This window comes from Vulpes vulpes, chromosome 13, assembly GCF_048418805.1.
Source record: "Vulpes vulpes isolate BD-2025 chromosome 13, VulVul3, whole genome shotgun sequence".
In the NCBI taxonomy this organism is placed as follows: Eukaryota; Metazoa; Chordata; class Mammalia; order Carnivora; family Canidae; genus Vulpes; species Vulpes vulpes.
The window spans coordinates 140,302,952-140,363,932 of record NC_132792.1 but is presented as its reverse complement, the minus strand read 5'-3'; the positions used below and the strand labels follow the sequence as shown (position 1 = coordinate 140,363,932).

Sequence of the window (60,981 nt, the reverse complement as noted above, 5' to 3'; positions counted from 1 at the left end):
ATTTGGTATTAAAAGTAATTTAGGGTTTTTGAGTTAATTAAAATAGATCTTATAGTTATCAGATTTAAAAAGAAAACTTTTAGTAATAGAGCAGACTATAAGTTCATATTATAAAAATTTTTCAACAACAAAATAACTTGCAAGAATGATTTATTTTATCTGATATGTCATGAAGTTTTTCTGGATGATCTGAATGTATAATTGTTAAGAACAAGTAAATCGATTTAAGTGTAAATAAGTTAAGAAGCTTTTATGTAAACTTTTTCAATAGTTTCCCAATGTTTTTTATAACCTGAAACTTTGTTTTATTAAGTGATGAGTTAAATTCATTGAATATCTAGATCATTTCCAAATGAGATAAAATGAAATTTTAACTACTAAATACGGGTTTACCTGTTTTAGCTTCCTTATTACAGAGAAATTAAAGGTGAATTTGGATCTGTCACTATTTTTTATAATTTATTGAAAGATTGTATTATAAAGAAGCACATGTTTCTAGAAATATATTCATGGTATAACAGATTTATAATTCTTACTACCTGGATTTCACCAGAAGTTAAATTTCTAAGGGTTAAAAATTCTAATTAATATATGTTGTTAAACCTGAAAAATAATAAAGGAAACCTCTCCATATGTAAGAAAAGTAAAATGTGTGCTTTTGATAGAAGACAGTATGAGGAATGGGAATGTATTTTTGGTTGGAGGGAAAAAAAGCTAATCCTATCCTAACATGCAGCTGGTTATGTAAAAAAGAAAAAACCTAGGACAAAATCTGAATATAGGAAAGTTATAAAAGATTTGTGAGAAGGGAATCTAAAGGAATTTTAATGTGTGGTCATGCTGATTAAGATTAAAATGAATTTATTTAAAAATGAGTCTTAATATCAAAAGTAAGCTGGTACAGGCTCTGGTTTAAGAACGGTGAGGTAAGAAGACCCTGAACTCCCCTCCTCCACAGACACATCAAATATGCACCTATTCATAGAGCAATTCCTCCTAAAGAAAAACTGAAGGCAGACTGAACAACAGTCCAATAAAAAGATGAAAGAAAGGCAGGAGAGATGGAGACACCAGGTGAAAGGGACTCCCACCTTGATACTACCAATTGCAGCAGGGAGGAATAGTACCAGGGGACTTGAGCTGATCTGTTTGCCCTGGGGCACAGAAAAAAAAAAAAAGCTGCAGTTTAAAAGATCAACTACAAAATAAAGGAACTAGCCCTGGAACCCTGCCAAATGGTGAGATATCTGCTGGAACTCCCTGGGTCTGTCAAGCTGTAGAGCGCCAGGGTTTACATTCGCCATCCACTTTGATAATGAAGATATGCAGGGTCCAGGGCCATAGCTGGCCTGCTACCTCAGTGAGCCCTGGGCCCCTACCACATATGAGCCCTAGATGCCCTGGAGTACTGATAAAAAGCTGTGATGTAGAAGAGCAAATAAAATATAACAGATCTAGTGCTAGAATTCTGCTAAATGAAAAGAGAGTTGCTGGTACTGCAGGTCAGAGCTGCTAATAAGTACCACATTTTATGTTCCTCCTCCACCTTGATAGCACAGGTGTGAGCAGCGTTCTGGGAGCCATACCTTGCCTGCCACTTCAGCCTAAAGTACCCTGGGACACAGGAAAAAAAAGAAGTGCTTTAAAAGAGCAACTAGAATATGAAGGAACTGTCCTAAGACCCCACCAAATGGTGGAGGAGATGCTGGATCTCTCACTGGGTCAGAGGGGCTGCCAAGCACCAGTTTATGTTCCCCTTCTGCCTTGACAGCAAGGATGCGAGCAGGGTCCAGATGCCCTGGGTGGCCTACTACCTCCTTGAGCCTGGAGCCCCTAGCCCATGCCAGTCCCAATTATCTCAGTAAAGTGTCCCCACCATAGTACACACCAACAGATCCCTGGTCAGCGTTTACTACAGCTCCAGCCACTGCACCAAGGTGACATAGATGCAAAGCATGCCAGGACACTCCAGGACCACATACCACTTTGGCTCCAGATGGCTTGTAAGGGACCCATGGTGCACAGCACTCTGAGACTTCCCACCTTATGCCTGCCTCTGTTCTAGCTGCCCCATTAGGGCACCCTCTTCAAAGAGAACCTCAAGACTACCAAGCCCATGCCCACTTCAGCTCTAGCCATCCCCCAGGGCAGCCCCAGAATGGCCCTCCCCAGGACCCACACACCGGCTGTAGTTCCAGTCAACAAGCCAAAGTCACTGGGCACACACAGTCTACATAGAGGTTGATCTTACACAAGACCATTTTCTCAAGTTTAAGAGAAGTAACTAATTCTATCTAATTCATAAAAGCAAAGAAAGTCAAGCAAAATGAAGAGATAGAGGAATGTGCTCCAAATGAAAGAACAAGACAAAATCTCAGAAATGAAACTAAATTAAACAGAGATAAGCAACAAGCTGATAAGGCATTTAAAGTAATGATCATAAAGATGTTCACTGGAGAAAAGAATGGAAGAACTGAGTAAGAGCTTCAACAAAAAGATGGAAAATATAAAAGGAACCAATCAGAGTTGAATACAGTAACTGAAATAAAAATATTCTAGAGGGAATCAAAAATCAACATCAACTTAGTCAACATCAAGTGAACAAACATTTGCATTATAAAGGTTCGAGAAGGATAAGAGAGAAAAAAAGCAGAAAATGTATTTGAAGAAATAATAGCTAAAAACTTCCCCAATTTGAGGAAGGAAACACATCCAGGTTCAGGAAGAATAGAGAGTTCCAAACAAGATGAACTCAAGTGAGGGCCACACCAAGACACATAATAATTAAAATGTCAAAGGTTAGGCCATCTTGTGTCCCCATGTGTGCACCTAATCCCAGCTAGTCTACCCAAGACACCCTGAGCACCAATCCTAGTCCCCCGTGGGGCCCCATTTCCACTCCAACAAGATGGAAGAAACTATCATGAACCAGGAAAAACTTGCCACACACACACGTTGGTGGGAAAGGAACTGCTCACTGAAAGAAGGTAGTTCATAGAATGGCTACAGCAGATGATAGAGAACTTCAGTTCTTGAAGAAGTTGGGGACAAACTATCTCTGGTATTGAAAAAGTGAATGTGTTCACAAACCAGGGAACAGTGATCCACTTTAACAACCCTAAAGGTCAGGCATCCCTGGCAGCAAACACTTTCACCATTATAGGCTGTGCTGAGACAAAGAAGCTGACAGCTACCCAGTATCTTAAACCAACTTGGTAGAGACAGTCTGACTCCTTTAACAGTCTGGCTGAAGCTCTGTCCAAACAATCTGTGAATGGAAAAGCATCACTTGCTACCAGAGAGGATGAAGATGATAAAGCTCCAGATATTGTGGAGAATTTTGATGAAGCTTCCATGAATGAAGCAAACCAAATTGAGTCAACTTCTGAAGAAGATAAAACCTGAAGATGTTACTGGGAGCTGCTGTTTTACATTATGACCACTTTTTAAATTTTGTTCATGTATCTGTTGCAATCTAGATCTCTAATATTTTTAAGTCCAAGCCCTTTGGGCACTGCAACTCTGCAGTTTTTACTTATGCATAATTCATTCTTTGCAGCTAATAAACTAAAGGAGCCTGGGAATAAAGTTTGAAACAAAGTTAAAGTTCTTTGCCTAGTTAAAAAAGTCAAAGGTTAAAGATAGAGAATTTTGAAAACAGTGAGAAGCAAGAAGTTATGTACAATGGAAACCTCATAAGACTATCAGCTGATTGTTTTTAGGAGAGACGTTGTAGGTGAGAATGGAGTGGCATGGTATATTCAAAGAGCTGAAAGAAAAAATCTGCAACCAAAAATACTTAGCAGTATTACCATTTAGAATTGGATAAATAGTTTCCCAGGCAAGTAAAAATTGAAGGAGTTCTTGAGGTAAGAAAGGAAAGGCCATCATTAGAAGAAAATTATGAGTAAAAAGAGTAAAACATGACAACATATACATAAAACATGGAAGTGGAGTAAAAAATGTTCTTTTTAGAACATGTTCAAACTGAAGTGGCCATCAATTTAATAGAGACTACTATGAACTTAAGATGTTATATATAAACCTCACAGTAACCACAAACCCCAAATCTATAATAGATACATTAAAAAAATGAGAAATCCAAATGTAATACTACAGAAACTAATCAATCACAAGAGCAATAAAGAAAGGAATAAAGATCTACAAAACAGAAAACAACACAATAGCAATAAGTACGTACTATCAATAATGACTTTACATGTAAATGGTCTAAATTCTCAAATCAAAAGACATAGGGTGGTGGAAGGGGGAAAAACAAGAGTCACCTATCTGATGCCTACAAGAGACTCACCTCAGACCTAAGACATACATACCAAAAGTAAAATTATGGAAAAAGATATTTCTTGCAAATGAAAGCAAGGGGAGAAAAAGCCAGGTAGCAACTATACCAGACAAGATAGACTATAAAACAAAGACTTTAACAAGGGACAAAGAAGGACATTACATAATGATAAGGGATCAATACAATAAGAAAGTATAATAATTATAAATATGCACCCAACATTGGAATACCTAAATACTTTAATACTTACATAAAGTAAGTATTATAAGACCTAAAGGGAGAAATTGGTAGTAATACAATAACACTAGGGGCTTTAACATACCACTTATATCAATGGACAGACTGTTTAGGCAAAAATCAGTAAGGAAACAGTGTCTTTGACACATTAGACCAGATTGATTTAAGAGATATATAGAATATCTCATCCAAATACAACAGAATGCATATTCTTTTCAAGTGCATATGGAATATCCTTGAGGATAGATCACATATTAGGCAGCAAAACAATTCTTAATAAATTTAAGAAGATTGAAATCCTATCATACATCTTTGCTGACCACCATAATATGAAACTAGAGATCAATCACAAAAATAAAAAAAACACGGCACGTGAAGGCTAACCAATATGCTACTAAACAATCAATGGCTCAATGAAAAAAATCAGAGGAAATTAAAATAATACTTGGAGATAAATGAAAATGAAAACACAACAGTCCAAAATCTTGGGACATAGCAAAAGCAATTTTAAGAGCAGTTTATAACTGTACAGTCCTACCTCAAGAAACAAGAAAAATCCCAAATAAACAATGTAACTTTATACCCAAACGTGCTAGAAAAATAACAAACGAATCCCAAGATTAATAGGAGGAAGGAAATATAAAGATCTCAGCAAAAATAAATGAAATAGACACTAGAAAAACAATTTTATAAAGATGAATGATAACAATAGCTGATTCTTTGAAAATATAAATCAATTTTATATTTATCTGGTTTATCAATTAAACCAGACTCTTCAAGAAAAGGAAAAAAATTAAATTGGAAATGAAAGAGTAGTAATAACCAAAATCACAGAAATACAAAGGATTATAAAAGACTACTACAAAAAAATTACATGTCAACAAGTTGGACAACCTAGAACTGGATATATGTCAACATATTGGACAACCTAGAAGAACGGGATAAATTCCTGGAAACATACAGTCTTCCAAAACTAAATCAGGAAGAAAGAGAAAATTTGAACAGACAATTAGTAGTAACAAAATTGAATCAGTAATCAAAAAACTATCACCATCAAAGTCCAGGATCCAATGGCTTCACAGAGAATTCTACCGAACATTTAAAGAAAAGTTAATACCTATTCTTCTCAGAGTATTCAAAACCATAGAAAAGGAAAGAAAAGTTTCCAAATTCATTCTACAAGGCCAGCATTAGTCTGGTAACAAAACCAGATGAAGAGACTATAAAAAAAAAGAAAACTACTGATCAATATCCCTGATGAGCATAGACACAAAAATCCTCAACAAAATATTAGCAAACCACGTTCAATAATGCATTAGAAGAATCATTCACTGTGACTAAGTGGGGTTTACTTGGGGATGCAAGGATGATTCAATATTTGCAAATCATTCAAGAATAAAAATCATATGATCATCTCAACAGATGCAGGAAAAAGCATCTGACAAAATTCAACATCCATTCATGATAAAAACTCTCAAAATGGACCTAAAAGAAACACACCTCAATGTAATAAAAGCCATTTTTTAAAAACCCACAGCTAACATCATACTCAATGACAAAAGACCAAGAGCTTTTCCTCTAAAAAGCAGGAGCAACACAAGGATATCTACTCTCACCATTATTATTCAACATAGTATTAGATGTCCTAGCCCCAACAAAAGAATTAAAAGGCATTGAAATTTGTAAGAAGTAAAACTGTCACTATTTGCAGATGACATGAAAGAAACCCTGAAGATTCCACCAAAAAACTATTAGAATAAATGAATTCTATAAAATTGAAGGATACAAATACACAGAAATTGCTTGCACATTAGCCTTGGCAACATTTTTGTAGATATGTCTTCTTAGGTAAGGGAAATGAAAGCAAAAATAAACTATTGGGACTACACAAAAGTTAAAAGCTTTTTTGCAGTGAAAGAAACTAACAAAATGAAACGGCAACCTACTGGATAGGAGAAGATATTTGCACGTTATATATCCAATAAAGGATTAATATAAAAAATATATAAAGAACTCATGCAACTCAACACAAAAAAAATGTGATTGAAAAATAGGCAGAGGGGGCAACTGGGTGGCGAAGTTTATTAAGTGTCCAACTCTTGATTTCAGCTTAGGTCACCATCTCAGAGTCATGAGATTGAACCCCGAGTCTTTGATCCTGACATCTGGAAATCTTCTCAACTGGCTACCCTGGTTTATAATATGCTCCAATCATTAACCACTGCTTTGTTTCCAATGAAATGTCTCTTATTTAATAAGATTACTTACTACTGATTATTTGAACTATAGGCCTAACTTGGGGAAAACACCTGTATACTGCCTCCTGAAATGAGTTTAATTGAACTGACCTAGTTCAACAAGAACCAATTTTAGTATGCAAAACTTCCAGGGAAGTTTCAGAGGAGGGAACCATAGGGGATAAAAGCAGGCTGCCCCAACAAATGTGCTCCTTTTGCATATTGGTTATTTTTAATTAAAGTTACTGAGAACTGGTTACTATATGAAGAAGACTCTGACACTCCTTTATCTACAGACAGTAAGAAATAAATCTTCCATGTGAGAAGTGCCCTCCCTGTATCAGGTAGAGACACCCTAATCATCAGAGCCAAGGAATTCAGAGTCAAAAAGGTTATATAATCAAATCTTTTTACTTTAACATTTGGGCTAAAGTAGTAAATTAGTAATTTAGAATTATTTACTAATTAAGCTCCAGAACATAAATTTTATTTGTCCTGTCAATTACTCACAGATTTTATATTTCTTTGTATAAAACATTTAAAAAGTTGCATGACTTGGTCATTTATTGAGGCTTAATTTCATTATTGGGCCTCTGTATACACATAATAAAGCTTCAAGGTTTCTCCTGTTAATCTATCTCATGTCAGTTACTCTTAGATCAAGAACATTGAAGGGTAGAGAAAAAAATTTCCTCCCCAAAACCAGTAATCAGTGCTCTCAGGTATCTCTTAATGAAAGATATCCTGACCAGCCTGCTCAGCAGTGCCCTAGCAAGGCAGTTCAGATTCCTCCAGATTTGCCTGTAGGGAGAATATACATATATGTGTAGGTTAGGGCATAGATTTAAACAGATGTCAATGGATCCCCAAGAACCTGCTCTTGACACCTGTACCCTTCTGACATTTGCCTTCTTTCAGGTCCCTAGCTACCATGACCTACCATGACATACCAGGGTAGGCACCTGTCAGCCAGCCTTGGGAAGTCAGAGCCCAAGGCCTGTGGAGCATCAGCTGGTCCCCAACCACCTGTATCACCTCCTTGGGCAGTGGAAGTCAACCTCTAACAATATTTCAGAGGCATCAGAATGTCAACAAGTGACATTCAGTCTACATTTGGCTGGCTTTCTGTTGAATTCTGGAATTCAGCAATGAAAGCTCCCAGATGTCTCTTATTAGAGGCTACATTAGCCATTCTGCCTGCCATGACCCTCGAAGGGCAGTCCAGTTTTCTCCAGCTCTTCCTCAGTGTGAATATGCACATTTGTGTAGATTAGGGCTTAGAATTGGACATATGATTTGTACTGCTACCAGCCAGATTTCTACTGAACTGTTCCCTGTAATAAGTGCCTGGCTACCCTGACCTTCATTGCCCACACCATTTGTACCCCAACATCAAGCTTCTTCAACAAAATATATTTAAAACACCTGAGTGTCTCAATCAGTTAAGTGTCTGCAATTAGCTCAGGTTATGATCCCAGGGTCCTAAGATCAAGTCCTACATTGGGTTCCTTACTCAGCAGGGAATCTGTTTCTCCCTCTACCACTCCCCACTGCTCATGTTCTCTCTCTCAAATAAATAAAATCCTTTAAAAAAAATTTTTTTTTAAATTAAACACAGGTGTGAAAAACAGGACAGTAATTAATGTGACTCACTAACCTTACCAAAATTACCTAAGATGTGGTTTAGGGGTAGAATTGATTATATATTCATTTCTGAGGATTCCTGAGAAAACTACTGAAGGCTTAGGCCAGAAAAAAACTTAAAATTAAGTAAACTCCAGATGTTGGCCTGATCACCCAACCCAGTGAGCTATATTCTGTATTAAAAAGAACAACTAAGAAAGACATCCCAGGCTTGGCTGGGATATAGCCCAGAGGGCATGACCTGCTCCTTGAGAGAAGATAGGCAAACAATCTGGGGGACAGACAGTATGGAAATAGCAATCTGAGGACCACCTGGGGTACTCAGTGGGGAGATAATTGCTCACCTCAGGCAGCATCCTTATTAGGCAATATTCACTGAGGCATCTCTCCAGGAACAGGGGAGCTGGCAGATGACATTTCCCTTCCCCAACCCTTAGCATAAACACAGAACCACTAGCAGGAGGCAGCACAGAGCTGACACTGGCTGCTTAACTTACTAAGCACCTCCACCCCCCACCCCTGTACACTGGCATGATTGCCCTTGCCTTCCAAGTCAAGTTTGCCTCAGTCCCAGTGTGGTGGGCCCCACCCCCAGAAGACCAGCATAACCCCTGCACATACCACATCTCCTGATCAGAGAGTTCTTCAGGGCCTCAGTTCTGGTGGAGTTGGTGTCAGGTCTCATTTCACAGGCAGACCAGAGCACACCTATTTAAAACTTGCCACATTCAAGCAGGGACCAAACACTTCCCACACAGTCAAGGAGAGCCTCTACAGATGACTGGCTTGAAGGACAGAGCAGCTAAAACACAGCAGCACAGTGAATGCAGCACACCCCAGAGATATTCTCTGAAGTGCCAGGCCCTGGACACTACATGACCTCTTCTTCATAAAGCCATTACTTTTAGAAGAAGGAGACATAACTAGCCTAACATAGAGAAGCAGGCAGAGACTTAGACAAAATGTGAAGCCAGAGGAATTTATCCCAAATAAAAGAACCAGATAAGGCCACAGCCAGTGATCTAAGCAAAACATGCCTCATGGAGAATTTAAAGCCATGATCATAAGAATAGTCACTGGACTTGAGAAAAGAATAGAAGATATCAATAAGACTTTTACAAAAGAAATGAAAGAGTTAAAAAAAGAATCAGAGATGAAGATTACAATAAATGAAATTGGAAACAGGCTTGATGCAATGAATAGCAGGCTAGCAAAAGTAGAGGAATGAATTAGTGACCTAGAAGATGAAATAATGGACAATAATGAAGCTGAACAAAAGAGAGGATAGACTTAGAGAACTCAGTGATTCCACAAACACAATAACATTTGTATTATAGCAGTCCTAGAAGAAGAGAGAGAAAAGGGGTCAAGATATTATTTCAAGAAATTATAGCAGAAAACTTCCCTGATCTGGGGAAGGAAACAGACATCCAGATCCTGGAGGCACAGAGAACTCTCATCAAAAATCAACAAAAGCTGGCCAACATCAAGACATATTATGATTAAATTCACAAAATATACTGATAAAGAAAAAAAATTTTTTTTTTTTTTTTTTGGATAAAGAAACAATCTTAAAAAGCAGCAAGATAAAAGAAATCCTTAATTTCACCTTAACCAATAAAGGTAGCTGAAAATTTCTCAACAGAAACTGGGCAACCCAGAATGGAGTAGCATGATATATTCAAAGTGCTGAATGGGGAAAATCTGCTGCCAAGAATACTCTATCCAGCAAGGCTATCATTCTGAATAGGAGAGATAAAGAGTTTCCCAGACAAATAAAAACTAAAAAAGTTTGTTACCACTAAATCAGCCCTGCAAGAAATATTAAGGAGAGACCAAAAGTAACAAAGACAAGAAAGGAAGAAAGGATCAGAGGAAAATCTCCAGAAACAATAACAAAACAAGTAATAAAATACCAATGAGTACATGTCTATCAGTATTACTTTGAATGTAAATGGACTAAATGTTCTAATCAAAAGACATGGGGTGTCAGAATGGGTAAAAAGAAAATGAGAACCACCTATATGCTGCCTACAAGAAGCTCATTTTAGATCTAAAGATACCTGCAGATTGAAAGTGAGGAAGTGAAGAAGTATTTATCATGCAAATGGATGTCAAAAGAAAGTTCAAGTAGCAATACTTATTTATATTGGTCATATTGGCTTTTGTACTCTTGTATTGTCTTTATCCTGCTTTGGTTGTGGGGGTATTACTGGCCTCAAGGAATGATTCTGAATGTGTTTCATCTATTTCATTATTTGTAAGATCTTTTTTTTTTTTTTTTTTAAAGATTCATTTATTTATTCATTCAGAGAGAGTGAGAGAGAGGCAGAGACACAGGCAGAGGGAGAAACAGGCTCCACGCAGGGAGCCGGACGTGGGACTCGATCCTGGGTCTCCAGGATCACACCCCGGGCTGCAGGCGGCGCCAAACCGCTGAGCCACCGGGGCTGCCCTATTTGTAAGATCTTTATAAAGATTATCATTAAATTTTTTTTTAATGTTTGGTAGAACTCATCAGTGAAACCACGTGGTCTTAGGCTTTCCTATACTAGGAGATTTTTTATTCCTAATTCAACTTTCATTCTTGTTATTGATCTAAGATTATCTACTTAGATTTAAGATCTATTACTATCTACTAGATTTAAGATTCATGATTCAATATTAGTTACTTGTGTACTTTTATGAATTACCTAGAAGTTTTTTCCTGTTATCTGACTTGTTAGTACATTATTGTTTACGGTAATCTGTTATCACATCAATGTATTTCTGTGGTTATCTGTTGCATTGTTTTTATTTTTCATTTTGGTTTTTGAGTCTTCTTTTTTCTTAGTTAATCTGTAGTTTAAGCATTGCCAATTTTGTTTTATTTTTTATTTTTTTATTTTTTAAAATTTTTTAAAAGATTTTATCTGTTCATGAGAGACACAAAGAGAGAGAGATGCAGGCTCCATGCAGGGAGCCGGACGTGGGACCTGATCCCGGGACTCCAGGATCACGCTCTGAGCCGAAAGCAAGCGCTAAACCGCTGAGCCACCCAGGGATCCCTGATTTTTTTTTTTTAACTGTTCTTTACTTTCAATGTTATGCTATTGTTTATTCTGGTTTTTATTTGTTTTTCTTTGTTATTTCCTTTCTCTACTAAGTTTCATCTAAGTTCATCTTTTTCTAGTTCTTTGTGCTGTAATGTTAAATTGTTTATTTGAACTTTTTTTCTCTTTTTTTCTAAATAAAAGTCTTTATAGCATAAGTTTCACTCTAACATCTGCTTTTGCTGCATCTTATAGGCTTTAGAATATTGCGTTTTCTTTCTCTTTTGTTTTGAGACATATTTTGATTTGCTGTTTGAGTTCTTTTTTTTTAATGATAAATTTAGTTTTTATTGGTGTTCAATTTGCCAACATATAGAACAACACCCAGTGCTCATCCCGTCAAGTGCCCCACTCAGTGCTCATCACCCATTCACCCCCACCCCCCGCCCTCCTCCCCTTCCACCACCCCTAGTTGGTTTCCCAGAGTTAGGAGTCTTCATGTTCCGTCTCCCTTTCTGACACTTCCTACACATTTCTTCTCCCTTCCCTTCTATTCCCTTTCACTATTATTTATATTCCCCAAATGAATGAGACCATATAATGTTTGTCTTATTTGACCCATTGCTTGTGAACTAGTATGTTAATATTTACATATTAAATAATATTTACATTGTAGATTTTCCAGCTTTGTTTTCCAGCTTTGTTGATCTTTAATTTTGAATCGTGTTTAGAAAATATACTTGGTATAATTTCAGTCTTTTTAAACTTGTAATATTTGATGTCTCTTTTTATGTGATTTAGCCAGGGGATTCTTCTGTGTATATCTGAAGAAAATGTGCATTCTATTTTTCTTGGATGGAATGTTTTATATATATATATATATATATATATATATATATATATATATATCTTTTAGAATCATGTGTATTCTGAAGTATGCATCAATTTAAAAATGTTCTTGTAAAAAAACTTCAACTAAGGGTACTCATTTAAAATAAAGTATATCAGAGGGGAGGTGGGTGGGGGGCATGGGTGAAATAGGTAGAGGGGATTAAGGGTACACTTAACATGATGAGCACTGAGTAATGTATAGATGTGTTGAATCATTATATTGTACACCTGAAACTAACATAATATAATATGTTAACTTTACTGTTATTAATATTAAAAACTTAATTAAAGAAGTCTTCATGGAAAACAGCAGGGGAATTTAGTAATATAATAATGACATTAGGACTATTAAATGTGATTTATGATAGAGGACAGACACCCTCACTAATATATGTGGAAGCAACAGAAAAATTTTAAAGGTCTAAACCGCATACCCCCACACTACAGTACAGCATTATTTACAGTATTTCCAGGTGCCAGAAACACAAGAAAACTGATTGACTTGATAAGAACAGCTGAGAAATTAAATCAAGATAAAGGTTATGGCTTGAACGCTCATGTATATAGACAAAAGGCTTCCACCTAATGTAAATAAACCAAATCAAAATAGAACACATAAATCTACAAGGTCCTTTTGGCAACCTAAACCATTTAGACCATCAGCCTTTAAAACAACTATCAAAAAAGAAACCCAGCAGAAACTTCAAAAACTATATACGGTGGCAAAAAGATGGAAACAACAAACCCTTTAGAGGAAACAGAACTACAGAAAATAAACCCACCTAGAGACTCACTAACCCATTTACTATAAATACTATACTAACCATTTTATAAAACCTAATCCCATTAATAAGCCACTAGAAGCCAAAGAAGAACCAACCCTGCGAGCGCCCCCTCTCCCCGCCCCCCAAGGGACTCAGCAGTCTCTGTGTCTTGGCCCAAGCTGGAGACAATCACCTGTATGTTACACTGGCCATAACAATAAAAAACCCTTTTTTTTTTTTTTTTTTAAAAACCCTTTTCTAAGCAAAAGTACTATATATGCCAGCATGTTGTTAGGTGCTGGAGCTCAAGTAACCATGATACAAAGATATCCTACAAACTTAGAAAACCCTTTAACAATAAAAAGGGACTAATTGAAGGATTGGGAAGAAAACCCCTATGAGTACATAGATTCCTAAGAATTGATAATAGACCAACCATTAAGGCTAAATACCTTATAGATCCCAGTCAAGAAAATATTCTTGGAATGTATGTAATAAGACATATAAAAAAATCAAGGGAAGCATTCAGTAAGTCCTAAACTATTGCATCTACTATTTCACCATATGCTAACTCAATCTGACCTGTTAAAAAGCCAGATGGGTCATAGAGATTTATAGTACTTTATAAGAGTCTAAGCATTCTCCTCAAATTGAGGGAGCACTCCTGAATACAGGTGCTAACATAAACAATATCATCATTGGATCTGGAACTGATTACCTGGTGATAGATTTATCTGACATATTCTTTGCTATTCCAACAGATGAAGAGAGCCAATTCATGACTACATTCACATAGGAAGGCAGAAAATATTGATTTACTGGGTTATCACAAGGATACCTTAACAGCTCAGTAATAGCTCACAACCATCTAAAACAAGACATCCAGGACTTACATGAAAAATGCCACATATACACAAATTAGTATTTCCTATATTGATTACATATTTATGGTCATAACTTGGAAGAATAGACTAAGGTCACAATAGAGTTAAGTAAGTTCCTTACACTCAATTGACCCAAATAAGGACCATCTTAGAATCCCAGACTACAGTAAATTTTCTAGGCTAAAGTTGGTCTTCTGAGGGGGAAAAATACCAGATCCAATTATAAACAGACTGCAAACCAACTCCTACCACAAAAGCAGCAGCTCAGAAACTGATAGGACTGTTTGGATCTTGAAAATAGCACAAACCACATACAGGGATCATATTAAGACACAATTATGGAATAACTAGGAAGAGTAGGGAACTTAGATGGAGAGACTCAAGAGTCAGCCTTTACTTATTTGAAAAAAATGCTGTCAGGACTTCTTAATATACCAGTTAATGAGGACTGTAAATAAGGAATGCCTATATTCAAAAGAGTTTACAACATAGTCAATGTGGACTGAACACTGCAGGACCCAAAATTTTACCCAACTGTATTTTGGACTGAGAAGTTCCCATGGTCTGAGAACATACACCAATCCATTGAAATGTTCACTTAGGCACTCTATGAGGCCCTACAAAATACAGAGCCACTAACAAAAAATACACCAGTTAACTTCAATTTCAACAACCTATCCTGGGATGAGTAAAGCAGACCCCTGACAAACAGGGTACCTACTCCTAACCATAAACTTTAAATGTAGAAATGGTATATTTATGAGCAGGATGTATGGTTGGAAGGTCAACCCTCAGCATGAACTAAGGAAATTTCAGTAAAGTCAATGATGGTGCCAGAATTTTCAAGGGGTGAGCCCATCCAAACTCAAGCTGTTGGGCAATCAGGAGCATCCTGGCCCATGGAACTCAACAAAACATGGTTTATAAATAGATCACCTCCATGACACTATCTGAATTATGATGGTAGTCCATGGCCTTGAGGACTAATGATGGTCTAACCCTGACAGAATCGGGCTCAGGAAAGTCAACACAATATGCTCAGCAAATAGTCAAAATACATGATTGAATAATCTGTTAATGAAACTCAGAATGAGGTATATCTTTTCTCAGATTGATGGGCAGTAGCTAATGGAACAGTTCTTTGTCAAGAACATGTTGGGGAAATGACTAGAAAATGGGAAATAAGAACATAGGGTAAGGACATATGGCAGTATAGCACTGGCTGACATCTCCCTATTCATCACACATGTCTCTGCACATCAAAAGCTCAATGCTGAAGTAACCGAATTTAGTAACCAGATACACAAATTCACCAGGAAAATTCAAAAGAAATTTTGAATCACTAAACTGTACACCTGAAACTAATATAACACTGTATACTAACTATATTGGAATTAAAATAAGAAAATAAATTAATACATACATAGATTGGTTGATATGTGGAATACACTTAAAGCAGCTATAATCTTATAGAATACTAGTTGGAGATAACAGATAACCCAACCAGAAATAAATAGATGCCACATCCTAATGCCTCTAATTCCTGGGCAACTGTGAAATTAGACCACTGGCACTTAAAAAAGGGAAGGTGACATCGAGTTACCACACTTTTATGATTCCCCAGTATCAACAGGGAGAGTGGAGCCTATGAAACATGGAAAGCGCCCTGATGATAGAAGGAAAATAGGTTCTATGGATATTTGTTGGAATGAAACCAAAATACCTTTATTACTACTAGACTTTGACTATACCGATGGTATATGGCTATGTCTATGGCTTTGATACTTTCTCAACCAGTTGTATGTAACATAGGAAATTGGACCAGGATAGTATGCTCTAAGCCAAACCTCATCCTAACTTCCTGGAGTCAAGTGGAAATTAAGGAACATAAAATATGACAAGATGTGTAAAACAAGAACAGGTCATAAATATAAAAATAGGAAAAAAGGGCAGCCCGGGTGGCTCAGGGGTTTAAGCACCTGCCTTTGGCCCAGGTCGTGATCCTGGAGACCCAGGATCGAGTCCCACATTGGGCTCCCTGCATGGAGCCTGCTTCTTCCTCTGCCTGTGTCCCTGCCTTTCTCTCTCTGTGTGTGTATTCTCATGAATAAATAAATAAAATCTTTTAAATATCAGAAAGGGAGACAGAACATAAAGACTCCTAACTCTGGGAAATGAACTAGGGGTGGTGGAAGGGGAGGAGGGCGGGGGGTGGGGGTGAATGGGTGACGGGCACTGAGGGGGACACTTGACGGGATGAGCACTGGGTGTCATTCTGTATGTTGGTAAATTGAACACCAATAAAAAATTAATTTATTAAAAAAATAATAATAAAAATAAAATCTTTTTAAAAAATAGGAAAAAGATGTTATCACGGTCAATAGAAGATAAAGGAACTATTAAAATAACCAGGGAAATATTCCACACTGAACCTCCTAAAAGTAATATAGTAAATGCAAATCATACATTAGAAAAGACAAGTAATGGCACATTTGGAAGATGAGACTGTAAGTGTCAAAATAACTTTGCAGGAATTGAAAAGAATAAAAACGTGCAACCCTAAAACAATGACAGGCTTGAACTCTGATGTTATGGCAATTGATAGTGCTATGCAAGCTTGTGCCTCCTGGAGCTTTATAAAAATGATCTCTAGTTGGAAATATATTTGTCAAGGAAGTTAGGCTGAGTGGTTTAAGAAAGTTTTTTTTTAGTCATTTGGCAATTGGATATGGTACTGTGGCAGAAAGTTATGTTTATATTGATAATATTAGGAATATGGTTACTGAAACTGGTCATTAACCTAGAATGTATGTCAAACAAAAATACTTCAAAAGATGAATGAGTGTGATTAAGATATAAGTGATGTAGAATCACAAGGTAGAATGGTAGCTTTGTGCACTTAGATTTGTACTGGGCATTAAGCCCTTAGTTTTAATTAATGTGGGAAAGTTCTGAAATCACTGAGTGGATATCATGTATTGGCTTAATATGAGTTAAAGTTGTCTTAATATAAGAATGGTTATAGTTAAAGTTGTTTTGTTACAAGAACGAAGGAAGTTGTCTCAGAAATGTCATTTCTCTGTTCTCACCATAAGAACTCAGCTCATGAGGGGTCCTGCTGGGGGTCTGTTAATAAAAACCTGTGAAAGGACTCCTGGGTGGCTCAGTCAGTTAAGTATCTGCCTTTGGCTCAGGTCATGGTCCAGGGATCCTGGGGTCGAGTCCAGCATTGGGCTTCCTGTTCAGCCGGGAGCCTGCTTCTCCCTCTCCCTCCCACTTTGCCTGCAGGTAAGAGTTTCTGGGGATGAGGAGAGAGTGCTGGGTCTGCACAAGGCCACACTTCTCTGATCTAAAATAGCTCTCTGAAGGCCATGGGCCAATTAGCTCCCGCCTGGTAAAGGCAACTCCCTGGATTGCAGTGGCAAGAGCTGTGCAGTCACCTGGTGAAGAGGATCATCCTGTCTGTCAACACCAGCACTGTCACACCTTAGCAACGTGCTCTAGCAGGAGACTGGCGCTCTTGCACTGACAGCAGGACATCAGCTCTGGGCTTAGCCCCGATCACAGGGCCAACTTATATAAACCTACATACAAGCCAAACTTAGACTCATTCCTTTCATCTCCCCTTGCCTGGAACAATAGTGTGATTAATCGAACATTGTTTTGGAGTATGTCATTCTTTAATGACTAATTGGAAGAAACTGTTCTGTATGCTGTCGGCTTACAAAATTCACACGGTGAACCAACACAAGGACATTGTTGGCAAAGACAAGTCACGGGGTGCCTGGCTGGCTCAGTCAGTGGAGCATGCAAGTCTTGACCTTGGGGCTATAGGTTTGAGCCCCATGTTAGGTGTAGAGATTACTTAAGAATTAAAAAATCTTAAATATTTAAAAAGACAAATTCAGTCCCTGAAAATGATATGTCTCCCTAAACAAAACAAAGCTCCTGGAAGCCTGTGGAGCTAAGGCCCATCTCCAACCAAATGTATTGCCTCAAAGGTGGAGGAAGCCACTCTCCCCTCAAAGTCGCTCTGAGGGAACCACTGAAATGGGTGATAATCAGTCCCCATATTTACTTACTATTTGCTGGGATCCCGGGCTGTTGGCAGCCATCAAGTTACCCACGTGTTCCTTATTGGAGTATACCTCAGCCAGCCTGCAGGACCCAGCTACAGAAGGCAATCCGGAGTCTTCCAGGTCTGCCTTCAGGGGGAATATGGGCATTTGCATAGGTTGGGGTTTGGAAATAGGCAGAGGCTTGGTACCCGCAGTGGGCCCCCTGCCACCTGGCCTCAGTTGATATTAACCTGTTCTAAGCCATTGATAACCTGACCTGGGCCTCCCATGAATGCACCGCCCACAACTTGTTGGCCAGTCTTTGGCTGAGGGGGTCCTTCGGGTCTGTGGAACTTAGGTTCTTTCCAACCACCTGCTTACCCACTAGGGTAGAGAGAGTCAACCCCTGAAAATCTCTCTGAGGCTAAAGTTTTAAACTGGTGACTGTCAGGACCCATTTGGACTTGCTGCCTGATTGGGTCCAGACTTCTCCAGAAATGGAGGCACCCAGGTGTCGATTATTGGAGGATACCTTGGCCAGTCCTCCTGGTCCTGCACTGAAAGGCAGCCCAGACTCCTCCAGCTTTACCCTCAGGTGAATATGTGCCTTAGTGCAGTTAGGATTTGGAATGAGTCTCATGCCACGGATTCCAACAATCTGCTCTTAAAACCTGACACCCAGCCCCCATGTTGACTTGCTGCTTGATTGGGTCCCAGGCTGCTGTTGGAACCAGAGCCTCCAGGTTTCTACTAAGGGAGGATATCCTGTCCTGCCAGGGCAGCCTCTATCTGGCAAAGCAATTGAAACACTCCAGCTCTGCCTTCAGGCAAATTAAAACTAAATTATTACTGAAATATAATTTGAAATCTGTTAAGTAAATAACAGCCTAAAAATAGATGAAATGAATCTGACCGAACTAAAAACAGACAAATCTACAATCAGAAGTAGAAACATCAATTTCCTCCTTAATAACTAGATAAAAATCTAGAAGAATATGGGGGTTCTAAAAATAATTATTGAGGGACGCTTGGGTGGTTCAGTGGTTGAACATCTGCCTTTGGCTCAGGTTGTGATCCCAGGGTCCTGGGATGGAGTCTGGCATCAGGCTCCCCACAGGGACCCTGCTTCTCCCTCTGCCTAATACTAATGCAAATAAATGTGAAACTCTTAATTTGATAAGAGAGCCAGTCAGAGATAAGAATCCTTTCAAGTTACTTTTTTTTAAGGTTTTATTTATTCATTCATGAGAGACACAGATAGAGAGAGAGAGAGAGGCAGAGACACAGACAGAGGAGAAGCAGGCTCCATGCATGAAGCCTGATGTGGGACTCGAACCCCCATCCCCAGGATCATGCCCTGAGCTGAAGGCAGGCTCCAAACCGCTGAGCCACCAAGGGATCCCTTCAAGTTACTTTTAAGAAAGTACTTACACTTGAGTCAAGTATCCTGGGACAAAATAAACAGAAGACATTTTAACCTTCATCTGATAGCTTAACTGGTGATAGTAATGTTTGCATGACACTTGCAATATTGTTTTCATGGATATTGAAATATGAGAATATATAAGTAAAAAAGGGGAAAATGTGTTAAAACTTTTTTTCATCCTATACTATTAAACTTGAATTGGAAAATCCAATAGGTACTAATTAAATTTAAATTTTATTTCTTTTTCAAATTTCTGACAACCAAAAGACTCTGGAAATAAAGACGCTTCAACAGTATTGAACACTTCCATCCATCATGAATAGTACAACTTGGATTCTAAGCACTGTTGTCCAATAAAAAGAATCAGAACTTCTTGGGAAGATGTATGATTATGGGTGTTGGGCAAGGGAAGTATACAGTGAGCCTAGACTGTCATGCTGTGCTAAAAGGAGGAGAAATACCCAAAGACTGATGGGGATATAACAAAGCAATCAGGTGCCAGTAACAAGACACTCACTAGCCAAATTTTGGATAATTGGAACTTCAAAGAATAATGACTATAATTGATTGTGACAAGTTGAGTAAATAAAAATTCACAAATCCAGATTGATACCATGTTTAAAAGATCTTTAAAGCAATCACAGAGGGTCACTGTTAACATCAGGTCCTTACTCCAAAAATTGGAAATAAAGGGAAAAAAAAAACTAAAGATTTACCAAATCTTTTCAGGTGAAATTTTAATTTATTTATTTTTTTTTTATTTTTTTATTTTTTTAATTAATTTTTATTGGTATTATGCTGAAATTTTAATTTAAACAGAGTTGATAAATTCTCTTTTTTACACAAGAATGACAATAAGTGCAAATAAAAGATATGATTGGTCTTAAAAATCACTATTTTGCAGCCAACGATGAATTAATTGATTATATACAAGTATCATAAATAGATTCCACAAACATTAGGTGAAAGGCTTTGGGGAATAGTATGTACAGATGTGTTAACATTAACAGCAAAGACAACTTGCCAATTTAATAGGGTTCCTTTATATGTGAGACTCCTGGATTTCACCAGTGATTCACACTTAGATAAATCGACTCCATTGGTGATAGCCACGTTTCTCATTCTAAGAATGCCACTTGATTTGATACAATGCAAACTTACAAGATATCACCTTAAAATATTTTTATCTTAATTATGTATACCTTTATTTTCATCTTAAAGTTGTTGTGTTCTTCTAGAAATTTAAAGGGTTTATAGCCGGGATGCCTAGGTGGCTCAGTAGTTGAACATCTGCCTTCAGCTCAGGGCATGATCCTGGGGTCCCCGGATCAAGTTCCGCATCGGGCTCCTCGCATGGAGCCTGCTTCTCCCTCTGCCTGTCTCTACCTCTCTCTGTGTCTCATGAATAAATAAATAAAATCTTGAAAAAATAAAGTGTTTATAGCCAACTGATTCTAATTATGTTGTTTGAAATGTATGAACATAAAAATCATATTTCAGACTCTTGTGGTTGAATGTTTCCAAAGCCCTCTATACCAGCAAAATCATGAAACTGTTTTTAGATCTGAATATAAGCACCAAAGAAGTCTTCATAGTTCTCAATATCTTAATTTTTAAATGACATATCTGATGGTTCAAAGGTAATATATACTAAATATAGAAAAATTAGAGGACACAGGTAAGAATAAAGGAATTAAACAGCCACTCTCCTCTCTATTATCTCTGAATTCAGTTATAGTCACTATAAAATTATTGTACTTTTACAATACAATAAGCCTTTTTACTATAAGCATTCAGTGTTCAAAGCATAATGTGTGTGTGTATCTATACTTGATATTGGACTTCTGAAATAATTTTTAATGTCATAATGGCTATACACCTAATTGCATTTGAATTCCTCTTTATGATTTGTTTGAATTATTAAGTTTGCTAGAGAGACATAGGAGATCATGCACGTTATCATTTTTTTATAGATAGATGATAGATAGATGATAGATAGATAGATAGATAGATAGATAGATAGATAGATAAGCAAAAGTAAATGATAACTTCTTACATCTTATAACCAACATAGGTATGACACAGGTCTCTATGAGTTTGTGAAGTGATATGATTTTGAAGATGGAGGCAAGCATTTTTTCCCCATCTCCTCTGAAATGAAGAGCCTCAGGAAGCCTCAGGTGTTATGGAGAAACCTTTGAGAAAGTTAGGAGAAGGATAAATAGAAGCAGGGACTGAAGTGATCACAACTAATTTCCTGCCACAGATATTTTATAAATAGTACACATAGCATTTTGGTTCACCAAGTTTTAATGTGGTGCTTTTCCGGAGTGATTCATTTGTCTCTCAGATTATATCATCCAAATAATATTTAACATAAATTCTGACTTATGAATAAAATGAATTAAAAAGTTGAAAAAATAACTGAGAAGAATTGGATTCATAATGAAAACTTTGGAATGAATGTACATATTTTAATTTTAGGACTGCATTTTAACCATTGCATCATATACTAATGGGATACGTCAGTTTCCCTTCCTGAGAAGTTACTCGAAATGTATGCAATGGTGTCTTTCTACAATATCCATGTTTACATATAAATTCAATAGTATCCCCGATTTTAGAATAAAATTTTTTCTCATGGATCCATCGTAAATGTATGTTATGTTTTTCCATGATTTCTTCTGATATCACACATCCCTCTGAAAGTACAAAAATGAACATAAAACATTAAATAGCATACAAATATTTTCCACAGAATTTCAGACTTTAAAGTAGAATATTCTATACTGGGCTAGCACCTCATTCTCAAAACCTTTCCCAAACCAACTCACTGAAAATCCATCATGTAGATTTAAATCATTTTAAACAATTAAGGATGTAAAAATAAGGTACTGTGTTTAATGTGTAATTGTTAAATATTATAATCAGCTATCATATGAAGAGCTTCTATTAAAGGATCTTTTGTTGCTGTTATAGCTTAAACAAGGATTTTTCCAACTTTATTTCCTCATATATTAATATTTGGAAGTCAAGCATTCAACAGAACAGTTGTTTGTTAATCCATGAAAATTCTATAAATAGCAAAACATCATATTAATTATACTGATCTTCCCAAGATCTATGAGAATATTAAAATATTTACCTAAGCATTTCAGTGGTTCTGACCACTGTCCATTACTGCATATTATATTTCTGTTTCCCCAAAGTACATACAAGGCCTGGCATTGGCACTCGACTGATGATCCTGGAGCATATACTGATAATGGGAATGAGGTAATGTCTCCATTGGCAATCAGCAGAGGGGGCCCACATTTTCTGTTAGGGTCTAAAAAAACATTATTTGATTCATGAAAAGATCAAAGAAAAACACAGTTTAAAATAAAGCAATAAAAATATAGCAGAGTATTTAGTATCAAGACTTGTGATTTCTGCTGACATAAAGGATTCTCTGAAGAAACTTTAATCACTAAAATGAGAGTTACATTTTTAAGCCCTTCCTTTCACCCCACGTGAAAGCATACATAAGGCATTAACAAATACATCTGCTTTACATTATTTTGATATTAAAAAGTGCTTTTCTTAGAGAATAAATGCTGAACAGATTGAAAGCTTAGCACCAAAAAGAATTATAGACCAATATCCCTGATGAATTCGGATGCAAAAATTCTCAACAAGATACTAGCCAATAGGATCTAACAGTACATTAAGAAGATTATTCCCCATGACCAAGTGGGATTTATCCCCAGGATGCCAGAGTGGTTCAACACATGTAAAACAATCAATGTGATAGATCACATCAACAAGACAAAAAACAAGAACCATATGATCCTCTCAACAGATGGAGAGAAAGCATTGGACAAAATACAGCATCCACTCCTGATCAAAACTCTTCAAATTGTAGGGATAGAGGGAACATTCCTCAGTATCTTAAAAGATATATATGAAAAGCCCACAGTGAATATCATTCTCAACGGGGAAAAACTGAGAGACTTTCCCCAAAGATCAGGAACATGACAAGGATGTCCATTCTTACCACTGTTATTCAACATACTACTAGAAGTTCTAGCCTTAGCAATCAGACAACAAAAAGAAATAAAAGGCATTCAAATTGGCAAAGAAGAAGCCAAACTCTCCCTCTTTGCAGATGACATGATACTGTACATAGAAAACCCAAAAGACTCCACTCCAAGACTGCTAGAGCTCATACAGCATTCAACAATGTGGCAGGATATAAAATCAATGCCCAGAAATCAGTGACATTTCTATACACTAACAATGAGACTGAAGAAAGAGAAATTAAGGAGTCAATCCCATTCACAATTGTACCCAACAGCATAAGATACCTAGGAATAAACCTAACCAAAGAGGTAAAGGATCTATACCTTAAAAACTACAGAACACTTCTGTAAGAAATTGAGGAAGACAGAAAGATACAGAAAAACATTCCATGTTCATGGGTTGGAAGAATTAATATTGTGACAATGTGTATGCTACCCAGGGCAATTTACATGTTCAGTGTAATCACTATCAAAATACCATGCACTTTCTTCACAGAGTTTGAACAAATAATCTTAAAATTTGTATGGAATCATAAAAGACCCCAAATAGCCAGGGGAGTTTTGAAAAAGAAAACCGATGCCGGGGGCATCACAGTGCTGTATTACAGCTGTGATTTCAAGCTGTATTACAAAGCTGTGATCATCAAGACAATATGGTACTGGCACAAAAACAGGCACATAGACCAATGGAACAGAATAGAGAACCCAGAAATGGGCCCTCAACTCTATGGCCGACTAATATTTGACAAAGCAGGAAAGACTATCCACTGGGAAAAGGACAGTCTCTTCAATAAATGGTGCTGGGAAAATTGGACAGCCACGTGCAGAAGAATGAAACTAGACCACTCTCTTACACCATACACAATGATAAACTCAAAATGGATGAAAGATCTAAATGTGAGACAAGATTCCATCAAAATCCTAGAGGAGAACACAGGCAGCACCCATTTTGAACTTGGCCACAGGAAATTCTTGCAAGATGCATCTATGAAGGCAAGGAAAACAAAAGCAAAAATGAACTACTGGGGCTTAATCAGGATAAAAGGCTCTGCACAGCAAAAGAAACAGTCAACAAAACTAAAGGACAACCTACAGAATGGGAGAAGGTATTTGCAAATGACATATCAGATAAAGGGCTAGTTTCCAAGATCTATAAAGAACTTATTAAACCCAACAGCAAAGAAACAAACAATCCAATCATGAAATGGGCAAAAGACATGAACAGAAATTTCAACAAAGAAGACATAGACATGGCCAACAAGCACATGAGAAAATGCTCCGCATCACTTGCCATCAGGGAAATACAAATCAAAACCACAATTGAGATAGACCTCACACAAGTGAGAATGGGGAAAATTAACAAGACAGAAAACAACAAATGTTGGAGAGGATATGGAGGGAACCCTCTTGCACTGTTGGTGGGAATGTGAACTTGTACAGCCACTCTGAAAACCTCCAGAGTGTGGAGGTTCCTTAAAGAGTTAAAAATAGAGCTACCCTACAACCCAGCACAATTGCACTGCCGGGTATTTACCCAAACGATACAGATCCAGTGAAATGCCGGGACACCTGCACCCCAATGTTTATAGCAGCAATGTCCACGATAGCCAAACTGTGATAGGAGCCATGATGTCCTTCAACAGATGAAGAGATAAAGAAGAAGTGGTATACAATGGAATATTACTCAGCCATAGAAAGGACGAATATCCACCATTTGCTTCAATGTGGATGGAACTGGAGTGTATCATTCTGAGTAAAGTAAGTCAATTGGAGAAGGACAATCATCATATAGTTTTACTCATACAGAGAATATAAGGAATAGTGAAAGGGATTATAAGGGAAAGGAGGGGAACTGAGTGGGAAAAATTAGAGAGGGAGACAAACCATGAGAGACTCCTAATTCCGGGAAATGAACAAAGGGTTCTGAAAGGGGACATGGGAGGGGGGTTGGGGTAACTTGGTGACAGGCACTGAGGAGGGCACTTGATGGGATGAGCACTAGGTGTTATACTATATGTTGGCATGTTGAACTTCAATAAAAACTAAACAAAATTAAATTAAATTAAAATGCAGACCTCAAAAACAAAAGCTTAGAAATTTCCTTGTCTTTTTGTTTTTTGTTTTTTATTTATGATAGTCATACAGAGAGAGAGAGGCAGAGACATAGGCAGAGGGAGAAGCAGGCTCCATGCACCGGGAACCCGATGTGGGATTTGATCCCGGGTCTCCAGGATCGCGCCCTGGGCCAAAGGCAGGCGCCAAACTGCTGCTCCACCCAGGGATCCCCTCCTTGTTTTTTTTTTTTTTTTTTACATAACATATTGTAGTATCTATTGGATCTCTAGTCATTTTTTATTGATTTGCATTTTTTAATTTAATTTTATTTATTTATGATAGGCACACAGTGTGAGAGAGGAGAGAGAGAGAGAGAGAGAGAGAGAGAGAGAGAGAGAGAGAGGCAGAGACATAGGCAGAGGGAGAAGCAGGCTCCATACACCGGGAGCCCAACGTGGGATTCGATCCCGGGTCTCCAGGATCGCGCCCTGGGCCAAAGGCAGGCGCTAAACCGCTGCGCCACCCAGGGATCCCCTTGATTTGCATTTTTATTACAAAATAAATATCCTCCCCCTTAATAAAATTCAAAGAATTACAAATTTGTATAATGTGAAAGGGAATAGATAGCTTTCTGTCTTGGACAAGATGAGGTAGAAACATTTCTGCTTATTCCTTCTGCTAAATATAACTAAAAATCCTGAATGTATTGTAAACACCAATATGAAAAGAGATTTCCCAGGCCTAGCAAGACAGAGACATTTCTTACAATACCTGAATTACTCCAGAAAGACCCCACAAAAGAAACCTAAAACCACACCTTTTTCCACGTTGATCAACAGAGGCCAGGTGAGGAACCTCGGCTCTACCCACACTCATAGGGAACAAGACCCTGTTCCCCCTTCCTGTGAATCAGTAGAGGCCAACTGGGAAGCCTGGGCTTGTACCCTGCATGGTAGTAATAAAAGCCTAACAAATAAAATATTTCAATAAAATGCAGAATTTTAAAACATAGTACTCAAAACATCAGCATATAATCAAAAATCATTCATCCTAGCAGGAACCAGGAAAATCTCAAAGGAGAGAGAAAATCAACAGAAGGCCACACTAAGATGGCATAGATATTGGAATTATTTGACAATGTTTTTTTTTTAATTCAATGGGAATTATAGAACCGAAAAATATAACAGATTTTTTTTAACCCACTGGATAGGCTTAGTAATAGATTGCAGATGCCAGAAGGATACATAAACTTGAATATAGAGCAATATAAATCACTCACTTTCAGACTCGACTGAAAACAAGCAAACAAAAAAATGGACAGAGCTTCAGGGACCTGTGGGAAGATAACAAAAAGGAGACACTCAAGAAAAGAAAGAGGAAAGGATTAGAGATGAAAAAAATATTTCAAAAAATAATGGCCAAAAATTTCCCAAACTGGTCATAAAACATAAATGCATATACTAAAAAAGCTGGGAAATCTCCAAACAGGTTAAACCCAAAGAAAGTCATGCATCATAATCAAACTGCTGAAAACTATTAAGAAAAGGAAAAAATATCAGACTAGATAGAAATTATGCAAACCAATGGAAGAGAAAGAACTCAAATATCTGTTGCATGCTCATTTGTAACCATGGAGTCAGAAAGAACTGTCAACCCTGAATTCTATATGCAATGACACTACCCTGTTGGATTTAAGGGAGAACTGAAGACTTTCTGAGACAAACAAAAACAGAGAATTTGCTCCAGCAGACCTGTCCTTAAGGAATTTCTCAAGGAATTCTCTAAATAGAAAGGAAAAGGTAACAGAAGAATTAATACTTTGGGAAGGACAAAAAAAAAATGAAATAAAAATAGGGGTAATATAACAGACTCTCTTTTTCCTGTTTAGTAGGTTAAATTATGTTTGATGTTTGTACAAAATTACATAATTTGAAATGATTTGATATTGGAGCAAAACTACATCACATGCTAATGTATGTAGAGGAAATACTTGAGAACTTTATATTAAAAATGTGGGGAGACTCAGTGGACCTAAACAGAATCAAAGTTCCCACAGTTCACTTGATGTGGTAAAATGTCACTCCCCCCTATAGGGGAGTGATAAGCTATATATGTGCATCTTCATACATACAGCAACATTAACTAAACTATACAAAGAGATACACTCAAAAACAATATAGATATATCAAATAAAATGATTTTAAAATGTTCCAAAAATCCACCGGGAAGGCAAGAAAACAGGAATGAGAAACAGAAGAAACACACACAAAACAAATAATAAAATGACTGACACAGCCCCTAATCTATCAATAATTACTTTAAGTGTAAATGGTTTATATACTTCAGTTAAAAAATTGAAAATGGGGACATCTGGGTGGCTCAGCGGTTGAGCATCTGCCTTCAGCTCCCGCAGTGACCCCCCCGGCTGGTGATCAAGTCCCACATCGGGCTCCCTGCAGGGAGCCTGCTTCTCTCTCTGCCTATGCCTGTGTGTGTGTGTGTGTGTGTGTGTGTGTGTGTGTGTGTGTCTTTTTTTTTTTTTTTGTATATTATTTATTGGAGTTCGATTTGCCAACATATAGCATAACACCCAGTGCTCATCCCATCAAGTGCCCCCATCAGTGCCTGTCACCCAGTCACCCCATCCACCTACCCACCTCCCTTTCCACTACCCCTTGTTCATTTCCCAGAGTTAGGAGTCTCTCATGTTCAGTCACCCTCACTGATATTTCCCACTCATTTTCTCTCCTTTCGCCTTTATTCCCTTTCACTATTTTTTATATTCCCTGACTGAATGAGACCATATAATGTTTGTCCTCCGATTGACTTACTTCACTCAGCATAATACCCTCCAGTTCCATCCACGTTGAAGCAAATGGTGGGTATTTCTCTGTGTGTCTCTCATGAATAAATAAATAAAATTTTTTAAAAATATAAAATAAATTAAAAATAAATAAAAGTTGAAAATGGCAGGATGACATATAAACAAGATCCAACTGTATGGCGTCTAAAAGAAACTCGCTTCAAACGTGAAAACATAGGTGAGCTCAAAGTAAACGATTGGAAAATATATATATGCCAGGCAAAAGTTGATATGAAATACTACAAGTGGCTAATATAATATCACCTTTGTTGGCTCCCTTTATTTCCTGAACTGTAAATACTAGAAGGTTCTATGACCAAATTCTCAGACTTTTTTTTTTTTTTCTGTATACACTAATCCCTGGAATAAACTCAGCTAGTAAATTACCTTAAAATATAATCCACATGCTAAAGAAGCCCAAATTTATATCACATTCTATGATCACACCCCAGCTGCCTATTTCATGTCTCAATATGGAATTTCATAGGGCTGTCAGGTGCACTTACGGTAGCTTTAATACATTTATTCCTCAGGAAATAACTTAATGTCTTAATGCTTTTTTAAAAAAAGATTTTATTTATTTAACAGAGAGAGCACGCACAAGCAGAAGGAGCAGCAGGCAGAGGGATAGGAAGAAGCAGGTTCCCTGCTGAGCAAAGAGACCTACACAGGGCTGGATCCAAGGCCCTGCTATCATGACCTGATGATTAGGCAGCTGCTTAACCAACTGCGCCACCTAGGCTTCCCTGAGTGTCTTAAGATAGGGAATTGTCCATGATTCCAACTGTTCTTTTAATCTGGCCAAATATCTCATGAAACAAATATACTACATTACTTAGTTCAGTCTGAAAAAATTAATTTTAATCACCATGATTTTATTTGTATTTTTAAAATATTCCATAAGAGAGAAATGGCAGCTGATGGTGACAGTGGTTCAGAGAAGACTGAGGACCAGAAGGGGAATGTGACCTCCCCAAAGTCACAGCATAAATGGTAGAGCTGGAAGAGAACTGAAGTCTGTAACTGAAGAGAACAGAGGTCTTTCTGTTAAAGTCTTGGGAAACAGACAATTTTTGCAAATTATCTTGTGGGAAAAATGCCTAAAGTCAAAAGAAGCTGGAAAGCTTCCCCAGATGGTTGATGGTTGACGGAGTCAACACTGGATGAATTATATCAAAAGATGAAGGAAGCTGAAACAGAATGGCATGAGGGAAAAAGGAAAGTAGAATCTCTGTGGCCTATCTTCAAGATCCACCACCAGAAAACCCACTATATTTTTGAGGCACAGGTGACACACTGAACTTGCAATTGGCTTCTGAAAGGGGTGGGGCGGTCTTGTTTAGGACTGAGTATTTTATCTGTGAGATCTTCTAGATAGTGTTAGGACTGAGTTCAACTGTAGGACACTCTGCTGGTGTCAGATAATTGCTTGGTGGTGTGGAAAAAACAACATCATAATAGGAAGGATCCTCATACCAATTGAATAACACATTTCAGTCAGGATTACAAATAGACATCCTCAGTGGACGTAAGATAAAATCCATATATGATAAGTGAAATTTTTCAGTTTTACAATTTGGTTTTGCACAACTAAAATAAAGCTAGCTTTCTCCTCTCTGTTTCATTTCTATATACTACCCATTCCTGACAACTGATCTTGTCTAAGTAATCAAAGTGTACCACCTTTTTAAAAAAAGATATTATTTATTTATTTGATATAGAGAGAGCATGAGCAGGATGTAGAGAGAGGGAGAGGGAGAAGCAGACTCCCCACTGAGCAGGAACACTGCTAAAGGGCTTGATCCCAGGACCCCAGGATGATGATCTGAGCCAAAGGCAGATGCTTAACCAAGTGAGCCACCCAGGTGCCCCAAGCTCTGCCACCTTTTTAAAGTATTATGATAGAGGGATCCCTGGGTGGCGCAGCGGTTTGGCGCCTGCCTTTGGCCCAGGGCGCGATCCTGGAGACTCGGGATCGAATCCCACGTCAGGCTCCTGGTTCATGGAGCCTGCTTCTCCCTCTGCCTGTGTCTCTGCCTCTCTCTCTCTCTCACTGTGTGCCTATCATAAATAAATTAAATTAAATTAAAAAAAATATTTAAAAAAAATAAAATAAAGTATTATGATAGAACCATATTTGATAGAACCATTAGATAGGTGATAGACGATGATGATGATAGATAGATAGATAATAGATAGATATTATATGATTGATATATGATACAACCATTCATAGAAATTTTAACTTGCTTCTTTTAATATATTGTTATATGAAATTATTAGGATTTCATACAAAATATCATATATATCTGAGAAGCAGCACAGGATGTAATATCAAGACTTGTATGATTCTGAAGAAAGAAATAATTCATTGGTGAAATTCTAATCACATAAAGTAAGAATTGCAATATTTTGTGGCCCTTCCATTCATGCACTAGAAATATATATTTCTGCTTTCCCACATTCCAGTATAAAAATGATTTTCACAGTGACCGATGATGGGCATTGCATAGTTAGCCATCATATAAAGTTCCTGTACTCTTATACAACCTACTACAATGTCTCTTGGGACACTAATAATTTAATTTTTTCATTGTTTTTAAAAATAAACTCCTTGCAAAAATTAAAGAAACAGATTGATGGAAGGTAAAAAGAGTATATTAACTTCCTATTTCAGAAAGATGGAATAGAAGCATTTATTCATATTTCCTCTGCTAAGTATAACACAAAAGTCTGACATATTATATAAAACAAACATAAAGAAACTCAGACAATGCAGAGAAGTCAAATTTTCTGGGGATATAGAAACAGAGCAACAGAGCTGTGAATTGCTTGAGCTTCTCTATGCTTCTTGCACATCCCAGACCTATGATGAAAGAAACTTTCAACCTAGAATCATGAAATTTACACCAAAAAAAAGCCCCCAATAGAATCTGCTCTCTTTCTAAGCAAAATACAAGAAAAACAGCCTACAAACACTTTTTTAAAAATAATACCTAACATATCCTTAAAAAAAAAAGCATGATAGAAACACTTCCGAATACCTATCCATCAGCAAAGGCCAGGGACACCTGAGTGGCTCAGCAGTTGAGTGTCTGCCTTCAGCTCAGGGCTTGATTCCGGGATCTGGGATTTAGTTCCACATTGGCTTCCTTGCAGAGAAACTTCTTCTCCTGCCTATGTCTCTATGAATCTCTCTCTCTGTGTTTCTCATGAATAAAGAAATAAAAATCTTTTTTTAAAAAAAATCAGCAAAAGCTAAAAGGGGTAACTTAGATTTCCAACCTGCCTTACCAAATGCAGGTGCTCCTTGCCCTTCCCATGATGTCAGCAAAGGCTGTCTGCTTATGCTATACTTATATCCACAGTTGCAGCAATAAGTACCTCTCCTCCCATGGTATCAGTGGAAGCCAAGTGCATAGTTGGAAATGCACCTTGCTTGGTAATAAGGTGGTGTCAATCCCATCTAGGGAGGTGTCAGCAAAGACAAGGGATAGACCTTCTACTCCTGCCCAGCACTAATAATTCATTGGCTCCTTTACCTGCAAGAGTTGTGTCAGTGGAGACTTGATAAAATAGAAGGTTTACATAAAACTCCGATTCTCATTACATTATACCCCAGCGGTCCAGGATACAATTGGGAATTATTCATCGGATCACGGTTCTTTTCTCAAAAGACAAAAGAAAATGAACAGATGCTAACTCTGAGATCACTCAGATTGTGAAATTCTCCTTGACGTGGAATTTAAAGAGCCTAAAAAGAATTATAAATTGAAAAATATAGATAAAAAAGATAACATTTTAAAAAACCCTCATTGGGAAGAGCTCAGTAATAAATTGGAGATGATGAAAGAATGAATCACTGATATTGAAGATAGATGAATGGAAATGACCTAATCTAAAAATAGAATGAAAACACACAAAATTAACAGACTGCAGGGACTTGTGGGAAAAGAATGTGATTGGCATTCTATAAAGGGGGAAAGGTATAGAGCTAAAGAAAAAATACTTAAAGAAATGTGGTCAGGAATTTCCCCCAAATGCATGTAACATATAAATATACATATTCAGAAAACTGTGCAAACTCCATACAAGATAAATCCATATCAAGACACATCATTATCATCAAATTGCTGAAGATTAAAGAGAAAGAAAAAAGATCCTAAACATAGTTAGAGAAATATAATGCAGAACCAATAGGCAAACAATGATTCAAATGGGAGATTACTTATCCAAAAATAGATAAGCCAGGACAAGTGGCACAATATTTTTAAAAGTGGTAGAACGAAAGAACTACTAACCTCAAATTCAAGAAGAAAAGAAAATATAACAAAGAGAGAATTAGTGGATTTGAAGGTAGGTGAAAAAAACAGTAAGAAAAAAGAATGAAGAAAAATGAGAACTAAATGAAGAAAAATTAACTACTATTCAAATTAATAGGTGAGACCTTCCCAAATTTGATAAAAGATATTATCCACACATCCAAGAGTCTCAACAAACTTCAAGGAGAATAAACTCAGACTCACATTAGAATCAAAGTATCAAATCCAAAGATAAAGAGGTAATCTTGAAAGCAGCGAAAGAGAAGGAGTGCATTGCCTATGAGTGGTCCTAATTAACATCATTAGTCAATTTCTCCTTAGAAACCATGGAAGCTAGGAGGCAGTCATAAGAGGAGGGGAAAAAGCTATCAAACAACAATTTTATATCCAGTAGTAATGTCCTTCAAGATTGAAGGAGAAATTAAGACATTCCCCAATAAACAAAAGCTGAGAGAAATTGTTACAACTAAACATGACCTATAATAAATGCTGAAGGCTGAATTTTAAGGACATTAGACAGTAACTTGAAGCTAAATGAAAACATAGAGGACAATAGTAAAGGTCCTTACATGTACCATTAGGTAATTATTGGTAATAAAGAGAAATATAAAAGCCATTTTTATTGTGTTTATGTTTTTAAATTATTTTTCTTATATGATTTACAAGGCAAATGCATGAAATAATAATTATAAATCTATGTTAAGGGGAACACAATAGACAAAGACATATTGTGTGACAGTAACATATGAAGGGGAAGGAATGAAGATGTATGGGAGCAGATTTTTAGATACTACTGAAGCTTAGCTGGTAACTAATTCAACCTAGGTAATTGTAAATTCAAGATGTGATTTATAAGATGCAATTTGTAATCCCCAAAGAAACTACTAAAATAAATCACTAAAAAACAGAAATGCAAATGAGAAAAGAATCAGACTGGTTCACTACAAAAAAAAAATCCAGCAAACATTTTTTAAAAGGGCATTAATGGAAAACTGAGGACAAAAAAGATATGAAACGTTCAGAAAATAATTTAAATGGCAGGAGTAAGACATTTATTATCAGTACTCACTTTAAGTGAATTAAATTCTCCAATTAAAAAGCAGAATTTTGGAGAAAGAATTTTAAAAATGGGACTCATATATATACTGTCTACAAGAGATTTGCTTTATTTTTTCCCTAGCTTTATTGAGATGTAACTGACAAATAATATTGCATAAGTTTAAGGCATCCAATATGATGAGTGGATTCTTGTGTATATTGTGAAATAATAACCACAAAATGTTAGTTAACATATACATTACCTTACATAATTACCCATGTGTGTGTATGTATGTGCACATGTGGTGGAGAATATTTATGATCTGCTCTTCAGCAACTTCCAATATGTATACAGGAGAGTGTTGTTAACTAGAGTCACCAAGCTATATGTTAGATTCCCAGAACTGACTCATCCCATAACTGGAAATTGATTCTTCCTACTGGCTCTCCTCTCTTCTTTTCTTGGTCACTCCAGATTCATTTTCAAAATAGTGATCATAATGATCTTGTTTTAAACTCATTTTGTGCCATTTTCCTGCTTACAATCTCCCAGAGGTTTCTAACTGCACATAGACTAAAAATCCAAAATATGCATTATGGCCTATAACTTCTAAATTAATTAATTTAGCACTCTGCCCCATCATGGGTTTGCTACCTTGGCCTCCTCATTTTGCTTCAGTATGTCCAAACCTTTTGATGACTTCAGGTGATTTATCTAACCCCTCTCCAGATGCCATCCTTATAGTTGGCAAAGATTCGAAAACTATGTCATGTGAAATATGTCCTTCCTCTGGCCATTTTTATCAATATTACCTTTTATAATGTGCATGATTAATAATCTTTAGTTTTCTATTTTCTTCTTTTTAAAATTATTGTTATTTTTACTGTCAGTTTTCCAACTTGACACTATAGTCTATGAATAAAGAGATACTGACTCTTGTAGACCATTGATCTCCAACAGCTATGGTACTGCTTCGCATATAGAAGTTCACAATAAATATTGATTAGATGAATTAATAATGAGTGGGGAAATACAGAGAGCTAGAATAGACACTTAGAGGCTGTGACTGTGCTTTAGGAATCTTATTATTCCCAAGACCCTTACTCATATCCAGCAACTGCTTTGTTTCCATTAAAAGTATGAGAAACTCCAACTCAACTTCAGTTCCAGTATATTCCTATTTTCAACATGGTTTTTTTATGAAGGAGTTTTCCAAGTTCTAAATTATACCCTGGAAACCTAAATTTTAGAAGTACAAAGTTCTAACAATGTGGAAATTAGCAATGTGTTTGTTCTAGTCTTTAAATGATAGAAATTTAGCATTTGCCAAAAAAGGTAAATGTCATGTAGCTATGTTTCCTAGCAATAATATCTTGCAAATGTGGTATTTAAACTATTATACTATGTAAAATTTAATTTATCCTCATGTTGTGTCAACTAATTTCATATGATTTCATTATAAACATTAAATTTGTGTTACTAAAACATGCAAATATCTTTCAAAGATGTTCGTTGTGTTCTTGACTAGTGTTTTTCTAATATTTCCTACATTTAATTCCTGTAAGCAAACAAAATTATTTTCTAGTGATTATCCAGAGACTTCATATCTACTCAGACACAATCAGAGCCCTAAACCTAAAAGGGGGATAATCACAACAGCAATACTGCATATCTTTCATGCTGCTATGTCTTTATAAAATAAAAAAGAATACAGGATCCCAACAACAGTATTTTACTTACCCATCTGATTGCATTTAGGAGGGGTGAACCAGCCACTCTGCACGTGTGATAGCGCTCTGATTATGTAGCAGGCTGTAGCCCATATGACAATTTGTATAGTATCACCTTCCTGGTTTATCTGTCCTGAAGATGCCGAATGACCATTCTCCACCCAATGGAAAAAGCACTGCCCTAAAAACCCAAAACTAATTAAATCTTGCAATGAAAGAGTCTTACATTTTGCAAGCTTCAAAAGAGAAATCAAGCACAAAAATTCATTTCTTAAAAATTAGTTCACACAAGTTAAAAAGAAAAAATATGTAAACACCATTAATCACCACGTGTGTATATAAAACTTTTAATTTATAAAATTCCTCTAGATATCAGTAAAGTTAGTTTTTATTTCTCATTTGATTGTCTAAATTGCTTTTTGAAGGATGAGATGACTTTTATCTCCTTTGTCTTTTTTACTTTTACCTTTCATGACACTGTCTTCTTCACTTCTCTACTTTTTCTCTGTACTCACCTAGAGGGTAAGACAGATATAATTTTTTAAAACAAAGATTGCATCAATAAAAAACACAAAATTGAGGAAATTAGCTTAAAAACCCTTCTTGAATATTCAAAGAAACAGCACATTTTGAATCAGATATTATACATACAAATAAACTCTCTTTTTTAAAAGACTTTTTTTATTTTTTTATTTGACAGAGAGAGAGAGCACAAGCAGGGGGAGCAGTAGGCAGAGGGAGAGGGAGAAACAGACTCCCCTTGAGCTAGAGTCCAATGTGGGGGCTTGATCCCAGGACCCCAAGATCATGACCTAAGCTGAAGGCTGAGGGTTAACCAACTGAGCCACCCAGGTGCCCCACAAATAAACTCTCTTAAGAAAATCTACATTCATGTGTTTAAATTAAATAGTAGCAGTTAATATGATTGACCATTAGTATTTAAAATGAAAAGATCTAGATATTCCACAAAAGTTTATACTTTTTTTTTTTTCTGATTTAATTTCCACAGTTTCTTACAAGAGAGGAATGATGGGCAGCCCAGGTGTCTCAGCGGTTTAGCTCCACCTTCAGTCCAGGGCGTGATCCTGGAGTCCTGGGATCGAGTCCCACATCGGGCTCCCTGCATGGAGCCTGCTTCTCCCTCTGCCTGTGTCTCTGCCTCTCTCTCTCTCTGTATCTCATGTATAAATAAATAAAATCTTAAAAAAAAAAAAGAGGAATCTTGCCTTTGCTGGCTCCTCCAGCCCCCAGGTCTATGATGATTTAGATGTGATCCACCCCACACACGCATTTGCCCCATATCCCCTTCATCCCCATCTCCCCCAATGAACACACTGAATAGTTCATCCAAAAAAGGACCAGGTGCTGATAATTTGAGTCCAAAGTGATTGTGAAGGAGATGCAAAGCTGTGATCACAGGAGTAGTAAAAATGTTTGCCCTTAGCAACTGGGAAGTTTTGTTTATATTTGTCTTCATCATATATGCGTCCATGTTTTATTTCTGGAAAATCACAAGTTCTCCCTTAAGGAAAAAAAATAGTGTCGCATATGAATAATTATATTTTATTTTAGTAATCAAATTGATTAATTTATTATTCTACTTAATTGTTCCACTTGTATTTGTGATTCAAGAACTGGGACAATCTATAACTAAGAGTACAAAGGTATTCAAGGCGTTTGTGATGTTTAAGTTCTTCAGAAGTATTTCCAAGGTTAAAATCACGCAGAAAAATGTAAACACTGAGGAAAGAATAAAAGTGGTTCCATCCAGTAGGCTTCTCATATCTAAAAACTTTGCTTTGGATGGGATGGTCAGACTATTAATAGTTTTCCATTCACTTCCTGGGTTTCTTCCTCCTCTGTCTTCTGCAGACCTACCCTCAGAAATCTTAGCCCTTTCCATCCTTCTACTCTAGGCAACACATTACATAGGACATATGAACACATATGAAACTATAACTGTAAAGTTGGTGGCTTAAATATCAGAAATATATTTTCTTATAATTCTTGAGGCTAGAAGTCAGAGGTCAGGAGTCAGTAGGAATGAATGGTTTCTTCAGTGGCATCTCTCCCTGACTTGTAGATGGCCTCTTCTCCCTGGGTCTTCACATCATCTTCCATTTATGTGTCTGTGGCCTAATTTCCTCCTCTTATAGGGATACCAGTTTTATTGGGCTAGGATCCATCCAAATGACCTTGTTTTAATTTTATTTCTTCTCTAAAGACCCTATCTTTGTTTACAGTCACACTGTTAGGTCCTGGGAGTTAGGATTTAAGCATTTGAATTTTGCAGGAACACAATTCAACCTACACTGCTAAACACACAAAGTTGTATTCTATATACAACACAGTGTGCTTCTGACAAAGGAGTTCATTTCTCCTTTGAGAAACATTGGTGCAACCCAAAGTCACAGGGCATTCATCTCAAAGGCTGCTTCCAGAGATTACTGAGGGAGGACAGTTTCAAACTTGATGGGATGCTTTGTTGTATTGTTGTTATTGTTCCTAGTAAAGGGAATTCCCCGGGTATAGTCTTTTTTTTTTTTTTAGATTTTATTTATTTATTTATGAGAGACATACACACACAAGGAGAGAGAGAGAGAGAGAAAGAGAGGAAGAGAGTGGCAGAAACACAGGCAGAGGGAGGAGAAACAGGCTCCATGCAGGGAACTCGACATGGGACTTGATCCCAGGACTCTAAGATCACACCCTAAGCCAAAGGCAGATGCTCAACTGCTGAGCCACCCAGGCATCCCCACCCCCCCAGATATAGTCTTAAAGAACATGTAAAACTATGTGTGTGGCAACTTACTAAAATAAGTTTTAGTAAATTCAGGAGTAAAGCATAGTGATTTATATTCTGTTCAAAAATAGTGCAGTGAAGTATCTTAAAGCACATTAGAGATTAAGTTTATAATACTTTGGAAATGAGAGTTTTTGATTTTAAAAGAACTAACCTTTAAAATGGTATCATAATGAAAAATTTATAAAGACATCAAGGAAGGAGAAAAATGTAATTGTATAAATAAAAACCTTAAAGATTTTACACATGCAGCAAAAGGCAAAAGGCTATTAGAACTAGTACACAACATAAATTGCTCTCTAAAGTTTAAAAATCTATCAATTGTATTTGTTATGTCATAAGATATAATTACTAATATACAAGGACTGAATTCAGAGATATAATCTAGAAAATATATTACTTGAAAAGTGAAAACAAATCAGTGAGCAATGTGCTACAATTAATGCTCTGAAAATTATTTATTCAATATTTACCAGTGGACTCAGAAATGTAAATTAAAGTTTATTGTCTCGATGCTAATTTTGTTGAAATATTAAATTGATCATAATTTCTTTTAACAGCTTTATTTTTGTTAAAGATTTATTTATTTATTTATTTGAGAGAGAGCAAGTAGAGGGAGGGGCAGATGGAAAGGAGCAGACTTCTCCTTGAACCCAGAGCCACACACAGGGTTCAATCCCAGGACCCTGAGATCATAACCTGAGCTGAAACCAAGGGTCAGAGGCTCAACCAACTGAGCCATCCAGGTGCCCCTTGTAACAGCTTATAATTAAAATACAGGAAACTGAATGTATTTGAAATGTCTGATTTAATAAGTTTCTTTGTGTGAGTAAATTGGGATAGCAGTTTTCACCAAATAAAATATCAATTACTTTATATAACTAAACTACTAGCTAGGACAAATACATATTCTGAACTCTAAAGATAGATATTTTTATGTAAGCAATATGTATATACACATATACTTTTAAAAATTAAATACCTGGGAATCCCTGGGTGGCTCAGTGGTTTAGCGCATGCCTTTGGTCCAGGGCATGATCCTGGGGTCCCAGGATTGAGTCTCACATCAATCCTGCTTGATGTGTGGAGCCTGCTTCTCCCTCTGCCTGTGTCTCTGCCTCTCTCTGTGTCTCTCATGAATAAATAAATAAAATCTTTAAAAAGAAGAAGAAAGAATTTTTAAAAAAAGGAAAACACTTAAAAACAAAGAGTTGGTAAAATATTGTAGTTAAGGCAAGAAAAGAGAAAAAATATTGGAAATTTTAACTTGAAATATAAACCAATAATAAGGAAAAAAAACCTCTAGTTCTATATACTATTTTCCCTCAGTCCTGGAGTTTCCCAGTGCCACTTATTCAGTAAACTTGCTCTTCCTTTGTTCTTCCTACAGTTCTTCTGAGGGAGGGGCCTGCTGCACTGATTCTCAGGTGTCTGTGCCTGGGCGGAGATATCCCGCCCTTGGCCAGGTGGCCAGGCTCAGTGTGAGCTGTTTATCCTCTGAGACCTTTGTTCTCTAGAGGCCCCACCTCTCCTAGGTGAAAAGTGAAAAGAAGAAAAAAAAATTAAAAATGGCAGGAGCCAGATCTCCAGCTCCAGAGCCAAGAGCTCCCCACGAGTACCAAACCACAGTCTCCCAGTCCACACTGGCCTAGATGCTCCTGGGGCAGGCATGGGTGCACTGATCTGCACAAATTGAAGGGCACTCAGCGGCAAGAGTTCTTGCTGTCCTATGCCCTCCCAGAGTCTGCCTCATCTGAATGGAATGGAGGATGGCCTCCTCCATCCATTGCCAGGCTCTAGCATAAAGGGAGCTCCAGTGCTGGCCTGCGAAACTGGCCAGCTTCTCCCAATTGCCCTGAAGGGTTGTGGTGTTCCAGGCCTTTACCAAGATCCCACCAGGGTTTGTGGTGAGCTTTCTCCTGGGCCCCCCTGTTATTATTGTGTCTCCAGGAATATTGAGGCTTAGTTGCCCCTCCTGTGACTCTGCCCTATTCCCCTGCTGAGCACTTCTCAGTCAGGGAAGGCTCAGGCATTGGTTTTTAAAGTTCCCACTTGTCCAGGGCTCAGATTTCATGCCCTGACTTTCCATGGCTTCCACTGCTCAGCTTTTGGGCCGGCTTGTCACAGCTCCACTTTTGCCTGGCTTGTCATAGCTCCCCTCTCCCACCTTTTTTTTCTTTGCCTTCCTACCTTGTCAGAAGTGATCAATTTTCTCTCTGTAGTGTTCCAGCTGTCTCTCTTTACATCTCAGGTTGAATTTGTAGATGTTCAGGATGTTTTGAAAGTTATCTAGATAAGTTTGTGGGACCAGATGAATTGAGGACCTCTACTCTTCTGCCATCTTGCCTCCTCCCCAAAAATTGATCAGCTCAGATGATGTTGAATTCATTAAGGCTAAAGAAAAAAGGCATGAAAATTGTAAGAAAAAAACCATAATTATGTAATTAAATTTTTTTAAAGTATTCCACAAAAAAAGCTATTAGAACTAATGCACAAAAAAGTTTCTTTATATTAGAAACAAAAAATGGAAAATGATTTTTTTTAAAGACACCATCTTTTTTTTAAGGATTTTATTTATTTATTTATTTATTTATTTATTTGAGAGAGAGAGCACAAGCAGGGGAAGACAGAGAGGGAGAAGCAGACTCCCCACTGAGCGGGGAACCTGATGCAACTGGATCCTAGAACTCCAGAATCATGACCTGAGCTAAAGGCAGATGCTTGACCAACTGAGCCACCAGGTGTCCCAAGACACCATCATTTATAAATATTAAAAAACTTCAACTATTAAGGCATAAATTCAAGAAAATATCTGTAAGCTCTCTATACTGAAAATTTCAAAACATTACTGAGAAAAAACTTAAGAGACCAAAAAAGGAAAAATGATATTTATGGATTAAAAGACTTTACACCATTAAGATGTCTATTCCACCCAGTTAATTTGTGCTTTGGACAGGACCCAAGTAAACTCTCTTACTCGACCAAAAAATAATTGACAATGTGATTCAAAAATAATGTGGAAATGGACAATTAAATATTGAAAAAGAAGAACAAATTTGAATCTTATGATACCAGATTTCTAGATATACAATAAAAATATTGTTTATCACAGTGTATTAGTGTCTACACTGATGAGAGAAAAATTGATCAGTGGAAAAAAGGGAGTCCATAAATACACCCATATACAGATCATTTGTTCTATGCACCAACACAATTCAATGGAGAAAGAAAGTTTTTCCCTAGAAATGGTGGGCTAACAACTGGATTTTAGTATAGTAAACAAAATTTTAAATTGGCCTTTTCTTATACCAACTAAATCAATTAAATTTGGATCATAGAACTAAATATAAACCTCTAAAAGAAAGAATTGTGTTATACCTTCAGTCATTCATGATAGACCCATATTTATTTACTAGAATTCAAGTTAGTTTTCAGGAATAATTTAAATTTCCAATCCAAACAAAAAATCATCATGAAAAGGAAAAAGAAAGTCATAGATTGAGAGAAGACATTTGCAATACATATATTGGACAAGAGACTCATATGTATTCTATATATAGCAGTTTCATAAACAAAGAGTAAAAATAAGCAACTCAATTTAAAAATTGCAAGTCACCTCACAAACCTAGACACAAGGTGTTCAATATCACTATCGCCAGTGAAACTCAAAAGAAAAATCTCACATTAAATATCACTCCACTCAGAGAATAGCCAGTAATTAAAACAGTATGGTACCGGCCTAAAAATAGCTCAATCAAATAGACTAGAAAACCCAGAAATAAATCCATAATTATATGGTCAATTAATCTTCAACAAAGGAGGAAGACACAATGGGAAAAAAACCAGTCTTTTCAACAAGTGGTGTTGGGAAAACTGGAGAGCTACATGCAAAAGAATAAAACTGGACCATTCTCTTTCACCATTCATAAAAATAAACTCAAAATGGATTTAAGACCTAAATGTGAGGCCTAAAACCATAGAGTACAGGGAGTAAATCCTCTGACAGCTCCAGGAATATTTTTCTAGATGGATCCTGAGGCAAAGATGTAAAAGCAAAAATAAACTATTTGCACTATATCAAAATAAAAAGTTTCTGTACAGCAAAGGAAATAATCAACAAAATTAAAAGGCAACCTACTGAATGGAAGAAGATATTAGCAAATGGGATATTTGATACATGGTTAGTATCCAAAATATATGAAGAATTTATAAAACTCAACACTCAAAAAACAAATAATCCAATTAAAAATGGACAGAAACATGAACAAACATTTCTCCAAAGAAGATGTTTAGATGGCCAACAGACACATGAAAAGATATTTATCATAACTCATCCTCAGGGAAATGCAAATCAAAGCTACAATGAGATATCACCACACACCTGTCAGAGTGGATAAATCAAAAACACAAGCAACAAGGGCTGGTGAGGATGTGGGGAAAAAAAAGAAACACTCTTGGACTATTGGTGGGAATACAAACTGATATAATCACTCTGAAAAAGAGGATGGAGCTTTCTTTAAAAACTGGAAATAGAACTATCCTACACTCCAGTAATCACACCATTGGGTATTTGCTCTATTATGTTAATAGAGTGAATTCCACTTTTATGCATGAAAGTAAAACATTCTTCAAAGCAAATTGTTTTAGAAGCTTGTATACATTATTTGATATCATTATAGTTTTTTTAATTAATTAAAACAGTTAATTATCCAAAGTGGAAAATTTTTCTTATTTTATGTTTTTTTAAATAAAGCTTTTTATGGAATAATTTTAGGTTTCAAGAAAAACTGCAAAGATCATTTAGATGAAGTCTTTGAAAAGTTAATGGAAAAATAAATGAAGAAACAATGATTAGATTTATCACATAAACATTGAATAAACATAATTTTTGTAAAGTTAGCATGCTTTCAACACATTTTTAGTTTCTTTGTATTAAACAGATGTGGCTTAAGTAGAAAATAGATGGCTGTTTTTTACAGAGATAGGATTTTTAAGTAGATTGTAATTACCCAGTGTTTCATTCAAACATAAAATATTACACTGAACAATTTATACATTTCAAATTGGATTAAATTGCTCAATCTTGGCAGGATGAGTTGATTGAACAAAAGATCAAATAAAATTTAATTAGTATAATCAAACAATTAATTAAGGACTCATAACCTCTGTTTCTGAGAGAAGCCAAACTCCTCATTAAAGCATTTCTAACTACATTTTTTTCTTGAAAATAGTGTTCAGGAGGAAATTCAGCTATGGCTGTGGTAATAAAGTTGGTCAGAAATCAACAACAAAATAGATTTTATACTAGGCAGAGAACCAAATATTATCCTTAATTAATTCAAATATTGTCCTGATGGAAGCATTTCTCTCTTTGGAACAAAAATTTTCAGACCAACAAAGTATAAGGCCCCAGGTTTAGGAAAAAAAAAATTTTGCCAATGGATCAGAAGGAGTAATGAGTCATGTCATTCCCATTTCCACCCCTTGATTCTTGAACCTGCTAACCCTGGACAAGAGAAAGTCAGAAACAATGCTGTGTGGATTTCCATGATAGTGGATAAATTTACAGATGGTTGTTTTGGCAGAAGCATTGTGTCTAGTGAAGACATATCCACAACCCAGATGATCTATCCCAATAAGAATAAATGGAAGTGTCCAACGTAATCACCTGCCAGCAGATAGCTGGATAATCACCCCAGAGACTGTGCCACGCCAAGAAATCAAATTGGTCTCTGTTGCTAGCAGAATGGGTATTCAACAGTGTCTGTAGCCAGGTAGTCTTGGTGAGTGGAAGTCCGTGTTTCTGACCCATGCATAACTCCATTCCTGTCACCATAGCCCCTTTATACATAAGTCCAGTGGGAAATGATAGGAGGGGCTGGGGAAAGAGTATGACTGGTATCCACCAAACGGATCACCCTTTCCACCTGATTTTTTAAATCTAAATATGATGATTCAAATGTGTCCTGAACATTCACAAAGGACATAAATATCCTCACCTTTTTAGTTCATTCAGAAACATCTATTCACATACCTCTTCCCTTGACCTCACAACAAATTTTCCAGTCATGTTCCTTCTAAGTCCTGGCTCATTCAGTGAAACCATTGGGTATAGCCCATGAATCAGTATACAACTGCATGTCTGGTCATTTCTCCTTCCAAGCAAAATTAACAGCTACATGCACTGCCCAGAGTACTGCCCTGTGGGAGTGTTTTTCTTCACCACTGTCATTCAGGGATGTCCCAGAACAGAGCAGTATTTTCACATCTCTCCACTTGCAGGCAGTGCCTGCATATCATGGAAAACAAGGCTAAGATTCCCCTTCCTTCTACCAACTGGTCATAGTGTACTCACCACACGGTCATAGATGCAGGCTAGAAAAGGTAATGTAACAGGGGTGGGAATTATGGTTCTTCATATAATTTACTTGTGCCTTCAGGGCCTGAACAGGCCCAAGTTCATATATGCCAGTAGTGATGGACTACTACTGTGCATGCCCAATTTTATGACTTGGTGGTTCAGACACACCAGCTCATGATGAGTAGTTCAAGTCATATTGTAAGTTGGTGGTCCATGGTCAAGTGTTCAGATTCTACGAAGATCCAGTGGCAAGCCAAAAAGAGTTTCTCAAAAAAAAAAAAAAAAAAAAAGACAGTAGTTATTTACAGAAGATGACAGAATTTTGCCTCAAAATCCAAAAGGTTTGCACTGTGACTCACTATAAAAGCCTGTAAAAGACTCCAAACAGCATCCATATCTACCAGTGATATTTCAAGTGCCAGGGATAGGCCGTGTCATAAGGCCCAAGTGGCAGAGCATCTTGCACAGCAACTTGGACCTGTTGTAGAGCCTTCTCTTGCTTTCTGCCTCACTTAAAACTAGCAGCTTTTGGAGACATTTGATAAATGGGCTAGAGTAGCACACTCAAATGAGGAATATGTTACCTCTACAATCTAGAGGCCCAGTAGGTATTGTACTTAGTGAGGAGTGGGGGTTTGAGAAATGGAGTGCAGGGGTGAAGATGCTGTAATATATGTTTCATCTTAAAAGGGACACCTCAATATGCTTCACACCTTCAAATTCTAGAAACTTCACAGAGGTCCAAGGCCCCTGAATACTTGTTGGATTTATTTCTATCATCTGCTATACAAATGTCTGACCAATAAGTTTAAAGTAGTTGGTACGTCTTCCTCAATAGGTCCAATCAGCATAATATTATCAATGTAATGGACCAGTGTGATTCCTCGCAGAAAGGAAAGGTGATCAATATCCCTGAAAACTAAGTTATGGCAAAGACAACAGTGTGTGTCCAGTGGCCCACTGGAGGCACTGTGAAGACACAATTGAGCAAAAACTCCACTGTTTACCTGACATTCATAAAGCCCTATTCTGACTGGTATGGACCATGCTGATATTTTGTGTCTCTTAGGTTTGGTGCCAGTTCAGAGCCAGTATCCAGTAATCACCTAAATTTCTGATTACTTTTTTTGCTTCATGCACAGTCATCCTGGTAAAATGGCATAGGTCACTCTGGGGAAGGCTAAGAGAAAAATTAATTGTAGAAATCTTTGACAGTGTCCAACTCTTCTGCCTTTACAGATCAAGAAAGAATTTTTAGAACTCCTATTTCACCTTTAGGAACAGCATAATCAACTAAAATGTCTCTGTGAGCCAGATCATTTTGATTGAAATGTCCATCACAGTAACTGTCTCCACTTACTTTGGCCCTTAATTCCAGCCACATGACCTCTGCACACTGGATCGAATTATAGCCATCGCATTTAAGTTTCCCAATTAAGTGTCAGTAATTCCCACCGTAATTTTTCAACCTTCAGAGGTGGGTAGTCACAGAGCTCTTAAAGGATGCTGGGAATTTCACTCACAAATTTGTTTCTCATAGTTGTGGTGAAAATGGTGCCCTCCAGACCTTCCAAAGGCAGGTAAGCAGCTCTTAATTGCTAAAACCATTCTAATATTCCAATTTCTCTAAGCTTTTGGATCTCTTCCTTTAAAATATATAGAGGCAGTCCTGGCATATTTAGGCTTTATTTTGGGTAGGCTACCCTGTGATCAATGTTTCAGCCAACCAGCCCCTAAACTGCAACACTAAATCCAGAATCTCTGCTTAGTGGCCCCATATCAATATATTTAGCTGGATTCTATTTTATGTTTATCTCACCTTTATCTTACATTCATTAGTGCTGTTAAAACTATCACAATTGAGAAAGAATGCCAGAAATCTTAGAACAGCAACCCAGAAAACTCATCCTGAAGATTTTCTTCCTTTAGAATCACTCTCATTACCAATTACCAATTACCATTACCCTGTATTCATCAGGGTTCTCATGAGGAATAGAACCAATACCCCAAAGTATCACACACACACACACACACACACACACACACACACAGAGTGACAGAGATAGGCAGGAGGATAGACAGAGAGAGGTAATTTTAATGAATTAGCTCACATGATTGTGAGGCTGGCAAGTCTGAAATCTGCAGGGCAGGTGGCAGACTGGAAATCCAGGAACGGCATAGGGTACAATCTTGATATTGAAGGCAGTCTGGAGGCAGAGTTCCTTCTTCCTTGAAGGCTTTATCTTTTTTCTTAAGGGCGTCAATGTATTGTATGAAGTACACCCACTTTATTTAAAGTCTGGGCTTCAGAGCACCTGGGTGGCTCAGTGGCTGAAAGTCTGCCTTCGGCTCAGGTCATGATCCCAGGGTCTCCCTCTGCCTATGTCTCTGCCTCTCTCTCTCTCTCTGAATGAATGAATGAATGAATAAATAAATAAATAAATACATAAATACATAAATTTAAAAAAATAAATGCACATGATGGTTTTTCAATGAATGGGTTTAGAAAAGTTTTGAGAATGAATCTCTGGACTGGTGTAGAAGATTCTACTTGAAATCCTGAAATTCTGTGGCAAAAATTTATATAAAACAGAATGATTCATATTTTTTCTTTTTTTAACTTTCAGATCATATGTAATGAAGAAATCATGGAAAACATAACATCCAGTTAAGATGGAAGTATGAGAGAAAAATTATTCTAAAACAGAAGATAGTGATGAATTTATGTGTAAAGATGGATATTGTGAAAAGACACCATGTTATACATTTGAAGCAACCCACTAGGAAGAGACACTGATGTATCCCACTTGTGGATAGAACAATGATTAAAATACAGTCATATAATTAAGATATATACATTTGTTCAGCATTTTCCATTATTAATCCAGTGCTTCTCAATTTATATTTTCAAGTGTGGGTTAACTCATTTTTATTAATAAATCAGAATTATGTTAAATATTATAAGGGATGATGCAGTTATAATCTGACACTAGGAAAAGCACTATATTAAAACTTAGTGAATGAAAATACTATGCATCCTACTCATGAAAGATCTATGGCAAGAAGTTTGTGCAATTACTTCAAAGTCTGCTTCCTTCCCCTAACTTTCTCAAAGCTTTCTCCATAACTCCTGAGGCTTCCCGAGACTCTCCATTTCAAAGGAAATGGGAAAAAATGCTTTTTTCCATCTTCAAAATAATATCACTTCAAAAACACAAAAAAACCCAATGATATCATACCTATGTTAGTAATGAGATGTAAGTAGTTCTTATTTTGGTATACAAAGATACCAAAATACCAAAAGATACCAAGATACCAAAGATAAATATACCAAAAAATAATGGAATGCATGATTTTTTTGTCTATCTTGCATGTGTAATAAGAAATCATAAAGGAGAATAGACTCAATTGGGAAAATAACTATCATAACACTGACATGGAAAGTGGTTAAAAAAAACACCAAAACTCAACATCAGTAACAATATCACACACACATACAGAGATTGGCAGGAGAAATGCCAGCAGTTAGTTTTTAAATTTTGACATTGTTTGGGATTTTGTAGTTATTCTTTAATGAAAATAGATGATCTCTGTAGTTACCTAGTTACTTTAAATTACATAGAAACAATGTGACTAAGAAATATAAGGTCAGTATCTGAAAATCCAAGTAGGTATACAATTTATGTGATTTCCTCCCAGGGTGCTTAGAATCCTTACATGGCGACTCACGGCTTCCAATGGCATGGACTGAGACAGAACCGCCAGAAGCCATATTCAAGCGATGAAGTGGGGTAAATTCCTCGCTTAGCAATCTCCAGCCTCTGGTTTAATGCCTTTAGTATTTTCTTCTTCGGACCTTGCCTATCCATATTCAGAAACTTAATGGGTTTGTACAGATTTCTAGAAAAAAATCCCTTAGTATCTAAACTCTAGTGACATGCTATCTGAAGCCCAGGAGATAAAGATGTGATTTCCTCTTACAATCCAAATTTAGGAAGCAAATAGATATGTATAACGAGCAGTGTGTGTTTCAATATTGGTTTGGTATACAGGAACAATTAGCTTTTTCAACCCTTTGTGTCTACATGTTGTTAGGCCTTCAGTCAATTAAAATTTTTTTATTTATTTGTTTATTTATGAGAGACACAGAGAGAGAGGCAGAGACATAGGCAGAGGGAGAAGCAGACTCCCTATGGGGAGCCTGATGTGGGACTTGATCCTAGGATTCCAGGATCATGACCTGAGCTGAAGGCAGATGCTCAACCACTGAGCCACCTAGGTGCTCCAGGCCTTCAGCCAATTTAGATTGAAGACCAAAGACAATGTTCAGCTCAATTTTCAAAGCTATATTCCTCCCCAAACAACATATAAACTGGCCATCTCTAGCCTGAGTTTCTGTCTCCCTTTTGTGTCTTTCATAAATGAAGCAAGAGGGCAGCCCGGGTGGCTCAGCGGTTTAGCGCTGCTTTCAGCCCAGGGTGTGATCCTGGAGACCTGGGATTGAGTCCCACATTGGGCTCCCTGCACGGAGCCTGGTTCTTCCTCTGCCTGTGTCTGTCTCTCTCATGAATAAATAAAATCTTTATAAATAAATAAATAAATGAAACAAGAAGCATCCAGCTCATAACCTCATTCTGCCTTTTTTCCCAATAATTTCCCCGAAAGGATTGACAGCTTTTTTAGTTTCTAAAGTAAGACAGATGGAAGTTTTATCAAATATGATGCTATGGAAGACACAGGCTGATGATGCTATAGTCCTCTTTCAAATATGACTGTCTTTCAGACAAGTGAATGGAGAGGAGCACACAATATTTCTAAATATGAACACATGTTCAACAAAATTCAAACGACTGATGAGCATTGTGTCTTTTAATTTGAGGGCAGGAGACAACAGTAGTTTATTTTTAGTGTCTATGGAATATTTCAAATGACCTTTCCCTGATTATTCCCCAACATTTTACCGTTTAAGATTAGCTCTTTGTTTCTATCTTCCAACTTCTGTTAGTCATTTTTTACTCTTATATATAATATCTTTGTGACTTATTCTTCAATTTCCAATAGTACCAACTCAACATCGATGTACATTTGAGGTCTGCATCAAGTACAAATCTCTTCAAACCAATTTATGATCTGATTCAGGTAGGTTTTTTGGTTTTTTGGTTTTTTGGTTTTTGTTTTGTTTTTTTTGCAACATGGTAAAGGTATTGGTATCCATGAAAAAGAATTGTGGTTAGCCCTTTTTCAAAGAGCTATTGGTATTGGAAAGAAGGTGTTTAAGGGTGAATGCTTATGTCTCTCCAAGTGTATATTTTGAAAACCTCCTAATGTGATAAAATTTGGAAGCAGAATCTTTGGAAGATAATTATAATCAGGGGAAGTCATCAGTGTGGATCCCTAAGGAATGGGATTGGTACCAGAGCTTGCTTCTTTTTGTTTTTCCATTTGTATCATTTACATCATGCTCTGTCTCAGAATCGCTAGACTTGCTTCTTTGTAGCTTCTGGCAGTGGCCATTCATCATTGTGTTCCTTGACTTACAGGGGCTTCCTTCTCACCTCTGCCTCTCTTGCCAGGTAATATTCTCCCTGTGTATCTAGGTCTTTATGTGGTATTTTCCTCTTCTTACAAGGGCACCAGTTATATTTGCTTAGAGCCCACCATAATAACATGATCTTAACTTGATTACATCTTTAAATACTCCAATTCCAAATAAGGTAACATTTTTAGGCACTTTTGGGGGACATAGTTCAACTCATAACAGTCCAGTTGTACCCAGTCATGTTCATCTTTCCCATGTGTAAAATACAATTATCCAGTTTTAACATCCTCCTACATTTTAATCCAATCCAGGATTGACTCTGGGTCCCAAATTTCATCTAGTTATCATCTAAATCAGTTATGGGTGAGGCTTGGTTTATGATCCATCCTTGAGCAAAATTCCTGCCCATCTGTGGCCCTGTGAAATCAAAAAACAAGTTATATGCTTCCAAAATAAATGTTAGAAAGGCATAATATAGATATTTCCACTCCAAAGAGGTGAAATAGGAAGGACAAAGAAGGTCCCAGGTCTCAAATCCAAAACCCAGCAGGATACATCCCATTAGACTTCAAGAACTGAGGACACTCCTCTGTGACTGGATGCTCTGCCCCTGGCCTGCTGGAGTGGCAGCCCTGTGGTTTTGGCCTCCCAAGGAGGAGGCTCTACCTGAGGAGGTCCTAGGTACAAGCCTTTGTGTCCACAGCTCTACCATGGATGACATCCTTTCTTCACTTTATATAGTCTCTGTCCCTTTCAGTTAAGGCTGGAAGCATTTCTGCTAGTATAACATTCTCAAAAGCCTTGTCAATAGGGAACAAGATTTCAGACAAGATGGTCCATTACAGATCTTTCCTGGATAATAGCATGTCTATTTCTGGCTTAGGTTGAGATGATTTCAATTGGATCCATAAGTCACATGCTGAAATTTTTCTTTTCTTTTTTGTAAATAGATTTTATTTACTTATTTGAGAGACAATGCATGAACATGAGAGGGGGAGAGGCAGAGGGAAAAGCAGACTCCCTGCTGAGCAGGGAGCCAGACATGGGACTCAATCTGGGACTCTAGGATCATGACCTGAGCTAAAGACAAATGCTTAACTGAGCCATCCAGGAGCCTGGATGGCTAACCTCCTTAGTAAATGACTGTCTAGCATCACCTTTGGCTTTGTTAGTAAGTACACTCTCTGGATAGGCTGGGAATTTTCTTGTGCTGGTCCCATCTTGCCCAACAGTTCAATCTTCAATTTATCTCTTATCTGTTGCATTTTACTATAAGCAGAAAGAAGAAATCAGGCGAATTTTCCGTTGTTTGGTTGGGAAACTCTTCAATGAAAGATCCAAGTTCAAAATTAACCATTCTGTTTAATTTTGTGTCAACTTGCCTAGGCTACGGTACCTAGGTGTTCAGTCAAATTACCAGTCTAGATGTTTCTGTGAAAATATTTTTAAGATATCATTAGCATTTAAGCCCAGACTCTATTTTTTTAAAAGATGAACCACCTAGGCGTCCCCATCATGTGCATTTAAATAATTTTCAACAATTAATGATGTAAAATGAGGTAATATGTTTAATGTATGATAATTAAATGTTATGAAAGATTTGTAATATCAATTATCATATGTAACAGATATATTAAACTTAAAACTCTACAGTCAGAAGTTTAATTCCCTTCCCCTAACAGCATGTTCATAATTAGCCTTCTTTTATTAATTATCCCTATCCTACTTGCCATAGCATTTCTTACACTAGTTGAATGAAAATTTTAGGTTACCTACGACTCCATAGAACGAAACATCATCAACCCTCATGGCCTGTGACAACCTATCACTGATGCTGTCACACAACTCATTAAAAAAAAACACTATGATTTCATATCCAGACTTATTATTGCACCAATCCTAGCCCTCACGTGAGCCCTAACAATTTGAATTCCATTACTATCGGGAAAGGTCATCAGAAGATGGACTATTGGTTGACCAGTGAGCTAGACTTCAGCACCTGGAGGCTCCTCACCTCTCTGGTCCTTGGAACATAGGTTCTACTTGCCTTTTTCATCCCCAGAGGCTGCTCCAAAGACAGTATAGCCTTAAGATAATAAGGCCTACATAGTATACATGACTGAACTCACTTTGGGACTCCTTATAAACTAAGATTTGACAGGCAGATGTGGGGATCCATTCATCTTGTTGCCACCCAAGATAAGTCTCAAAGGTAAGTTTCCTTTGCTTATTAAAACTGCCACCTGCCGAGCGAGAGGCTGAGAGAGTGGGAGACGCTATCCGCTTCCATCCATCGCCCAGACCCTGTGGGAGCCGCTGCCACTATGGATGATCGGGAGGATCTGGTGTACCAGGAGAAGCTGGCCGAGCAGGCTGAGCGATACGACGAAATGGTGGAATCAATGATAAAAGTAGCAGGGATGGATGTGGAGTTGACAGTTGAAGAAAGAAACCTCCTATCTGTTACATATAAAAATGTGATTGGAGCCAGAAGAGCTTCCTGGAGAATAATCAGCAGCATTGAACAGAAAGAAGAAAACAAGGGAGGAGAAGACAAACTAAAAATGATTCGGGAATATCGGCAAATGGTTGAGACTGAGCTAAAGTTAATCTGTTGTGACATTCTGGATGTACTGGACAAACACCTCATTCCAGCAGCTAACACTGGCGAGTCCAAGGCTTTCTATTATAAGATGAAAGGGGACTACCACAGGTATCTGGCTGAATTTGCCACAGGAAATGACAGGAAGGAGGCTGCAGAGAACAGCCTAGTGGCTTATAAAGCTGCTAGTGATATTGCAATGACAGAACTTCCACCAACGCATCCAATTCGCTTAGGTCTTGCTCTCAACTTTTCTGTATTCTACTATGAAATTCTTAATTCCCCCCGACCATCCCTGCAGGTTGGCAAAAGCAGCTTTTGATGATACAATTGCAGAACTGGATACACTGAGTGAAGAAAGCTATAAGGACTCTACACTTACCATGCAGGTGTTACGTGATAATCTGACACTATGGACTTCAGACATGCAGGGTGATGGTGAAGAGCAGAATAAAGAAACGCTGCAGGATGTGGAAGATGAAAATCAGTGAGACATAAAAGCCAACAAGAGAAACCATCTCTGACCACCCCATTCCTTCCCATCCCACTCCCATTGGAAATTCCCCCATTGTCACTGAGAACCACCAAATCTGACTTTTACATTTGGTCTCAGAATTTAGGTTCCTGCCCTGTTTTTTTAACAGTTTTCAAAAGTTCTTAAAGGCAAGAGTGAATTTCTGTGGATTTTACTGGTCCCAGCTTTTAGGTTCTTTAAGACACTAACAGGACTGTGTAGAGGCTTTTTCAGCATTACTGTATTGTCTCCTGCCAGATGTGGCAAGATCACCATTAGAAATGGAAATTACGTTTGAAAGCCATTAGACTTCTAGGTGATGCAAGCATCTAAGAGAGAGGTTAATCACACTATGGAGGCATTGTGGTATCATTTTTCCTTTTTCTAATTGTTTAAATTGAATTTTATACCAATGTTAAAAGTTAATTGGATGTTAGTTTGAAGTGGTTAAAGATTGTTCGGAGAGTTGTTATAATGGTTTTGCTGTAAAAAGTGTTGCGGAAATGTTGCTGAAAAGCATGGTGCTGGTAACAGTTCAACAATCCATGGCTGCTCATTCTTGCCTACTTTTACTCTCCCTCTAAAGCAGGTTAGCATTGAAGGTGGTATGGAAAAGCCTGCATGAGTGTTCAGTTCTTTGTTTCTTCTCCTTCCCTTTCCCCTTAGGCCCCCCCTTCCCTCCTTCGCTAGCTCAACCTCTTTTGTTCTGTATGTGTAACTTGAAGCTAATTTGTACTACTGGATATCTGACTGGAGCCACAGATACAGAATCTGTATTGTTCTTACTGAAACACAGCATGGAATTAACATTAAACTTAAATAAAAGAAACCTAAATTAAAAATGCCAAAAAAAAAAAAAAAACCCTGCCACCTGCCAAGCTGGAGTGACCTCTTTCTTCAGTCTCTTCCTGCCCCACCCCCCAAACTACCGGGGCCAGTTTCAGATTATACCAGGGAAGTTGATGAGGAGCCTGTCAATCAGCAATCGGTGAATCATCCAGGACACTGAAGAAATGGGCCTTGGGAATTAGACACCCATGGGAGGAAAACGAGTTGGCCATCAACCTCTCTGTGGGGAGGGGTGACCCATCTGTTAGATGCCTGTGGATCACTGTGTAAGTAGGAGGATGCCTGAAAACTCCGGCCAGTCTAATGCATTGTTGGAGGAACTGCAGAGAGCATACTGTAGCAGAGAAGGGAAGTGCATGAGAGCTGCAGTCAGCTGGCCTCTCCTGTAGGCACTTTGGCTGGAGGCTGAAGCTCAAGTTAGAAAGTGAGAGGAAGAACTGAGATTAGAGAAGCAGGTGGGATGTCCACTACTCTGCTAGCTTCAGTGCTGGCAGACAAGATGAAGGGGCAGGATCATAAGTTGAGGCCTCAGTGCACAGTTCTGCAAAGGTAGGAGGGTCCCAAATGCCTCAGATTAAGATCCAGGCACTTGCAAAAAAGCCTGATTAGAATGGCAAGAGGTAACAATCTCTGAGAAAAATGATGAGAATGAGAAAGTGACGAGATGTTGTGTTGCTTGAAATGTTCCAAGCCTTCCGATCCCTAATACAAAGGAAAATTCAATAGTTATTGTCCCAAAGCTCCTAGGAAAAAACTTGAATTCTTTCTCTGTCCTCTGAAGTTGCAAATTTTATCATGTCCTTGAAACATAAATACCCCAGGGGATAACCCAAATATTGGCCACAGAGACTGAAGAAAAGGGTATGGGTGGAGTTTTTTAAAATGCAGACTACTGGAGGATTTCCCTTGTCCCAAACCCAAACTGCAGGCTCCATAAGATCACAAATATTGGTCAAAAGCCAAGTGAATGGATAGCTGACTCATAGCTAGAGTCTGGGAATAAAAGCTGGATGGGCATAGAAAGTTGCAGAAGGTTTGTGAAAAAGGAATATTGAGAAGGGAATTTTATGTGTAATCAAGCTAAAACTGAAATGAATTTATGTAAACAGAAAAAAATTAAACAGATATTTTAATTTAATATCAAAAGTACACTGCTGTAAAATTGGAATTTGGTTTTCTTTCTTTTAAAAGAACTAAGTTTTCAGCTGGGGCGGTGCCCCACCACATCTTCCAGGACGGTATGTCAGACATCGCACAAAGCCGTCGACAGAGGAACGTCCAAGAAGTTCAAATGGGACAAAGGTCACCTGGTGAAATCAGAAACTAGCCCCTCAGAGTGACCGTGGTGCTGTGCCCAGAATACCACCCGAGAGCCCTGGTAACAGTGAGCTTCTGGGGTTTGCCAAAGAGCACCTGCCCCCAGGAAAGGGGGCTGGAGCTCCTGCACAGCTGGAGGCCGCGGGGCGCCCCTCTGGCATGCTACAGCTGTGGGCGACACTTGCCCAGCAGAGACGGAGGACAGCCTGGCCCTGCCAGCACACACCTCTGGCTGGGGGGCAGCCTCATAGCAGCTGCTCAGCACAGGGCCGGTCCACACTGCACACCGAGCAGGCCGCAAGGCCTCCACTGCAGACGGAGGACAGCATCTTTCTGGACGAGGACAGCAAACAGCCCATGCCCGTGGGCCGGTTCTTCGGGAATGTGGAGCTCCACCAGCTTCCTCGTCTTGTCCTTCAATGAGCAAACAGGAATTCAGGAAAATGCATTTCAGAGCCAAAGATGATGAAGATGATGATGATGGTGCAGAAATGTAGAGAATAAAGTATACACAGTGATTTCCTTGCATATTTAATACAGTTAATAGTTCGACAGTTTAGCGAGTGATGAGATGTGTATCAAGTTTATCTCCCAAGAAAACATATTCTTTTTTTTGTTTGTTTTTTATTTATTTATTTTTTTTTTTTTAAGAAAACATATTCTTAACCAAATGTTAAAGCTGACCCGTAAAAGTCCTCATAGAGCATACCAAGTACCTGGAGTGTTTACACTCATCATCCAGAACCATCTCTGAGACTGCACAGCCGCTGCTCCCACACCCATGCATTTTCTTGTGTCTGTGTGTAAATGACACAGTTTGGGTCCCCCGGGGGGCTCAGGACTCAGTGGGAGAGATCTTTCTAAAGAAACTCCTCACTAAACTCTTTAGTTTTGATAATACAGGAGTTTATTTTCCATTATCTCAATTTGATCATTCTTGTGATTGAGTCAATGCCAGTTCTTAAAGAACTCTCCTTTCTTTCTGTATATGAAGCTAATGTTTACCCTGGAAATTCTGCAAAATGCATATGAGAAAGAAATAAAATATATTTTGAAAATTAAAAAAAAACTAAGTTTTCTTAGATTATTGGCCTGCTCTTCATAAACAATCGTATTCAAAGATTTTTTTTTCTTTACCTTTAATGTACTCTGCCTAGAAAACAAGGAGTCTGTGTTTTGTCTTTATCAGGTCTTGCTTACTTAAGAAAACCAAAAATCTTACTTAATATTTTTACAAACATGAAACTTTTTGTATGTGTTAAATTTCGCAGGATGCATTACCAAACACTAAATATTTTTTAGACTATATTCCTAGGAAATGCTTCAAATCTGTGTCCTAGAATAATGGCATCAATCAAATTAAATTTTAATTTAATCAAATTAAATTTAAAATCTGTCACGGAAACAATAAAATTCTCTTGTCTATTGCATTATAATAAACTCATCATATCTTTAATAATAACTATTTTAAGTCTTTTGTCACTTGCAGTTACTGTCCTACTGTTCTTGCTTTGGCAAAAATGTTTCTGCCTCTTCATGGAAAAGACTTTGACAAGTTTCTGATAACTTAGATCAATCTGCCTTCATGTGGGAGGATTAATAATAAACCTTTCAAGTGCTTCCCCAAGTCTACCTCCCTAGCCCCACCATCTATCATAGGATGGTAGCTGGAAACGTGTCCCTGTTTCCCTTTCCCTCATTAGTGGGGTAGGCCTATTACATTGGTGATATGTTAACAGGTGAAAATTTGCCTCAGCTGCTAGATGCTCTGCAGACTTTGCTGGATGAACACCTACAAGGGGAAGGTGGGCAATAAATCTGCAGAAAAATTCAAGACCCAGGTACCACCATCTGGTTTGAGGAGTCATCTGGCCAGGTAAGATGCATATTGTCCCCAAAGCTGTGATTGATAAAGTACAAGGTCATCCAACCCTTAAGAATGTGAAAAAGATGCAAGCCTTTGTAGGGATTTGGGGGCTTGAGAAGACTTTAATTCCCCAACCAGCATGGTGCCTTCATCTTTTATATGGCCTGGTAAAGAAAGGGCATATCTGGGACTGGAGATCAGAGCATTAAACCACCTTTGAGAAAGCAAAAATACTAGTGAGGCAGATTAAAGCTCTTGATATCTCCTAAGCAGGGCTAGATATGTTTAAGTTAGATGTGTCTAGAAACTCTGGAAGGTATGGGTCAGGCACTGTGGCAGAGACAACAGAAGGGAAGAGTGCCCCTAGGATTTTGGTCCTAATTCTGGAAAGGGGCAGAAACCCAATATACCCCCATAGAGCAACAGCTCCAAGCAGTGTACACAGCCCTCCTCAAGGTAGGGCCTCTCACACAGCAGCCAACACAGTGGCAAGCAGGCTGAGCTTAGAACAGTTTGGCTGGTGTTACTCATGAACCTTGACCATTAATCTGTTGCACAAACAATTGGGCTGTTCTAAAGAGATTAATCCTATGCCTTGGACAATGAGAAATTGAGGGATGGATAATCATAAATTAGTCTATGTGGGGTCAGGATATGTGGAAAGACGTTTGGGTACATCTGCAAGAACCTGAAGAAGTAACCCTCCTTGTTTTCTATGTCCCAGCTCTTGAGGCATTGACATTTCCAATCAGTAAGCTGATGTCCTACTGCATGTACGAGCCTTAGCTACCAACCCTTCAGTAGTTACAGCAGACTGAGTGCCTAGAAAGAATGGCCACCACAGTGCCTCAGTAAAATGACACATTGCTAAGGATGTCAGATTGCCCTTAAACTACTTGGTTAATACAGTAAAAGCACAGCACCCAAGGCAATTGCCAAAGGAATGTGGAGCCGTCCACTAGAGTTCCCAGCCAGTGAAGGATTCCCAAATTGATTATATGGGCCTCTCCCTCTGAGTGAGAGTTCTAAATTTTTTAATGATAAACACTTCCATCAATATCAATTTTATATCAAATTTCACCATCCATTCATCTAATTAAATTATTAACCATAACCACTTTATCATTCTAGGAGGATGAGGAGGAATTAATCAAACTCAATTATGAAATATTATAATTTGTTCATCAATTGCTTACATGGGATGAATAATAGCTATTATAATTTATAACCCAACTATAATAATCCTAAATTTATTAGATTACATTATAAAACACATACATTTATATTATTTATATATAACTTACCTACCACAATACTATTGCTCTCATGATATGAAATAAAATTCTCTTGATTACCATACTCATTCTTCTTATTATATTATCATTAGGAGGCCTCCCACTACTTTCAATATTCTTACTCAAGTGAATAATTATTCAAGTAAAAGCAAAAAATAATAACATTATTTTGCAAACATTAATAGTTATCATAGCATTACTTAACCTATATTTTATATACAATTAGTTTACTCTACATCACTAACTACATTTCCATCAATAAACAACATAAAAATAAAATGACAATTAGAAAACATGAAACAACTTTTTTATCACCACTAATTGTGGTTTCAATATTATTTCTTCCTTCAACACCAATATTATCAGTGCTAAACTAGGAATTAAATTAGTATAGACCAAGAGCCTTCAAAATGATAAGCAAATATAATTTAATTCCTGGGGCAAACACTTTTATTTTTGTTTAATTTTTTAAGGGTTTTATTTATTTATTCATGAAAGACAGAGAGAGAGGCGAGAGACACGCAGAGACACACAGAGACACAGGCAGAGGGAGAAGCAGGCCCCATGCAGAGAGCCTGATGTGGGACTCAATTCCGGGTCTCCAGGATCAGGCCCTGGGCTGAAGGCAGTGCTAAGCTGCTGAGCCACCGGGGCTGCCCCAGATCAAACACTTTTATTAAGCTAAGTCCTTGCTACCCTGGCAGACTTTCACCCCACAAATTTTTAGTTAATAGCTAAATACCCTAGTCAGCTGGCTTCAATCTACTCTTTCTGTTTAGAGGAGAAAGCAAGAAGACCAGCAGAATTAAAGCTGCAACTCTCCATGGAAGTAATATTATATGACACCTGCCATATTATGAGCCTTGGGTTTTGTTTTCTTAGTTACAATAGGAGGTCTAATAGGGATTGTTCTAGCTAATTAATCCTTAGATATTGTTCTCCACAATACATACTGTGAAGTAGCACATTTTTGTGATGTCTTACTGTTAGTAGTATTTGCCCCTTATAGGAGGATTTGTTCACTGATTCCCATTATTCTCAGGTTATACACTCAAGTCAACCTGAGCAAAAATCCACTTCACAATTATATTTATAGGTGTTAACATAACTTCCCATAACATTTTCTTGGCTTTTCAGGAATACCAAGATGTTACTCTGATTACTCCAATGTATATATACAAGAAACACTATCTCATCTATAGGTCCATTTATCTCATTAACAGCAGTAAATGAATGAATTTTAGTAAATGAATGAATTTCATAATGATGAATGAATGATTTTCATAATTTGAGAAGCATTTGCCTCTAAAGGAGAAGTATCAATAGAATGAACTACTTAATCTTGCATAACGACATGGAATCCCCCCACCATGTCATCATTTAAAGAAACTAAGAACATACTTACATAAACTTAAATACGAAAAGAATCCTCCAACTGGTTTCAAGCCAATATCATAACCACTATGTCCTTGTCAAATGGGAAATTAATAAAAATTACATAACTTTGTCAAAGTTAAATTATATGTTCAAACCCTTTATATCTCTATGGCATATCTTTTCCAGCTGAGTTTTCAAGATGCAACGTGACCTGACATAGAGGAACTTTTACACCTTCATGATGATACATTAATAATTGTTTTTCTAATTAGCTCTTTAGTCCTTTATATCATTTCAGTAATATTAACAACTAAATTAATTCACACAAGCACAACAGATGCACAAGAAGTAAAAACAGTCTGAATTATCCTACCAGACATTATCTTAATCCTAATTGCCCTACCATTACTACAAATTCTTTACATCATAAATACAATCAATAACCCTTCCCTGACTATATATCGAAACTATAAAGATTCAAATTATGAAGACTTGTACTTCAATTGCTATATAATTCTTATATCAGACCTAAAACCAGGAGAATTTTGACTCTAGAAGTTGGCAATTGAGTAGTTTTATCTACAGAAAAAAAGTAAGTATTCATTTCATCCAAAGACGTCCTACATTCATGGGCAATTCCCTCTTTAGGCCCAAAAATAGATGATATCCCCAGAGAGTAAATTGAACAGCCAGCATATCTATGTGACTGGGCTTATACTATGGACAACATTCAGAATTTGTAGGTCAAACCAGAGTTTTGTACCTATTGTTCTTGAATTAGTTCCACTAAAATATTTCCAAAGATGGCTGCATCTCTACTATAAAGTCCTTAAGAAGATAAATACATTAACCTTTTAAAGACATTGTTTAAACCTCTCCTTTATGATATGACACAGCTAGATACAACACAA

General features: G+C 37.4%; 1 protein-coding gene and 3 pseudogenes across 1 annotated transcript; 3 read left to right on the top strand and 1 right to left on the bottom strand.

The window, feature by feature from the left end:
* Positions 1 to 21,981: 21,981 nt before the first annotated feature.
* LOC112921719 (complement factor H-related protein 2-like) lies at positions 21,982 to 37,449 on the bottom strand. The gene is made up of 5 exons (XM_072733738.1): positions 37,425 to 37,449; positions 36,913 to 37,068; positions 35,557 to 35,727; positions 22,622 to 22,804; positions 21,982 to 22,178 (listed from the first exon to the last, which is right to left on the bottom strand). Exons 1-5 carry the CDS (start codon positions 37,447 to 37,449, stop codon positions 21,982 to 21,984), a joined length of 732 nt encoding a protein of 243 aa, XP_072589839.1.
* Positions 37,450 to 52,558: 15,109 nt separating this feature from the next.
* Positions 52,559 to 53,478, top strand: LOC112921832 (14-3-3 protein epsilon pseudogene; annotated as a pseudogene).
* A 1,346-nt stretch (positions 53,479 to 54,824) lies between these two features.
* LOC112921720 (UPF0688 protein C1orf174 pseudogene) lies at positions 54,825 to 56,096 on the top strand (annotated as a pseudogene).
* A 1,219-nt stretch (positions 56,097 to 57,315) lies between these two features.
* On the top strand, positions 57,316 to 60,151 carry LOC140595117 (cytochrome c oxidase subunit 1-like; annotated as a pseudogene).
* Positions 60,152 to 60,981: the final 830 nt, after the last annotated feature.

Excerpts from the sequence above, each read along its gene's own strand:
- LOC112921719 (XM_072733738.1), bottom strand. The coding sequence starts at position 37,449 with ATGGAAAGGGCTAAGATTTCTGAGG. Across the intron at positions 37,069-37,424 it reads AAGGGCTAAGATTTCTGAGG|GGAGAACTTGTGATTTTCCA; the intron begins GTAGGTCTGCAG and ends TTTTTCCTTAAG. Across the intron at positions 22,805-35,556 it reads TCCTAAATGCAATCAGATGG|ACCCTAACAGAAAATGTGGG; the intron begins GTAAGTAAAATA and ends ATGTTTTTTTAG.